The sequence below is a fragment of the Papaver somniferum genome, chromosome 1 (assembly GCF_003573695.1).
Source record: "Papaver somniferum cultivar HN1 chromosome 1, ASM357369v1, whole genome shotgun sequence".
Lineage (NCBI taxonomy): Eukaryota > Viridiplantae > Streptophyta > Magnoliopsida > Ranunculales > Papaveraceae > Papaver > Papaver somniferum.
The window spans coordinates 116,836,835-116,908,923 of NC_039358.1; the positions used below are offsets into that span (position 1 = coordinate 116,836,835).

General features: G+C 37.8%; 3 protein-coding genes and 2 non-coding genes across 5 annotated transcripts; 2 read left to right on the forward strand and 3 right to left on the reverse strand.

Annotated features, from left to right (window-relative positions):
* Positions 1-2,639: 2,639 nt before the first annotated feature.
* On the reverse strand, positions 2,640-6,174 carry LOC113332234. The gene is made up of 5 exons (XM_026578826.1): positions 5,714-6,174; positions 5,430-5,623; positions 3,977-4,010; positions 3,279-3,895; positions 2,640-3,052 (listed from the first exon to the last, which is right to left on the reverse strand). The coding sequence occupies exons 1-5, from the start codon at positions 6,018-6,020 to the stop codon at positions 2,762-2,764; spliced, it is 1,443 nt and encodes a 480-aa protein (XP_026434611.1). The 5' UTR covers positions 6,021-6,174; the 3' UTR covers positions 2,640-2,761.
* A 30,910-nt stretch (positions 6,175-37,084) lies between these two features.
* Positions 37,085-37,936, reverse strand: LOC113349621 (transcription factor HEC2-like). The gene has a single exon (XM_026593621.1). It carries the CDS (start codon positions 37,934-37,936, stop codon positions 37,085-37,087), a length of 852 nt encoding a protein of 283 aa, XP_026449406.1.
* Positions 37,937-40,377: 2,441 nt separating this feature from the next.
* Positions 40,378-43,343, reverse strand: LOC113297888 (protein ROOT INITIATION DEFECTIVE 3-like). The gene is made up of 7 exons (XM_026546463.1): positions 43,022-43,343; positions 42,693-42,940; positions 42,419-42,566; positions 41,612-41,811; positions 41,222-41,352; positions 40,871-41,118; positions 40,378-40,670 (listed from the first exon to the last, which is right to left on the reverse strand). Exons 1-7 carry the CDS (start codon positions 43,244-43,246, stop codon positions 40,506-40,508), a joined length of 1,365 nt encoding a protein of 454 aa, XP_026402248.1. The 5' UTR covers positions 43,247-43,343; the 3' UTR covers positions 40,378-40,505.
* Positions 43,344-43,448: 105 nt separating this feature from the next.
* Positions 43,449-43,521, forward strand: TRNAR-UCU. The gene has a single exon. It is a non-coding gene; the product is annotated as a tRNA-Arg (tRNA).
* Positions 43,522-49,395: 5,874 nt separating this feature from the next.
* TRNAR-UCU lies at positions 49,396-49,468 on the forward strand. The gene has a single exon. It is a non-coding gene; the product is annotated as a tRNA-Arg (tRNA).
* Positions 49,469-72,089: the final 22,621 nt, after the last annotated feature.

Consider the following 72,089-nt stretch of genomic DNA (forward strand, 5'->3'; position numbering starts at 1 on the left):
AATTTTTTTCTTCTTTTTTGATCTTCTTACCTAGATTGAGGGAGAAAGTTGTTGTGGTTCTCCCTTAGACAGAACATTCTCTGGATCTTGGTAAACGTTTCTTTCTTTTTGTTTCCCAAACCTATCTCTTTCTCCTCTTTTAGTTTGATGTTGGTTTAGGTTTTTTTGATACGACATTAATATGGGTTCTGTTTCTAAGTGATTATAGGGCCTTGAAGGGTGAGTTTAATTGGGTTTTAATTGATTAGGTTTTGATTATTTTTTTCCATCGATCTAGATTTTCTTTCTCCTGTAAGGATTTGATGTCTTTTGTGGTGATTTTGTTGATTTCTCAAAGCTTTGGTTTTTTGTTTTGAACTCTGAATGTTCGAATCGGGTACAAATTTTTTTTCCCCAGCAATTTTTAGGTCCTCACGATGTTGTTATTCTAATTAGAGAACATAATCGGTTTTGGTTTCAGTATTTTGAGGTAACATGCATTTAAATTGGGAAATTGTTTCAAAATTTAATTGGGTTTTTTGATTTAACAAAGTTTAGATATGGGTTATTTTTCATATGATCTTGTTGTCTTCTTACAAAATAATTTTTACCAAATATCTATTTTAGAGCTCAATACTGATACTGATCATATCGGAGTATCTCAATCTTCTTAGGTTTCAAAAAGTTATATGAAATTCTGTCTTCTTAAAAATGTTCTAACAAAACTATATTTAGAGTTCAACATTGATTCTGATCTTATTGGAATATCTATATTTTCTTAGGTTTCTTGATGTTTTTATCTACTTCTCTTATGGCTCAATACTGATGTTGATCGTACTAGATTGCCATTTTGTGTTTTTAAAAGAAAAAAGTTCTAATTTAGGCTCAATATTGATTCTGATCATATTGATGCACATTTTGTATCTTTTAAAAGATCTTAGATTAATGAAAATTCTCTTTCTTATCCTGATTTTTCCTATATGTATGTTTTCAAAACATGAATTTGGTAAGATTTAAGCACAAATAGATTTGATAGTAGTATGTAAACTTTGTTGCACCTTCGTACATATAGTTTCAAATTGATTGTTTTACTTTGCTTTTGTGTCTGTGTTTGTTATAGTTCTCTTCGAGATACCTTTCACTTAAATAGATCTTAAAACTTATTAGAACATTGTAGTTGTTTCTTTTTTTAGATTTTGACCATCATATCTTTGGCCTTAAGAAACTCAAATCTACACCTTGGCTCCGCAGTTTTTTACTAACCCAAAGGCTTGCCGCTTTAAACTTTTTTTGCTTAAATTTTATTTTTTCCTTCTAGTGCTCTAGTTTCAAATTTCTTCTGTTTTTGTCTGGTGTTTCGAGGGTGTTTTCACCTTTTTTGGTGCGAATCTGCAAGCAAAGGAGTTTTCGGGACTTGGCCTAGTAGTGGTTTGTTTGTTTATTTGTTTTTTTGTGAGGACAAGACTTTTTTTTAATCTGAGATTTAAGGGGATACTTTTCTCTTCAAGAAGCACAAACAAGTTCTAAGCCAGATTTACAGTTTGGTTGGCTTTGCAGGGGCCGGTTCCTCCCACTCTTTTCTGTAGCTTTTTTCGATTTGTGAAACTCTTTAATATACTATTCATTCGTTGTGTTGTTCCAATGCATAATATCCAGGTTCACTAGATTGAGTTACAGTAGCATCCATTATTTTCTTTAGGATTTTACTTATAATCTATCTTAATATGATGTAAGATAGTTAGGGATTTAATATTTTTGCAATTGCTTTTATTTTCCTGGCTGCTGTTTTAGTTAGAAGTTTTCCTTTCTTGGTATACTAGCACGTTATTAAATTGGAATCCATTTTCTTGGTAAAGTTACCTATTAGCTTATTGTTTCGGTCTGTCTTAAAATTTGGAGATTGTTCCTTCAGGACAGTTTTACTTTCACTTTTCTTAACGTAGTCTCGTGGTCTAAATTTTACTTTTGGGGCCCATATATTTCATTTGTTGCTGTAGGTCCTCTTTAGTTTATCATTGGTAAATACTTAGATTTTGTTCGGTGTCTCTTATTTTGCTCTACTATTGCTCTCTAAGACAGTTAACGTCTTATAGCATAAATCTTAGTTTAATATACATGGCTAATTCTTCCTTTCTAGGTCCTATGAATACTCATGTGATACAACGTGATGTTGAAATCATAATTGGTTATGTATTATCTTGGTCCGATTTTATAAATCGTGACTCATCTACTTGTATCTCCTTGGAGTTACATTTCTCATTTTATAAGTTCTTGATTGCAGAAAAGGCTACACTGTCATTCTCAATCTCAAAGAGGACGAATTTCCTATCAAATACAAGCCTCCGTGACACTTCTGTTAGTCTCGATACCGATAGAAGGACTCATGACCATATTTTGATAGTTTTATCACGAGTGAAGACGCTCAATTTCCACAACTTGCTGTGGAGACATACATATTGCCAGCTATAAAAGACATCTCATTGGGTACTGATGGAGAATGGAGATTTTCCCGAAGAATTATAATTATAATTTTATCTTTTTATTTAGTTTAATTTCTATTAAAAATTTTGGACAATTGTACTCTTTTCTTTGTCAGGATCTTCCTGCTCTGGGATTTTTCTTGTCAAGATTTTAATAAGCCAACATTTGTAAGTCCAACCTTTTTTGAAGTCTTTACATTTATTTTTTCATGTGTTTCCTTTGAGAAAAAAATCACTGAGTTATATATGTAGATCAAAACTAATGGTGATTAAAACCCCAACTTGGGAGTCGTTAAGTACAACTACTTGATGTTGATCAGCTGTGGCGATCGAGAATTACTGGCGTCGGTCAGTAATGTTTCTAAAGATCCAACTCGAGTAGAATTAACATAATCTTGAGGTAAATGTGCTGATACTCCGGGAAGTGCAAGCCCGATTGTTCTAAACAACAGTAAGAACCAACCTTCGTCATATTCCGGTCCATACGTCTGATGAATGGTGAAGCTTCTCACAATTTCCATAGCCGAATTCATTATCTTTGGTATAAACCACTTCAGAGAGAAGTAATTTTTATTTGGTTCTTCTTTAACGATCTGTAGTTCAAAAGACCAAACACATTAACTGGTTCAGTTTTTTCTACCCACGGAATTCATGCATTGCAAATAGAAAATAAAATAGTTCTCCACAAGAAAGTAAAATAGTATAAGATTCGGGCCATTTAGATTCATCTGTTGTCAACACCCATGATCTTAGTTTGAGGCACCATAATTTCTGCTAGATTTTTGAGTAATTATGCAAAATAATTATGCATTTATTTACCTTTCCTTTGTAGAACCTGTCATAGTAAATGCATGTTCCGAAGTGCTTAAACATAAACCTTTCATCATCGTAAGGCAACCTAGGAACCATGTCATTGCCATAGACATATCTTGAAAACTTCACGTTATGTAAACTCATCTGTTTTTCCATGAACTCTGCAAGTTTCTGATCACCGACCCTAGGCTGCCCAAACGTGTACACCCCCTCCAACCTATGTAGCAGTTCCGTTTCCCCATGATAAGCTAGAATGACGGGAAAAATAGCCGCTAAAGCCCCTCCTAAACTGTGTCCGGTCACAATGAATTTCACTTTCTCATTCTCTCGAATAATTTTTCTAAGCTTGTCTCTAATACTATAATAAGCAACTTGAGGGCGAGATGAAGTCTCAACAATTTCCTTTGGCCATCCTTGTTTCTTTTGTAGCCCCAATGCTTTCATAAAACCGCCGTGTACCTTACCTACATTAGGGAGTTCGTACCAAGATATATCGAAATCGGTGCTCCATGCATCTGCATCAAACATTTCTGTGCCTCTGAATGATACAACAGTTAGATCTACATCATTAGATCTTCTGTCACGGAGGATGAACGCTTGTGTGGTTGCCATTTTTTGATACTCTGCATGTTTTTCATGTAAGTTATCAATAATCAAAGTTTAAAGAAACATGCTCAATGTTGGTAAGCTGTAAAGTTACTGACCATTCCAGTAATTGTAGAACCCCAAGAACTCCATCTGCAAGAACTTATTTGGGTTAGATATTAATCAGTGATTGTTAAACTACAATAAAACTTCGATAAAATAATATGCTTGAGACCACCCTAATCCTATTATTTTAAACACAAAATTGGTTAAAAAGACCAAAATCAATAATTCCTGGGTGAAATGGACAGTTAGATTTTGATACTGTTTAAATGGACAAAAATGTAAAAATAAGCAGGATGTAACCAGTTTCATCGTGTCAATTTTCAAATATTTTCTTATTTTTAATTTACACAGGATGTATCCAGTTTCATCCTTGCTATTTTTTTTAATTTAAGCTAGGATGAAACCAGTTTCATCCTTACTATTTTTTTTTGGCCATTTCACCCAAACTATTTTTTACTCGTCCATTTGAACCGTGATTTAAAAATATTTGGACAAATGACCCATTTTCCGTATTTTAAAGAGATATTACATAATCGATAATTTAATAATTTATTATTTTCTAAATATTTTAAAGAGATATTAACTAGCGATTGTAAACTACAGTAAAACTTCAATAAAATAATATTCTAGCGATTTTTTTTCTTTATTTCATAGACTAGGTATTATTATTCAAAAAGGTGTTGGTGCCCAGATGGTCGCTAGGTTACCTACCATCTCTTGTAACTTTGATTTTGATTCTTAATAAAATACCCCTGGGGTGCTTTTTTTTTAATATATTAATTTAAAAAGATAATTTCTATTTTTTTGAATTGAACAATTGTGGTTTAATACAAAATACCTACGATATGCAATATTGACTAGTTTGATAGAAATTTCTAGATAATGACGGGAAGTTGTAAAAACATTAATATTGTATTACATACAAGAATGAAATACCACTTGATTTGAACTATAAAGAAAAACAAACCAATATTAAGTCATATTTTGAGAAAATTTGATATGTAATAAAAAAAAATTCTAATAGAATTATTATTTTATATAATATTCGGTCCGCGAGTTATAACCTCAAAGGTGTCACTATCCATCCACAAAAAACCAGCCAAAACAAAAGTAACACAAAAACCCCAAAAAACAAAATTTTGATGAAACCTCATAGAATTTGACGACACCAATTTTTGGTTTCATCATAAAATTTGATGAAACCAATTTTGAAATTTGTGGTTTTTGTATCAAGTTTTTAAAATTTGGGATTTTTGTATCAAATTAGTTAAAAATGGAGGTTTAATGAATCCCAACATTTGAGTGAGGTTTTTGTACCACAAGTTTGGTCATCTTGGATATTTATGACTAGTTTTGTATAATATTTTGGACCTACTAACGTTTAAGGGGACTTTTAGAATGTATTATATTATAATATTATTGATTTTATTATTTTAACACTAAGCGCCCGAGTCTGGACTATCAATTTTAATTATTATAATTAACCATAATTGCATACTAAATTACCTTCCAGTGATCTTTGACTGTTGCCTCAACAAAAGCTGCATTTTCGTATGCTAATTTAGCAGCCATTATCGAAAAAGCTGCACAATATCTATTATCTCCGTATACTAAATTCTTGTCAAGTTGAACTCGATTATCCATAAATGCGGTATTTGATTTGAATCTTGCAGAATTTCTGTCAGGAATAACTATCTTCCCTGCAAATCGGAGACAGATACATTAGATTTAAACCACCTTATCCTTGGTAATGGTTGTTGTATAGTACGTACACCATTGTGATTACTAACCTTTAAAGAGATTACACAAAAGACCAAGGGAATTCCCATTCTCGGACAACAGATTCAACCACATCTCAAGGGCCGCTCCATACCAAGCTAAAGGTTTCTTAACAAAACTAAGAATTTTTTGAACAACAATCGATAAAAAGATTAGCCATCGACGTTTAAAATCTGCTTCCTCGTTTCCTTCTGGGCAATCCACAAACTTGCTCTTTTCAATATCACTTGTAAGTAATAACCAAAAAAGATCCATGATTCCACCTTTGCGTGGCTTCAAAACTACATAGTTTTTGCTGCTTTGTTTGAGAGACACCATGACGACTGATATACCCACTGGCCAAACGCCTTATGCAACAAATAACAAGTGTAGATATTACCAGAGCGTACAATCACAAAATTTATTGCTAACCTAGTACGGTAAACAGTGTTGTATATGAAATATAAGTGAAGAGATTAAATAAGCAATGTTTGTATGCAGATAGATGGAGTGTCGAATATATGACAGATCGGAGTTATATATATATAGAGATAATAGTTGTAATACTATGCATGTATAGTGTTGTGCGTGTTGACTCATAAAGGGTTGTTGATTGAAAAAGTCCGAGAAACACAAGTAGGACTTGTTTGATTAAAGCTTTCGTTTATGGTTGTATTCAAAGAGAAACAAAAATGAAGACCGGTCAATCTAAGAAATTAGGTCCGTTCACTACAGAAGAAGAAAGGCCTAAATTGGCGTGTGGTTATGAAGATAGCTTTTGATCAAGTACATTGCAAGAGAAGAACATTCAAAATTAAAGTACACTACAACTCTACAAGGGAAGAATATATGTAAATTCCTGGAAATTACTTTAGACTAGCTAGACTAGACTAGGGACTATGGAGGGTGACAGGGAGACATGAAACATCATGTGATTTGCATTCAAGAATATTGTTATAGTACTTGCAAAGTAGATAGATTACCGCTTCTTGAGAATGATCCAGGTCAACTTAAATGGTTTATGTAAATCGTTTATATCATAAGCTTGTTGAACATCACAAAGTCTAATTACTGGGTCGCAAAGAAAAATGTTGCTTAAGACTGATTAACCATAGAAGCACGAATTTTCTATACCATGTGAGACTGGCAGCGATGCTTAAAGTAGAGGAGCAAGACTGGTTCCTTACATGATGACCTAGTCGAATATTTTGAGTTTCTGATATTCCGTGTTCTTCTTTTCTTCATCTTCTTGTTTCGAATATTCCATGCGTACATTTCAGTGTTTCCTGTTTAATTTGACTATTTACCAGTCAATGGAGGTTTTAACTTTTAAGTCCCCTCCCCTCTTTTCATAAGTCGGATCATATGAAAAACGAGCTAATTAAAATAAGAAAAACGTTGAAGGTTGTCTAAGAAAGATAATTAAGTATAAAAAGATTCCTTGTCTCTAGCAAATTAAAACAACCCATGTAATTATAATAAATATCCTCCAATGCAAGCTGAAGGTTTCTATAACCTAAGACAAGACGAGATAACTCAAAAAACAAAACGAGAGAGATGATTCAATTCCGTGTCTTTTCATTGATCACAAAGACTCCTATATAAAGGAGTTAGGGTTACAACAATATTCTAAAGATATTCTAAAAGAGGTGAATATCTTCTCAAGACAAGTAAGTGAATATATGCAAATATACAAGAATATACCCAATACCCCCCCTCAAGTTGGAGCATGAAGAGTCGAAATGCCCATCTTGAGAAGAAGAGTTTGAAACTGCTGACGTCCCAAGGCTTTAGTCAGAATATCAGCTAGGTGAGAGGTAGTATGAATATAAGATGGACGAATAGTACCTCGAAGTATTTCGTCACGCACAAAGTGACAGTCAATCTCGATATGCTTTGTTCGTTCATGAAAGACAGGATTATTAACAATATGTAACGCAACTTGACTATCACAATGAATCGAGACTGGTTTTGTATGTCCTATACCAAAATTCCGTAATAACCCTTTTAACCAAATGATTTCACAAGTTGTTGAAGCCAAAGCACGATATTCTGCTTCGGCTGAAGAACGAGAAACTGTGGTTTGTTTCTTCGTTTTTCAAGATATAGGAGAACCCCCGAGAAAGATAAAGTGTGCCGTGAGTGAACGTCGACTAAGTGGACAGCTAGCCCAATCTGCATCATAATAAGCATCAAGAACTAACTTGGAATCAGCACGAAGTAAAATACCTTTCCCCGGGCTAGATTTCAAATAGCGCACAACTCGAAGTGCAGCATCCCAATGTGATTGAGTTGGATGTTGTAAAAACTAGGAAAGAATATGAACAGAATAACACAGATCCGGCCGTGTAAGATTAAGATAAATCAGTTTCCCTACAAACCTTCTGTAACGAGCAGGATCAGCCATAGGTGAGTCTGAGGCAAGAGCCAGCCGATGATTTTCTTCCATGGGAATATTAGCTGGTTTTGAACCAAGAAGACCTGTTTCTGTCAATATATCTAGAGCATATTTGCGCTGACAAAGGAAAATTCCTTTGGAACTTCTAGCTACCTCAATGCCTAGAAAGTATTTTAATTTTCCCAAATTCTTCATGCGAAAACATCTGCCTAGATATTCCTGAAATTCTCGAATAGCAGCTGTGTTGTTACCAGCAATAACAAGATCGTCCACATATACAAGAATATACATGATAATATTCCCATGACGATAAAGAAATAACAAGTGATCAGAAGCACTGGTAGAAAAGCCATATGTACGCAAAGTAGCTGCTAGCTTAGCATACCAACACCGTGGAGCCTGGCGTAGACCATATAATGACTTACGAAGTCTACAAACTTTGCCAGATAATCCATTACTAAAACCAGGAGGAAGTCGCATATAGACTTCTTCATTTAAATCACCATGAAGAAACGCATTGTGCACATCCATCTGAACTAACTCCCAGTTGTTTATTGCAGCAACCGCAAGAAGAGTTCGTACAGTTACCATCTTTACTGTGGGAGCAAAAGTTTCAGTGAAATTAATTCCTTCCTGTTGATGATTTCCAAAAACAACTAATCTGGCTTTGTAACGCTCAACTGAGCCATCAGATTTTCGCTTAATGCGAAAAACCCACATGAAACCAATTGCAGACTTGTTGGCAGGCAAATCTTCAATTGTCCATGTACCATTGGAAATAAGTGCAGCAATTTCAGCCTGCATTGCCTGACGCCATCGTGGATCAGCCATTGCCTCTTTAAATGATTTGGGTTCAACATCATTTGAAATAGCTGCAACAAAAAAACGATGTGCAGTAGAAAATGCATCACAATTCACAAAATGAGTTATAAGATAGGGAGTACCTGAGGACTTGACTGGTATAGGTGAAGCTGCAGGGGAAACCAAGGTCGTGTTAGACTGTTTTGAAACACCCTGCCACTGGACAAAATCCTTGTGCCTAACGTTCTCAAATTTTGTACGTTTACCCCGGCCAAGTTCCTCGTCTGCAACTATATTATGATGATCTCGACTATCTGTATTATCTGTGAGAGAAGGAGTAACAAATTCTGTACCATACGCAGGCACAGCAGAAGAAGAAGTAGGTGCTGAATCAATTTCCTTATGAGCTGAACATGTATCATTTACAGCAGGTACCGTCTGAGAAAACGGTTGTGCATCATTCTCAGCAATATGTGATGTGTGTTGTGCATCATCCAGGAAGACTGACGGAATATGGGAACTAGTCTGTGGAGGTGCAGTGTCAACAGGCGAGAGAGTAGCAGCGGAAGAAGAACCACCAGATACATGTGCATTATTGGAGTCAGCTTCAAAATGATCGTCAGACAAATTTCTAGTAGCTGAATCAGTGACCGCATCAGAATACAGTGAGTGCAGTTTCAGAAGCTCATCATTATCTGCCAACGGGAAAGTATCTTCAATAAAATGTACGTCTCGAGACTGAAAGTAATGGCCTTTGTCAAGATCAAATAGGTGCCAGGCCTTCTTTCCAAATGGATAGCCGAGAAATATGCAACGACGACTGCGACTGTCAAATTTATCACAAGGATTGAGTTTTTTCGCGTAACAGAGACATCCAAAGACCCTGAGAGAGTGAATAGATGGAGCTGAACCATAAATAAGATCATAAGGCGTCTTGAAGTGAAGAACACGAGAAGGGGTTCGATTAATTAAGTAGGCAGCAGTAAGAACACATTCTCCCCAAAAGTCGATTGGTAAGGATGCTTGAAAACGTAGCGCACGAGCGACATTAAGAATGTGACGATGCTTTCTTTCCACCCTAGCATTTTTCTGTGGTGTCTTAACGACAGAGGTTTGATGAATAATGCCATTGTTTCGAAAATAAGAAACGAGACCTTTGAACTCAGTTCCATTATCACTGCGTAAAGTCTTAACCTTTCGAGTAAACTGTCGTTCAACCAGTGCAAAGAAGTTTGTTAACAAGGTAGGTACCTCATCTTTGGTTTTCATCAAATACACCCAAACACATCTAGAAAAATCATCAACAATGGATAAAAAAATATCTCGAGTTACAGGCACGATTTGGATGATAAGGCCCCCAAACGTCGCAATGAATTAACTCAAATAAATCAACTGCCCTACTATTACTCAATGGAAACGAAGTACGAGTTTTCTTGGCTCTATGACAGACATCACAAGCATGAAAATCTAACTGACTATCAACACAACCAATCTGAGGTAGAGACTTCAAAGCTTGGATAGAAGGATGACCAAGCCGTTTGTGCCATAATTCTGTTGCAGTCTTCTCTAACACAACGTTGACACGAGCTGGTTTCCCCACCATCAAGCAATACAGCCCATCCATGAGCTTACCCATACCAATCCTCGTCCTCAAAGTATGGTCCTGTATAACACATTCAGAGTTAGTGAATTGAACACTTATAGTATTCTTCTGTGCATGAGTAACATGCGATGAAGATAAAAGTTGAGAAACGGAGAGAAGATTGCATGTGAATTGAGGAACGAACAGCACATTGTGCAATATAAGAAAATCATTTAACTGCACAATGCCAATTTTGGTTGCTTGTATGCTGACACCATTAGGCAGGCCAACTTGAAGAGGACTAATATTATGACAAGATTCAAACACAGTGTCATCACAACAAACATGATTGGAGGCTCCTGTGTCAACAATCCAGATGTGACCACGCTTACCAGAGAGACGAACATGATTTGTAGTTGGCATCTCACCAACAACAACGTTTTCCTTAGCTGCTGGTTGGTTACGGTGAGCTGGTGACTCGGTTTTGAGATAAGCTGCAGGTGGACGTCTGGGCTGGCGACCATCTGGATACCCATGCTTCTCCCAACATCGATCCTCAAGATGTCCATTATGACCACAATAGGTGCACTTCAACGGATTTTTAACAGCTCCTGATTTCGATCCTTGGGGCTTATTGCCGTGAGCAAGAAAAGCCATTGGAGAAACGATATCCTCCTTCGGCTGAGTATAAGATCGAACCTCTTCCTCTTGGATGAGACGAGAATACACAGTGTGCAGAGACGGAAGTGGTTCGGTGCCCAAAATACTAGAACGAACATTAGCATAATAGGGTATAAGACCCATTAAAAATTCACGTACCTGATCATTGTTACGTCGAGTACGTAGAGTCATATTAAGATCACAGGTACAACCTGAGCACTTACAAGAAGGTAAAGCATCAAAGTCATTGATGTCATCCCAGAGTTTCTTCAGCCTCCCGTAATAGTCTTGGATAGACTCTCCATCTTTTTGTTTGCAACCGACGACATCAGTTTTAAGCTGAAATTTTTTTTATTCCATTCCCAAGAGAAAAACGAAGCCTGATGTCTTCCCATAAATCAAAGGCGGTGTCACGATAGGAAATTGAGGAACGAAGAACTGGATCAATTGTGTTAAAAATCCAGGCAACGATCATGTAGTTTATAGTCCACCAGTCATCCAGGTCAGAAGAATCATCAGAAGGTTTCGAGAGTTTACCGTTAATGAAACCCAGCTTGCGTTTCGCACCCAAAGAAATACGAAATCCTTTAGCCCATTCTTCATAGTTTGATCCTTTGAGAACTACATGTGTGATGATAGTTCCTGGTCCATCATTGGAAGCTAGAGCATATATGGAGGACTGTTTGTTTGGTGAAGAAGAGGTTGAAGTTAAAATACTAGACATTGTTACCGGACTCAAGATACCATGAAGGTTTCTATAACCTAAGACAAGACGAGATAACTCAAAGAACAAAACGAGAGAGATGATTCAATTCCGTGTCTTTTCATTGATCACAAAGACTCCTATATAAAGGAGTTAGGGTTACAACAATATTCTAAAGATATTCTAAAAGAGCTGAATATCTTCTCAAGACAAGTAAGTGAATATATGCAAATATACAAGAATATACCCAATACAAGCTGCTGCAAGCAGTCATGATTCCATTTCCAATCTCCCTAGCTCTGGCCACTAGGTGTCTAGTTGGTTTCTTTCTTCGTTTATAATGGCTTCTTTTAATTCTGTAATCCATATGGATTTGCTTTTGCTTTCTTTTTCAAGGCTGCTTAATGGCACGTTAAAGGTTTTAATTAATTTTTTTTATCCTTCTAAGAAATGTTAATTGATTCTTTAGAAGCACGTTCATTTTTTCTGTGTCTGAGAAATACTACGTTAATGGAACTTTTTTCTTGCTCCAATAAGTGGATTTCAGTGGATAAAGACTTCCGTCGCGACAGGCGGGAAAGACTAGGCAGCTACTAATAGTGTCACTTTGGCAGTGCCCAGCCTACCCCTTTATCCATTCAAATAAGACTAGCCAATTTCTCTTTATTTAGTGGGAGTTTCATTCAAAGGTTGCTAGCAATTCTTCCAGGAAGGCAGGAAGTGGTAGTGACTAGTTGCGGAACTAGAAAGATTATAAGGAATGGGCTTGACTATGTTTTATGTTGGGCCTAAGGTTAAATTTTAGACATAATATATGAGCCAGTCCTGACCTGAAGAATCATCATTTGGGGCATACACAGTACTTTTGGGGATACAAAATTACAACCCTATCCTGTGGAAGCTGATAAGGGGTGTCCTAAAGATAGCTAAAGTTACTAAAATATCCTTAAATTTGTGGAAGTACTCCAATACCCTCCTTATATTTTTTCTTTTGCTTTTTTTTTAAATTAACCAAAAAGAAAGAGAAGAATTACAACTCAAAAGGATTATCATCCAGTAGGAAACTAGTTGGAAGCCTAGCAGCAAGCTAAGCTCCAAAACAAATTTGTCTACCTGTCTAATTTTTTTATAATTAATATATTTTTTAATCTACCTGTCTAAATATTTATTTATTTCCTTTTATATTTTATCACGGAAAGAAGGAATTACAGGAAATTGGAAAGAAACCGAGCAACAAGTTGGGCTCCAATTTCCTTCTGAATGACAACCCCTATCTTGTGGAAAAGTTAGCAGCCGAACCCATAATTTTTTGTTTTCTTTTTAATCATTTTTTTATTTACAAAACCGAGGTTCGATTGACAATTTAGCAGCCGAACCAAAGTTTTTGTATAACATATCTAGGTTCGGCTAATAACTTGTTAGTCGAACCTTGTGTGTTCTTCGTATATGAAGAATACTCAAAGGTTCAGCTGATAACTTGTCAGCCGAACCTAGGCTTTGTGAAAACATATCCATGTTCGGCTGACAAGTTGTCGGTCAAACTTAACTATGTAGCCGCCGAATTTAGGTTCGGCGGATTCGAGCAAAAAATAGGACAACTGGATTTAGCATTGTTTTTCATAAATTAAAGTTCGGCTATCATTTTCGTGTTTAATTATCAGCCAAACTGTTCATCAGCAACTTCAGAATGAAGAACAATGAGAAGTTAGGTTGATAATTTGTTTCAATTGTCAGCCGAACTTCACTCTGTCACTGTCATAAAATTACTGTTTTTTTTTTTAATTTAATCTTCATCTATCATTCAAATACAAGCAAGTAAGACTTGGGTTTGTGGGAAATACTTTTTATTATACATTTCCATGCTACGTGAGAAGAAAGAATGAAAGCAAAAAAATTTTAAAGTAAAAAAGTAAAAATAAAAATAAAAAAAATAATTTACTTAACTTTATTCAACTTCAACCTCTTCAAAACAACAATAATATCATAGCCAAGTTTGCCCAAAGTAGAGAAAGCCAACACCCCAAATCCATAACCATACGCCGAGCATTTATCTCAATATTTGTTGCGCTTGCGAGAGATAACAGCCGCAATAGCACGACCTGGCGTGAAGTTACAACCGACCCCCTGTGACGTTGAAAGGGATTGGTGCCCAGCTTGTGGTTAGGCTCCCAGCCAATTTCTTATATGATTGTAATGATTGATACCAAAATGAAAAATAAATAAATTGATTAAATTATTAATCAAGCATATCTAACTAAATTAATATTAATCATTCGTATTAAACATTATTCAAATAAGAAGATTCTTGCCATTACGAAAACTGGCTGGATAAGGTGCTCTACACGAACAACATCTAATGACCTCGTTTTTTCATATTATGTATGTCCCAAAAAACTTGTGTATGCCCTAAATGATGCTTCGTCTTGAAACAATTAGAGGCAATTACTGTTATCATGAAGTTAAAACAGACTTTACAAGCACTGATCCATATGGTTGATTCAGATTTTTTTTATCACCAACCTTGTAAATAGCCATAGTTTTTTATCTCCAATCTAGTACCCTTATACAGTGAGCAAAAAGAAGGATGTTAGATTATCAATGAAACTATATTTTTTTTTTGAAAAATTAGTATCCTGAAAAAAAAGCATATATAATTATTTGGGAAAATTGCCCTTTCTGGATACTAAATAGTACCTTACCAACTTTCCGGGTTCAGAGTTATCTATCTGCTAAATCAATCTTGCAGAAAAACTAGATAACAAAAAACATTAGAACTCTCGGATTGCTCCATGAACCTCACTGTGATCTAGGATAAGAAGAAGAGAAAGAGAATCCTACAGATGCAAACACAAATGAAGCGATGAGTAAAGTACTCAAAAAAATAAACATGGTTCAACAATATACACAATGTGTGTATTTTCTACATCCACCAAACTGCTACGACCTCCTTATTCATTATAGAATTAATTGAGATTACACATCCTGATTGACTAAATCAATCCATCGACTCATCAGAATGGGACCGAAATCAAAAACTCTCACAAATGCTCTATAAATCTAAAGTAATGTCTTCACCCATACGAGATAATATTTTATCATATTATCTACCACAACTAGATGATCTTCTCTGCACGCCTTCTGCTAAACACCAATAATTCACTCCAGCACCACCAAGATGATCTTCTTCTCAAAGAAGATATATTACCAACATCTCCATACGAATACTCCATAACGACATATTTATCAATATCGATAAGCATTCCCTAAGTACCATAATGATGTACTCCTTCCACTATTCACGGTCTCTCAGATACCATCTCAGAAAAATCTCTCTCATCTCTCTCAAAAATTTCTATTGAGGATTCCATGACTATATACATAGCCTAGACCTCCTTATATAGGATTCATAAACTTGATTCCCCAGTATTGGCCTCATCATATTAGGAAACCATCTACAACTAGGAAACCAATCATCTACAACTAGGAAACCAATCAATATATGATAATTAACCCAAACTAGGAAACCCATTGTTTCCCTATAGATCTCCACCTCGGATCATGCACTTATGCATGAGACGATTAACATGGTATCCCTCAATTTTCTGGAAAAAGATGATTGCACCAAATGTTGCCTACATATGCTCTCTGCAAGGAATAAAACTGAATATAGTTCACCCAAATTGTTCCACGGAACCTCCACCAAAAGAGAGCAAATTAAACTTGAACATCACCAACATAAGACTTAACAATACAACCTATCAGTGATTGTAGAAATCTCCACCTCAGTGAAAAATTCCAGACCATTTCACCAACCATCATCTTACAATCCCCTGTTATGCGACATATTTTCACAACTCCGGATTGATTGGCACCACTCCAGATATATTGCAGGCCAACTTAATCAGACCATACAAGATCATTGTCCATATGGTACCACCGAACTTAGTTTTAGTCATTATGCTCCCTTGAGACTTCGCTAGCCCCTTCGAACTTGCTCCATACTATGAGCCCAGCTCCATCTTGGCATGCCTTGCTCCACCTGAGTTAAAAGTTTCGCTTCACTTAAGTGACTAACTCTAAGTTGCGCACCGTACCCTGTGAGGGATGACATCCATAACTACTCTATCACCAATAAAACTACCACAGTTGCCTCCAAACATCTTCCTAAATGTTATTTTAGCAGAACCACAATCTTCATCTTCATATCTAAACTCCAGCTGAGTCGATTGTTTTTTCAAACAACTAATTATACACTTTCTCATTTTCCATGAGCATGTCCACCACACCAAGTTAACGAGATACTTCATGTTAGTTTTTAGATATAACCAAATTTCGTGTTAGCTTCCGAGAAACTAACCATCTTGTATATACCAAATCATATTGAGCATGACTCTAACTGCACACCAAATATACAACCAATCCATGGATCATTGTAATTGTGTGCCAATCTCGAGTTCATCTCTACGAGTCTTGCTTTACCCGAGTTTATCTCTGATTGGATCATGATTCTACGACCATATATCACCAATTGAGTTTTGCTCATACAGAAAAGCTCATCAAATCTTTAATTATTGCATACATACCAAAAAAAAAACATGTCCAACTTCACAGAGACTTCGACAGCTGACACACCATAGATTTCTACACCACTTCAATAACCTCAACGGGCTTAGACAACAATGTCCATTTATGGACTTTAACAAAATTGTCAATCTAGTCTTTTATCAATTTCTAAGAAAGCATGTAGTTTCAACTTCACAACAGTCAAACCACAACACAATTCAGACTCCGGTAGAACTGTGACTAACGTCGAAGAGTTTTGTCATCTTTATAACGTCACACGTTATTTCTTGTGCATATCCCTTTCCAATCTTGCTCCAAACGTACACCAACATTTTGAAATCTTATAATTCATCCTTCACACAAAGACCAATCACACGCAGCCATAATTTGAAACTTTTGAAAACTTCTTCAGTTCCAAACAATTCAAGACGCTGATGTGTTTATCTTCTTATCTTATATAGAGAAAATATCTTGAAGGAAATTAAAATCGTTGATGAACCAAATTTCTCAAAACAAATCTTTACCTTCATCTTTACAAGTCATAATTTCAATAACGGTATCAGACGAGCAAACTCTCAAATATTATCATCGTTGTAATGTATCTTGCTCCAACATAAAGTCTCACACTGATCATCAGGAAATCAAAAAGCCAATGGATAATAAAGGTTGATGGAAAAACACGTCGGAATCGCAGCCCTTATCAAATTCATGCACTGTGTTTTCTCCAAGTAGTATGCACTACCATAGCCACACCACCACACACATTGTAGTATTGCACCTTTATTCTTTAACTGCAACACAAATATACCAAACTGTTTCTTCAAAAGGTCTCGCACTTCACAACTCTGATCGAATTTAAATGGTGTGAAACCAATCAAATTTTCAACAAAACATTATCGACAAGAATCAAAAGATCACAAACTATCTAGCTTCCCCATCGTAAATAGTACGAGAGAAACTTCTAAACATTGTTCTCCAACAACATAATGTCATACTCAACACAGACAAACAAAGCACACAAACTGTATCGACAAACTGCTTTTTACTTAAGAATCCATATCTCAATCACAACCAGTATCACATCTCATTCAACAATCACTATCCTGAAACTATTTGTAGGCACACACTTCAAATACTCATACTCAAAATCAAAGTCTTCACAACTGGAACGTATCAAATCCTGGCTAACGAGCAATACTTCCAAAATCAAACATACTACGAGATTTCCCCAAATCCTTATTGTAATAAATAATTAAGGCAGATTGAGTATGAATTCATATTTACATTCTTCAACTTCAGGTTAGAAAGATAACAACATGATCCAACTGATGACGATTGATAACCAAAATTATTGTTTCCCTTGGTTTAAAAAAATAATGATGAAAGTCATGTTGAATATTTCAATCTCTTGAAAATCGCTTTGATGGAAAATAGTGTGTGAATAACTGCTATATAACATCCTCTAAGAATGTTTCAATGGTTGAAATAAGAGCTTAGAATATGTAACCATCGTTGGCTATAAGCATATAGTGTGTTCGCACATTAGTGTATAAGTCCAAAACCGGGAACCAAATGTATGCATACTTGTGTGTGTACTAAATGGTTGATGGAGACTGGGTAAGTATGCGTACTCGTACGCATACTGGCGGAATTTCACGACTGTGAATTTCTGCTGAGTTTGGAAATCAAAACCAACTCAATCCGGTTACCTAAGTATGCGTACCCGTACGCACACTGGCGGAAAGTTCACGTCCGTGAATTTCTGTTGACTTTGAAAACCAAAACAAACTCAAATCCAGTTACTTAAGTACGCATACCCGTACGCATATTTAAGTGTGTTACTTTCTAAAATTGGTTTTTTCATGAACTAAAACATTTATATAATAGGAATACAATTTGCAAACCGTAGCTATAATGTTCATGAATCGATTCGAGTGAATCAAGACCGATTTTGCTTCGATTGTGTCTTGTATACTTCTATAATATCTAAGCAATTGAACAACTCTCTAAGTAGTTCTTTTGAGTCATTTGAACTAGTTATGGTGAAGATGAATATGGTTGATATGAAATTGCTCATATGGCTAACCATTTGGTTAACTACTGTTGAACCAACTAGGTGTACACGTTTAGGTACGGTTACACAAACCTAAATGAACATGCATTTCATTTGTGTATAATAAGCTAAGATTCGATCTAACGGTTGAAATATATTAGCTTGAATCTAATCAGGTTTTCATCTGACGGTGAATATTGAATGCTTAGTTACCAAGGTAGCATTGATTGCAAACCCTGATTTGAAGACTATATAAAGGAGAACTCTAGCAACTGGGAAACCTAATCCCCGAACCTCCTGTGTGATACTAGTTGTATAAGGTAGAGTTGATTCTCCTTTAACCTTAGGTTTCTATCGAGACCCTGTAGGTTAACGACTTGAAGACTTCATTGGGATTGCGAAGCCAGACCCAACTATTTTCTCTGTAGTTACGTGATCTGATCTTGCTGTTTCTATCGTATTGAGTACAATTGTAAAATTGACTCGAGATTAATTTCTCCGATAGGCAAGATAGAAAAGTAGTCACAAACATCTCCGTCTCATCGTTTGTGATTCCGCAATATCTTATTTCGCTAGTCGATTAATATTATTGTGAGGTGATTGATATTTCTAAGCTATTCTTGGGGAATATAAGTCTGGTATATCAATTGGTTCCCGTTCACCTTGATTTATCAAAAGACGGAACAAAACTCGTAGGTATTTTTGTGGGAGACAGATTTATCTATTCATGTATACTTTTCTGTGTGATACAGATTTGTTTATTAAAGTCTTCGACTTTGGGTCGTAGCAACTCTTAGTTGTGGGTGAGATCAGCTAAGGGAATCAAGTGCGTAGTATCCTGCTGGGATCAGAGACGTAAAGAGCGCAATTGTACCTTGGATCAGTGTGAGATTGATTGGGGTTCAACTACAGTCCAGACCGAAATTAGTTTGTAGTAGGATAGTGTCTGTAGTGGCTTAATACAGTGTGTGTTCAATTTGGACTAGGTCCCGGGGTTTTTCTGCATTTGCGTTTTCCTCGTTAACAAAACTTCTGGTGTCTGTGTTATTTCTTTTCCGCATTACATTTTGTTATATAATTGAAGTATCACAGGTGCGTTGAATTGATCAATTGGTAAATCCAACTTTTGGTTGTTGATTGAAATTGATTGATACTTGAACATTGGTCTTTGGTACCATTCAAGTTAATTTCTCTTGTATTCAATTAGACTCGCAGATTTCTATTTGCTTGAGTAAGTATTGAATTGAGAAATTGAGATATAACTCCTTGATATACTTTTTATTAAGATTGAGTTTGACTGTCTAGTTGGTTCTCTTAAAAGTATATTGGAGTTAGTCCATACAGATTGCTAAGTGAATTTTTGGGTGAGGTTGTTAGACCCCCACTTTTTCACTAACAATCAAAAGATGCGGAAAAGTAAAAGTGCACACACACACAAACAAGAATTTTGTTAACAAGGAAACCGCAACTGTGGAAAAACCCCGGGACCTCGTTCATATTTGAACACCAAATTGTATGAAGCCGCAATATACAATAGCCAAATATCAGACTTCATATTGGAATGTAGTTGATATCGAATCCACCCTCTAAGTAATTCAGTTTTAGCCGCGCTACTTACGTCTCTTGAACCTCGTAAAGATCTACGCAATTGATTCCCTTAGCTGACGTCCTTTACAACCTAAGGTTTCTTTAACCTCAATGAAGAATTTTGATACCAATTTGCCTCTAACAGATAAGCCTATTTGATTTCCATTTAGATCAAACATCAAGGCTTGGAAATCTATTTTCAATAGACATAACTAGTAAACCTCACAATCCGGAATACTTACACTCACTTAGATGAGAGGAATGGATCTTTTACCACCTCTCAAGAACAATCTTCAACTTATCAATTAATAATAGTTTTGAGATATCTATCTTGAGGAATCACAAAGTCTGAGACGAAGAGAAATTTGCAATTTCTATCTATCTTGCCTGAAAGAGATTACGAGAACCTCGATAACATAAAAGAAAGATCAGGATACACTAACTATGAAGGTAAAGATATTCGTATCGGTATTCACGAATCCCCAAAAGCGAATTCTTTTAGTCGTAAACCTAATTATGTTTATCAGAGAAACCTAGGTTCATAGAGGACGACTCTAGCTATCAACTAGGACACAAAATTCCAGGGATTGATTTTCCAAGTTGAAAGAGCATTTGTATTTATAGTTTTTCAAGATTGAGGGTTTCTTAGAATTCAAGCTAAGAAAACTTGAAAATCAAGCAAACATTTTCTTTGTTTAGATGAAAATATAATTAGGGTTTCAATTACTACAAGTGAGAATAAGTCATAAAAATACGATGGAAGAATATACACTGCGGTCCAGTTACGGAACTGTGTACAATGACCATTATAGTTGGAAAATATACCTTTCAAACAAAAAGCAAGTTCATGTTCATTTAAAAAGTTAAGAGTTCAATCATGACGCACGCACATAAATGTTTTAGTGATCAATGAAGTCTTAGAAGTGTTTAAGAGAGTCATAGCAATGCTAAGCATATTTAAAAAATAAGTCTTTGAGCACCTGCTAAATTCTACTGGGACTGTTGGTGAAACGATTCGTGAACCATAAGGATAAAGTTCACGAGTCAGGGAGTTCATGAACCGTTTTCGCCAACCCTACTCGACTCGAGAACTCAGATGCACGTTGTTCGCGAACTGGGTTCGCTAACCGTACTCGGTTTATGAAATTAGATGGACACAGTTCGTGAACTGGGTTCGTCAACCCTAATCCTTTTATACCAACATGAAAAATTCAGTTCACTGCAGTTTGTGAACCAGATTCTTGAAATTTTCCCAATTGAACTTGCGGTCTGCGAACTGGTTCGCCAACCTTCCTTGTATTTCTGAAATCAGATATCTATGTTTTGCAAATTGGTTTGCGAACCTACCCTGAGCATAAATATCATAAGTTCATGAATCTCTCTCTTATGATGTTTGAAAATTCTTAAATGATAAAATCACTTGTATGGGCGATTTTCAATTGATCCACATATTAATACTCAAACAATAAATTGTTTCGAACTAATATTGTTAATTAAGGACCTTTGAACATATATGATAGAATCATATTTCGAGATTTTTAACAAGGCAATGACTCACTTCTTCTTTGTAAATCTACTAGAAGTCATACGACATAGTCTCAACATATAGAATGGTAAGATAGTGAGTAAAATAGAATGGCTCAATCTTCACATACCTGATGAAAGAAGTTCTCCAAATGTCTTCTTCGATCTTCAGTCTTCAAGTGTGATGTATGATACTCAATTAAATTCTAACCTAGTCCGAGACTTGACTTACTAGACTAGATATCGAAATATAGTTTTGATCAACTAACATTGACAACAAGCTTGAGATAAAAAAAACTTGTGGGTTCAACCGAGCATTGCTCTAACAACATGACATGCAGATTACCTGATGTAATCTCATTCCTTTAGAATTATGTGTTACTCTTCTTTGTACCCAAAACTGATGAAATCAAATCCCACGTATACTTGAAAACATCAAACTCTGCATCTTCGGAAGATGTATCATCAAATCCTCACATACTTCATGAAAACAAATCATTCGTTTTCAAAATTCTCTGCCAACCAGAAAACCCAAAACTTCTTTCGTCAAATCTTTTATCCAGCATAAAGCTCTAATACAATTGTTGGGACAATTGGCCATTCTGGATACTAAATAGCACCTTACCAAGTATCCGGTCCAGAGCTATCGACGTGCTAATTAATCTTGCGGAAATAAACTAGCTAACAAAAAACACTTAATCTTCGGATTGCTCCATGAACCTCACTATGATCTAGGATAATAATAATATAAAGAGAACCACAGAGATACATACACAAACGAAGCAATAAGTAAAGTACTCACAGATTTAACGTGGTTCAACAATATACAAAATGTGTGTATATTGTCTACATCCACCAAACGGATATGACTTATAGTCCAATACCATAATGATCACCTACATACTTACGAAGTATTAGTCCAATACCACAGTAGCTAACATTAGTTTTAAAAGATGCATCACAATTTATAATAAGATAAGGGTTAGGAGGTATTGTTTCACTTAATATGCATGACGATTTTTTATGTCTTTAGCTAGTCGGCATGCTCGTTGGATGAATATCATGACGAATTTTCATATTGTTTTTCATAACTGAAAGAGCAATTACCAGGGTCGTCATGGTCTTCATCCTAAACCATGACGACTAGTGATGTAGTATGAACAATCGTCATAGTTGGAAAAGCTAAACTATAACGATTAGTAACTGCCAAAATCCACGTTCTATGTCCAAAGTTGTTAGTAGTCGTCATGGTTTTGTTAAAATAATACGACGACTAATAGACAATCGTCGGTGTGCTACATTTTCGACCATCACGACTATAACTCCCCAAAACTATGTTTTTAGTGTTTGGTTTTAGTCTTCAAGGATTTGAAAGTATACCATGATGACCGTTTTCCATGATGTAGAGAGTCGTCATCGTTTTAAATTATCGAGCATGACGACTAAGAACCGTCAAAAACAAGTTTTTATGTGTCCAAATTTGCTTTTAGTCGTCTTTTTTATAAAAAAATAAAAATAACATAACGACTTTGTCCTGAAAATATGCAGTCGTTATTGTTTTGCATTCTCGAGCATGACGACTTATTGTAATGGTTAGTCGGCATGATTGTAACACATTATCCATGACGATATTTGATGTCAATATTAATAGTCGTCATTTGTGTTAATACGATCCTGCCGACTATGTTTGGTTCCAGTCGAGCATAACGACTTTCATGACTTGAGTTTTGAATCTCTGAATTCCTTCTGTAATTTGAAAAATTAAACCATGTTCAACTCCATTTTGAGAAGTTTGACTAGAGTATAATTCACTTTCGTCACGAAATTCTCAAAAACCAAAAAAAAAAATTAACGAGATTAATCAGTTAGATCTAACAAAACCAATAATCAAAATATTTACTTAACAAATTTAATCTAAAAATATTAACTTAACTAATTCAATAGATTATTTTTTTTAGATAAGAGAGATTATTGGAGAGAAAACCCTTACAAAGAGTTATCCTTTTCCAGATCCCTTAGAATGAAATATGGTGGCTCCTGAGACCACATACTATTACCTCTTACTCTATCATTTTTAGCCAAAGTATAGGCTACAAAATTTGCGGACCTTTTGACAAAAGTACAGTACCAAGAATCAAAAGTTTTCAACATAAACTGACACTCCTGGACAACACTATTTGTTGTCCAGTTAATCACACTTAAGTTGCCATTTATGGCATTCACTACGTTTTTATTATCTCCCTCTAAATGCAGGATGGTAACTCCTTTATCTTTAGACCATATGATTGCTCTCAATGAAGCTAATACTTCTTCTTGTTCCTTATCTACTGCTTTTGAAGTCTCCCCTTTTGCACCTTCAAAACTTCCTACAATATTTCTCATGATTAGTACAATACCTATTGGAAAATTCTCATTAATAAAAGAAAATCAAAATTTATTTTAATATCTGTTTATGGGTGAAAATCGTTTTTGCTGATTTTGGTAATTTTGGTGGGTGAGTGAGAAATAAATCTAAACCCTAAACAAATGTACTGCACGGGAGTACTTTAGATTCGAGAGATCAATCTATACAAATCTGGCCTAAACCAAGAAATGGTCGTTCCGGATTTGCTTCGGTCACAAAGAGGAGGAGAAGGGCAGGTTTAGGGAGGGAAGCGAAGAGAGTGTTGAGACCAGAGCAGTTCTGGAAGAGTAGCACTTGACTTGTACCAGAAGGTGAAAGCTTTGAGAAAGCTAGCAAGAGTTGCCTTTCTGAGTGTTGTATTTCTCCCTGACCAAAAGCTTGTGTTTCGGTGGAAATAAGTAAGACCTATTTATACAAGTCCAAGTGAAACTACTCTGGACTCGTAAGAAAAGAAACGGATGAGTTAAATGGGAAGAGGTGGTAATGCCTGGTATTGATGGAATTGATGTTCCATAATGAAAGGGCGTTTCACCATTACTTCCTGCATTTACTAACCGTTTTATTATTATGACACTTTCTTGAAATGGGCATTTGTGTATGCCGCACGCTGTAGACCGCCAAACCAAAACCCTAATGAGCATCCCCCAGTTTGTGACATACGTTTTTATGTCTCGAGTGTTTTAATGGAAAACATGTAGCATGTCGCTGGTGTTTGATAAGTTGATCTTGAGAGACTTACCGGCTCAGTGGCGACCTTCGACGGTCGAGATTTTGCATCTCAAGAGGAATCGTGGCCTTTGATGTAGGCGCGAAATGCAAAAGTGCAAGGGTTGCACGGCATGGTATGCCAAGTTGCAAGCGTTTGCACGGCATGTGCCAATGGCGCGTGTGGCGGCTTTGGCCCTAGGTTGCACGGCCTGGTATTCTAAGTTGCAAGCGTTGCATGGCATGTGCCAATGGCGCGTGTGGCGGCTTTGTCCCTAGGATGCACGGCTTGGTATGTCAAGTTTCAAGTGTTGCATGGAATGTGCCAATGGCGCGTGTGGCGGCTTTGGCCCTAGGTTGCACGACTTGGTATTCCAAGTTGCAAGCGTTGCATGGCATGTGCCAATGGCGCATGTGGCGGCTTTGGCCCTAGGTTGCACGGGTTGGTATGCCAAGTTGCAAGCGTTACATGGCATGTGACAATGGCGCGTGTGACGGCTTTGGACCTAAATTGCACGGCTTGGCATGCCAGGTTGCAAGGGTTGCATGGCATGTGCCAATGGCGCGTGTGGCGGCTTTGTCCCTAGGTTGCACGGCTTGGCATGCCAGGTTGCAAGGGTTGCACGACATGTGCCAATGGCGCGTGTGGTGGATTTGGCGTTAGGTTGAATGACTTGGCATGCCAGGTTGCAAGGGTTGCATGGCATGTGCCAATGGAGCGTGTGGCGACTTTGGCCCTAGGTTGCACGGCTTGGTATGCCAATTTGCAAGGGTTGCATGGCATGTGCCAATGGCGCGCGCTTTTCGCATGGTTTCCATTTTGTGCAATGATGGTGCGTTATTTGTAGTTTTGGCATGGTTTCTATATTTTGCACAATTATTGCATGGTACATGCAATTGCTATGTTTTGTGTGATGAGTGCACGGTGCGTGCATTTGGCATGTTTGCCATGATTTTGCGCAATGATTGCACGGTACGTGCAATTGCTATGTTTTACACGATGTTTGCACGGTACGTGCATTTGGCATGTTGTGTGACATGTGTGAGTGACATGATTGCCATGCTTTTGCGCAGTGATTGCACGGTACATGCCATTGATATGTTCTGCGCGATGATTGCATGGTGCGTGCATTTGGCATGTTTGCCATGCTTTTTGCGTAATGGTTGGGCGGTATGTGTGAATTTAGGGTTTCGCGCATCGAAACCCTAATTTAGTATTTGAAAAAGGGTACCTTGGTGATTTTTATATAAGCACGTTAAATGTTCTAATGAATGTGCTAGTGTCACTGGTGACGTCATGCTATAGTGAGGTTTTACGGTTTTACCCTTTGGAACAGGGGCCTTGTTGCGAGGTAAGCATAAGATAGTGACAGACGAGGATAAAACTGAGACAGTAAGTCGTGAAAGAGGGCCGAGGAAATTTGTCTGACCTTTTTCGAGATGTAAGTAAGAATCCACAATCCTCGTATCTGTAGCTTTTCACAAATCCCATTATGACTAGGTGTCGTTGGGGCCAGGCTTTAGAACGCGAGGCAGAGCTGCTAGCATAGACTTGGCATGGAAGGGACTTGTCAGCACCAATAGGCTTGGAACGGGTGTGGGCCACTTGACAGAGCATGGCGTTGGCAAGGAAGGCATGGCCGGCGCGGCAAGGCAAGGCCGGGATGGAAGGCGCTGGCAAGGAAGGCATGGCTGGCGCGGACTGGTAAGGCTGGCGCAGATTGGGTGGCTGGCGCGGATTGGGTGGCTGGCGCGAATTTTGGCAAGGCCGGCATTGAGCGCTTGGTAGGGCCGGTACTAGCAAGGAAGATGCGTGCGTTTTTGGGAAGTGGCCAAGCTTGCTATTGCGGGCCCGACTGCCTTTATTCATGCACGTCTTTGAAAAGGGAATCCTTCCCTTATTCGAAGTCCCCAACTATCACGCCTATGAAAGAGGTTATCCACCTTTTATTTAGTACCTTTGTTTCTCCGTATCTTTACGTTAGTAACAAAGTGGTAGGGCGAGTTAACATTCCAGGTATGTCTTCCGGCGCTCTTTCTCAAATTAATTCTTCCTTTTTTTTTTTGTCATGCAAAACTCTAGTTGTATATATGCTTCGCATGAATCCGTAAAAATACTTTTCTTCCATATCTTCGTAGAACTTAGTCATAAATGTGATTCTCGTGAACCTGTAGACTTTCGTCATGAATACTGCGGCAGTGTGTTTGTGAAAACCTAGTTGCTTAGGGTTTTCCCTTATTTTGGTGTAGCCGTGTGTGGGTGATAATTTCTTCTTGTCTTTCCTTTTTGATGTAGATACCTTGTTAGCAAAACAACACAAGAAACTCCGGAAAGATGTCACTCGGGCAAAGTATTGCTTTACCAAAAGACGTTAGTAGTTCTAAGCCAAACACGGATGATGACTTCTTCACAAAGCCCCTTGCCGCAGCCCGAAAAAATCATCCCAATTTCGTGCTGATCCTCTTGACCGGTTCAGAAGATGAAAGGAGGACCCGTTCAGTCCGACCAGAGAGTGTAATACGGTTTTGTATTCATAAAGGAGAGTATTCTGCTTCCCATATTGACTTTAGAATGTGACAAAGCCCTTTGCGATCCTTCGACAGATGGATTGAGTTTATGGTGAGCCAGGAACACGTAAGTGCTAACTTGAACCGAGCGCAAATCATTGATGCTGTTAGGGCATCTACAAAGCTTCAAATTAGGAAGGATATTCCTGGTTTAGTTGCCTTTATCTCCAGATGGTGTCCGGACACTCATACAGTCGTATGTAGGTGGGGTGAAATGACTTTCTCCTTAGAAAGCGTCGCTCTTATGTTGAATCTTCCCATAACAGGAAACCTAAATATCCAACTGGAAGAAGATGAAGAAAAGATGCGAGCCACTCTTGTTGCAAAGTCGAAGGATTTCGTTCGGAAAGAGAACGAAAAGTGCTTCTACGGCTGGTGGGTGTCCCAATGGTTCCCGGATGAGCTGGACCCGAGTCAAAAGAATAATACACTTCATGTTGCGGCATTCTTGGCTCTCTGGTTGTCCAGGGATGTTTTCGATGACGGCTCCAACAAGAAAGAGATAAGACAAGAGCTTCTGATGATTGCCATAAAGTTATCGAAAGGCGTAGTTCTCCCCATTGGTAGCTTGTTCCTTGGTTCTCTGTATACGCATCTGGATCACCTGGTTGCGGACATGCGTGTTTCAAACGGTTATATGAAAGTGGACTCGTATGCCCATGTTGACTTCCTTCAAGCGTGGTTGTGGGAACATTTTGAGAAATATGCTCTGAAGCCGTTGCCTTCACTTCCCGCGAGTTGGGGTGGCTCCAGAATTCTCCGATGGGTGAACAGGCGTCCAAGAGTCGGATCGAACTTGATTAGGTTCCTTGATAAGTCGCACGAAGTCAATTTTCGCCCGTGGGCCCCGGTGCATGCGTCTATAGTTCAGGTTAACACCTTTGCTTCTGCTCCAAATATGACTTTGCTTTCGAAGGTAACTTGAGTGTTGGTGAAAACTTGTTTATGCGGAGTTGCACGTCTGGTTGTATGCCGTCTTTCTTTAGGGGGTCTTTCCAAGTGGATTCTTATAATATTGATCGTGCTGCCCGTCACATGGGTTTCGACCAAGGGATCTCCTTTACTCGTCAGCCAGTTGCTTCAGAGAATCCGTTGCCGGTCGTCTTCAATGCCAGCGTTCTTGTACCGGGTACGCGTCTACCCTTCTTGCCCTTGGAAAGAGTTTCTTCGACGAACTTCAAGTACAATGAGTTCTGGCAAGATGAGTTCCTTACTATCCGCGGCTTTGTGAATCACATGGTGGCGAACGCCCGTTGTAGACCTTCCCCTGAGGTTTTGACAAAGCATCCAATGTTGAGGGATCCTTCTGCAACTAAGAGAAAGTTTCCTGGTAACGTGGACAGTCCCCAGGTGAAGGAACGAAGGTTGAAGAATCGCGCTGGTGGATTTCGGTCGGTTTCGACAGACTCGGCGACCCCCGTGTCTTTCAATTCTTCCAATATTCAGGTAGGTGTCTCCCCTGGCTCAACTAAAACGTGTAAATATTCATTTTGTTTCTGAAATTTTGCATCTTGTTCCTACCAGGGTTTCGGTAGTGTGAACGCCTTTACCGTGCTTGCTCGTCGTCAGGAAATAACACCTCTTCCGATAAAGGCCGGCAGTGTTGATCCCTCTAGGGAAGAGTCAGAGAAAGAGAAGAGTTCAGAAGACGAAGGTAGCTCTTCTGGCAGCAGCACTGGATCTTCTTCGGGAAGCGGATCGGTGAGTCTTGCACATGTTTTTTTTCTTTTCCATTCTTTCTTATTTTTCGAAAATGTCTAACTCAAGATTACAGGAAGGATCTGATTCTGGAGACGATTCTGAGATAGAGGCTTGTGAAGATTTTCCTTTAGCTGCAGCGACTGCTATTGGTGCTTCGGAGATGGAGGTTGATCAGACGAAAGGCATGGATGCGGCTCGAACAACGGAGAATGCTCTGACGACTGTCAACGAAAGCGTGGAAGAGAACCCCTTGCCGTCTGTGGGTCTTTTTGCAAGCGCCACTTTCGATCCCCCGTACTTGGTTCCTTATCCAGGTCATGTGCTGGTCGGTGGCTTCAGCATGCTGGCTAAGTACGAGGTGATGTACACCAAAATATGGGAAAGGTATGGACATATCTCCACAACCAGGAAGATCACCAGTCAATTTGCGCTGGTCAAACGTGTGGAGGAAGCTCTGTCTTCCATCGCGGATATGTGTGAAGTGACCGGCCATACCGTTTCTGAGGATGTCATCGTCAGTTGGAAGTATCATCGTGATATGTGCGTAGAAAATGAGTTCGACGCTTCGTGGTTCATTAAGGGCTTTGATGAGATCCGGAAATCGAAAACCGTAGTAGTCGAAAGTCTTTCTGCAGATGAAATCTCCCAGCAGGAGGCAGAAGTTGAAGAATTATCCAAGACGTTGACTCTGAAGAGGGCGGCTCTGGAATATGCAAGGGAGGCTTTCTCCAAGAAGAGCAGACCCTTGTTGGATAAATTTCCTTGAATGTTTCTCTGTCTTTTCGCTTAGGTCCTTTTTTTTTTTTTGAAAGGCAAACATAATGTCTAGTCTAACGTTTGATTGATTTTGATAGAAGGTTGGTATTTTGTGAGACTATTGGATTACTTTGAAATGAATGCATTCTAATAGTATTTCTCTGGTTATGACTTGCGAATAGGATATTGTTTTCATGAAAGTGTGTGCCGGTAGTTGGCATGAGATGAAATAGCATGATAGTTTTATTGAGAACCTAAAAGAACAAATCGTATATATTCTGTCTAGTCTAGACTTACTCAGTTTTTCTGGGTCTTCTGATGAAAACAAGATCCTTATCATGTAAAACCAATTTTTCATGCAGTTTTTTCGTGACTGCGGAAAGTCCCCAGTCGTTTTTGGAGTTTCCTGGTGACCGAATCGTTTGCTTTCAGTTCTTGTGAAGTCCCCAGCCATCTCTTGCGGCTTACGACTGGTAATCAGGTTGTCTGGTAGTCGAGTTGTAGATATCTGAATAGATTGCTTGCTTCCGCCGTCCTGATGTCTGAATCGAAGTATGAGATCGAGGATTGAAAACTGACATTGTAACCGAAAGATCAATCTCCCACTGTGGTCGCCAATTGTTTATGGGTGAAAATCGTTTCTGCTGATTTCGGTAATTTCGGTGGGTGAGTGAGAAATAGATCTAAACCCTAAACAAATGTACTGCACATGAGTACTTTAGATTCGAGAGATCAATCTATACAAATCTGGCCTAAACCAAGAAATGGTTGTTCCGTATTTTCTTTTGTCACAAAGAGGAGGAGAAGGGCTGGTTTAGGGAGGGAAGCGAAGAGAGTGTTGAGACCAGAGTAGTACTTGACTTGTATCAGAAGGTGAAAGATTTGAGAAAGCTAGCAAGAGTTGCCTTTCTGAGTGTTGTATTTCTCCCTGACTAAAAACTTGTGTTTCTGTGGAAATAGGTAAAACCTATTTATAAAAGTCCAAGTGAAACGTACTCTGTCCTCGTAAGAAAACAAACGGATGAGTTAAATGGGAAGAGGTGGTAACGCCTGGTATTGATGGAATTTGATGGAATTGATGTTCCATAATTAAAGGGCGTTTCACCATTACTTCCTGCATTTACTAACCGTTTTATTCTTATGACACTTTCTTGAAACGTGCATTTGTGTATGCCGCACGTTGTAGACCGCCAAACCAAAACCCTAATGAGCATCCCCCAGTTTGTGACATACGTTTTGATGTCTCGAGTGTTTTCGTGGAAAACATGTAGCATGTTGCTGGTGTTTGATAAGTTGAGCTTGAGAGACTTGTCGGCTCAGTGGAGACCTTCGACGGTCGAGATTTTGCATCTCAAGAGGAATCGTGGCCTTTGATGTAGGCGCGGCATGCCAAAGTGCAAGGGTTGCACGACATGGTATGCTAAGTTGCAAGCGTTTGCACGGCATGTGCCAATGGCGCGTGTGGCGACTTTGGCCCTAGGTTGCACGTCTTGGTATGCCAAGTTGCAAGCGTCGCATGGCATGTGCCAATGGCGCGTGTGGCGGATTTGGCCCTAGGTTGCACGGCTTGGCATGCCAGGTCGCAAGGGTTGCATGGCATGTGCCAATGGCGCGTGTGGCGGCTTTGTCCCTAGGCTGCACGCCTTGGTATGCCAATTTGGAAGCGTTGCATGGCATGTGCCAATGGGCGTGTGGCGGCTTTGGCCCTAGGTTGCACGGCTTGGTATGCCAAGTTGCAATTGTTGCATGGCATGTGCCAATGGCGCGTGTGGTAGCTTTGGACCTAGGTTGCACGGCTTGGCATGCTAGGTTTCAAGGGTTGCATGGCATGTGCCAATGGCGTGTTTGGCGGCTTTGTCCCTAGGTTGCACGGCTTGGCGTGTCAGGTTGCAAGGGTTGCACGACATGTGCCAATGGCGCGTGTGGAGGCTTTGGCCCTAGGTTGCACGACTTGGCATGCCAGGTTGCAAGGGTTGCACGACATGTGCCAATGGCGCGTGTGGCGGCTTTGGCCCTAGGTTGCACGTCTTGGTATGACAAGTTGCAAGGGTTGCATGGCATGTGCCAAAGGCGCGCGCTTTTCGCATGGTTGCCATTTTGTGCAATGGTGGCACGTTATTTGTCGTTTTGGCATGGTTGCCATATTTTGCACAATGATTTCATGGTAATGCAATTGCTATGTTTTGTGTGATGAGTGCACGGTGCGTGCATTTGGCATGTTTGCCATGCTTTTGCGCAATGCTTGCACGATACGTGCAATTGCTATGTTTTGCGCGATGTTTGCACGGTACGTGCATTTGGCATGTTGCGTGACATGTGTGAGTGGCATGATTGCCATGCTTTTGCGCAGTGATTGCACGGTACGTGCAATTGCTATGTTCTGCGTGATGATTGCACGGTGCGTGTATTTGGCATGTTTGCCATGCTTTTTGCATAATGGTTGCGTGGTATGTGTGAATTTAGGATTTCGCGCATCGAAACCCTAATCTAGTATTTGAAAAAGGGTACCCTGGTGATTTTTACATAAGCGCGTTAAATGTTCTAATAAATGTGCTAGTGTCACTGGTGACGTCATGTTATACGTGAGGTTTTACGGTTTTACCCTTTGTTCAAAAACCACCGTCAACAATATCATGTTTTATAGGAGGATTATGTTTCTGCAGTACAGAGTTAGATTGATCAGGAAACTGCATGTTCATGGTTTCAATTAAGGAAGATTCCCAATCACTAATATACTGTTTTAAGTGTTGAAAGAATTATGTTGGCCTGAACTGCAGTTTATCAAAGACAATAGAGCATCTTAATTTCCGTATGTGCCACAAGATACAAGCTATAAACCTGATTTTTTCTTGCATTACAGTTTCATCAAAATTATTAGTTATAAACAGACTCCTTAGCCATTCAATTTAATTCACAGAATTCAAAGAGCTAGCTAAGTTATTATCCATTCAAAACCAGATTTGTTTGGCCACATCACACTAAATAAATAAATGATGCATATTTTCATCATGGTTTCCACACAGACAAACAGTTTCAATGTTATTTACATATCTACTAAGTTTATCCCTCGTTGGTAAACCTTGGTGAAGACACATCTACAAAAAGTGTAAGATTTTTGGTTGTAGTTGAACTTTCCAAAGCATGTTCCATGGAAAGTTGTTAATGGATGAATTATTAACCTGTAAAGGCTCATTGAGCAAAAGTTTATAAGAAGATTTAACTGAAGACAAATCATTCTTAGATCATGTCCACCTAATCTGATCCTTACCTATCATAGGTATCCTGAGTTTACAGATTTCAGTCACCACATCAGTAGGAAACAAAGCATTTGCAGTGTTTATATTCCAGCTCTTAGTGTCTTGATCAATAAGCTGGTTAACAGTTTTCATAGCATTGCTAACAAAAGTCGAAGGCAAAGTAGTATCAATAGTTGGTACCCAAACATCTTTCCAAATGTCAATGTTATCACCATTGGCAATTTCCCAAAAATAATATTTTTTAATTATAGCTATCCCTCGACAAATTTCTCTCCAAATCCATGATCCTTTAGTAGTTACCTCATCAGATAAAGGGTCACAGTTGGGGAAGTATTTATGTTTATAGAGTTGAACCCATTTAGTATCAGGATCTTGTAATAATCTCCAAGCAAGCTTAACAAGAAGAGCATTATTAAAAAGAGATGACCTTCTAATATTGAGTCCACCTAAACATTTAAGACTAGCTACTGTATCCCAAAAGATGGGATAAAAACCTCTGTTACTACCATCCTTATTCCTCCAAAACCTTTTCTGGATAGAATCCATCCTATCAGTTAACTTCTTAGGCATAGGTAAAACAGACATTTTGTGAGTTGAAAGAGAACCTAACACAGTTTGAGCTTGAACAGTCCTAGCTGGGCCATTTAGATGTTTGGACTTCCATCTTCCTAATCTTCCATCAAAGTTATCAAACATACTAGTAAAAGACTCAGACTTGTTTCTTAGTAGGAGCAGGGGAACTCCTAAGTACTTATCTTGCAATCCTAGTTTCTTAATGTTAAGAATATTAGTGATAGTCACAATGGATTGGTTCTGAGTTCGACTAAAAGTTATCCCAGACTTTTCAAAGTTTATACTCTTCCCAGAGACTTTACTAAAATTATCAATGATGGTTTTGAGATTTCTTACCTGAGTAGGATTGGATTTAGTGAAAATTAAGCAATCGTCTGCAAAAAAAAAGTGAGAAATAACAGGACTAGTAGCAGAGACTTTAATACCTTGAATCTGATGTTGCCTTTCAGCACTAATTAACACCCTGGAAAAGACATCCATACAAATTATAAAGAGATAAGGAGATAGTGGGTCTCCTCGTCTCAGACCTCTAGATGGTTTAAACATCTCCCCTGGAGCTCCATTCAAGAGAACAGAAGTGGAGACAGTTGTAACACACTGGCTAATAAGATGGCACCAATCCAAGTGAAAACCAAGTTCAGACAGACAATCAAGAAGAAATTTCCATTCAATCCTATCAAAAGCTTTAGACATATCTAGGTTAACCGCCATTAGACCTTTTTTAGACTTATTTTTCCTCATTGTATCCACTATCTCATGTGTCATAACTATGTTCTCAGTCATAAGTCTAGATTTGACAAAAGCAGCTTGATAAGGTGATATTATCTTATTTAGTAATGGCTTTAATCTATCGGCAATTATCTTAGATATAATCTTGTAAGATGTGTTGCACAAACTAATTGACCTAAAGTCTGCAGCTATTTTAGGACAAGTTATCTTCGGTATAAGGGACAAAAAATTGTGGTTATTTTCTTTTAGCATAAACTTACCATGGAAGAAAGTTTGAACCATTCCTACGGTATCATTTCCAACTATATCCCACATTTGTTGATAAAACCCAGACGGAAACCTATCTGGTCCCGGTGAAGTCCACGGTTTCGTCTTGAAGACCACTGACTTCACCTCATCATAAGTAGGGACCCTCATAAGATTAGGCATTAACAAATATATATGGGTAAAGGGCTTTGAATTTTACTTTTAAATGACCCTATTTTGCACTATACCCCAATTAGTTTGGGTATACCTCAATCCCACCGGTCTAAACTTATATGAAAATTAATCTCTTATAGATATTCTTGGAAGATGCTGAAAATGAAGGGTTCTATACGCAACTCCCTCGTCATAAAATAAATGGGTATCCCCTGCAAAAACTTAACCCCTCCAACCAACCAACTCATGCAATCATGTCAATGTGTTCTCTTCAATTTTAAACTCATAAAATGTTTCCTGTATAATATCACTCCTCCCACCTCCATTACTCTAACTTTAGTGCACCCTAAAACCAGACCTACCCCACACCATATGTTTAATTTTGTAAGTTGCTTTTTATCTAGAATCACTTCTTCAATTCCATCTATCTTCTTCACTTTTATCTATCTATCGAGTTAGCTTTCACTCATAGAGAAGACGAAGAAGAAGAATACATTAACTTATCTAAGCTATCATATCATCATGTATAGATAGATAGGAAGATAGAATCTTGTCAGAAAATGGTACAATGAATATAGGTGAAGGGAAGGGGAGGTAGACTAGTGAATTGGGTGATTCATTCCAAAACTTTAGATTCAAAGTCTCCCCCACCTATATGGGTATGTTGGGATCTTAGTGGGGTCTTTCTCACATGTGAGACTTACTACTACTATAGACATTTTATGTTTGACCATTTGGAGCTTCGATCTTCTTCTTCTTCATAGATTTGGATCTAGAAATAAATGAAAATTCATGCTGGATTTATATGGAGAGATGACAACATTCCTTCCCTATACTGCACTTTGGGTAACCAACCCTACCCATCTTTCCTTCGTATGGACTCATCAAAACATTAGCTAGCTAGATGATGGATATATAGAGATGAGAGCTCTTTATTTCTGTCTCAGATTGCTACTACTGTCGGTTTCCTCCCAGCTTACCAACCGCATTAGAAAAGACACTACCTCGATCATTTTTAATATCAAATAGAATCAAAACAAAACATGATTTAGCACAAACTATTCACCCATAATGCAAACAATATTGTAAGATATGTAGAAGAAGAAGAAGAAGAAGAAAGCAGTTGAGAAGTACCTAGAAATGGATAAATAATTGACATATAAGATTTCACATTAGTGACCGTACGTCCAAGATTCCGCATATATATGCAAGGATATTAACATGGCTAATATTGCTCGATAAGCTTAATCATGGAGGGTGGTTATTATATAGTAACTTGGATTCATAATTCCTGTGTATTTGGTTAGCACTGAGCAGCCTAGCATGAATCCTTGTGACAAGTTTCTATTACCTACACATAAACATAAATTCAAACTAGCTCTCCAAACTGAATCTCATATACCCTGGCCAGTTAATTATCCTTGAGATATCTATGTTGTCTTTAGTTTCTCTGTAAATCGGGATGTCAACAGATCATAGAATCAAAATGTAAATGCATTTCTAGTAGGATATGGTAATAATCATAATATGAGGTTGAAGCTTGTCTACAGTATAGCAGTATGGTAAAAAAAAAAATCAGAGAATCAAGAATCGAGTCACTTGATTCTCAAACCCCCCTGGCGTTCCCTAGTCAATAAGCTCCCCAAGAAGCAACTCGTGAGCGGCTATTAATCAACAATGCTACCTTCAAAATTCTCTAAGAATTCAAAATAGATAAAACCACCGCATACTAATAATTCGAAAATTGGTCAGAAGTTCACGTGTATGTGGCCATGCATATATCCTCTGTATGACACCAACTTTTTCTTTTCATTTGTTTTCATTATCTCTCTCTTTGTTATCCTGACACGGGATAAGACACGGCCATTTAACGTATCATTAAACACGTTTATCATGTATATTATCTTGAATTAATATTGATAACAACCCCCATTAGCCTCAGCCTGAACCAGAAATGCGGGTGGTCAAGTTGCACATCAACCTTTGGCTAGTTTAAGGTACATTGTCCTGCTAGTAGTGAGTGAGTGTGAGTCTACTAAATATGTGTGTTTTCTTGCTCGTTCTTGATATCGATTGTACATTACAGGTTTAACTACAAGTAGTTTCATGGTACGTCAATATATATGCGGGCCTTTGATATAAATAACAAGAATTGTACGTACATGGTCCATTTCCGAACATATAAAGAAGTGTACAATATGATGATTGATTAAAAACATAATAAATCATTAACATTACTTAGAAAATCAATATCCTCCTAATTACAAACACTTTATTATTATAATAAAATAGTAATCAACAATTTAACATCACTGCACAATCACTGTATGTATAGTTGATGATTATGGTGGTGATGCTGAACTAATTAACTCTCTTGATTTCTTGATAGCCTAGTATTATTCCCTTATTCTCACTTCATTCAGTTAAGCATTTGATGATGAGTATTATTAGGGTTGAACATTATTTGATGCTGAGTAGGTAAATATTGGTAAGCTTTTGCTAATGAAGAATAATTTGCACCAAATCCAAGTGGTGGTGATGATCCAGCACTTCCACCAGTGTTGATATTGTTTGTAGCAACTTTTTCCAAAGATTGAACTTGTGTTTTCAAGAACTTCACGTAATGAATTGCTTCATCTAACATTGAAGCAGTGTCCATTTTAGTTCCTCCTGGAACAAGTCTTTGAAGTATCCTTATCCTTTCACTTATCCTTTCCCTGCGATGTCTTGCCGCTACACTTTGTGGGTCTTTAGATATCTTTACGTTCTTTCTCTTTGGTGGTTTAACCGACTCTGGATCAATATGAATTGGTTGCATTGCTGCTATCCGGAATATCATTTCTCGCATTGCTGCCATTGAGCTTCTTTTATTCGAAAATGCACCATTCGCATTAGCACCGGACAGTTCACCTGCACGATGACCTGAGGAGAATTTGTTATTCCCAACTACCATGGCACTGGACATGTTAACTTGTTCTTGATGATGAACTGATGAATTATTGCCGATAAACGATAATGTGGAAGGATTAGCATGATGGTGGTGATGATTAACCAATGCAAGTGATGAAGATTGGTGTGGGTTGTCGTCATAACTGTGATGTGTTAATGAATCAATGCTACTTCCAGAGAACTCCATGGATTGGGAATCAGTTCCTTCGTGTTGATGATGGGGTCCTGGGTAATCTGTTGGGAGCTTTTCCATTTGCATCATCATCATCATCATTTCCATTGTTTGCTCTTCTGTTGCAGACTTCAGAAAGTCCACATCCATTGATTCTTTCTCACTCTAAACCGAGAAGTACCCTAAAAAAAAAAGACTAGAAAGAAGAATTGACAAGGAATAATGGTAAGAAAAGCTGAGAAGAACACACTCAGAAATCTGAAAGACAGAGGAATGGGTAAGCTTATAAAGAGAAAGTAAACCAGTGGGAGTTTTATCAGAAAATGCAATAGCACAGTAGTAGTTGATGATGATGGAGGAACTAGGAGGGTAAGGAGAAGATAAAAAGAGAATATTATACAGAGAAAGAAAAGAAGTAGGAAGACTATATATATACATATATATATATCAAGTGGTTGAATATTATTATACAATTACAGATGCTTCTTTTATCCCATTTTATAGCTACAAAGTTGTTTGGGGTTCTTTTCTTTTACCATAATATTGCACATTTTTGGCAAATTTTGCAACCATCTGGTTTTATTTAATCTAGTGTCCGACAGTTGAGTTGGTTCCTGGTTGAACCAAGAGGTCTAGGATTTGAAGCCAATTAATTGTATGTGCATATGAAAATTTTGTGAGACAGTGAGTCTATCATAAACAGTAAAACTAAAAATTACTACTAGAATGGAGTAAAACTCGACTTTGGAAGTAAGGTTACTGTGTTTGAATTGAATCATAATGAATATTTACTTAAAACTTTAAAGACCAACACCACCCACATACACTCACATGCCATGTGTCAGAGGATAAGACCCTAATTCAGAAGTCTCACCAGACCCCTTTAAATGAGTATTCCAATTTTCTAACCCTTCCTCCTACTTGGACTCACTGTATTACCATTCCGACGAAGGCACGTGTCCGCGATAACCAGGTGCCTAGTTGACAGCCAACTTCATGGTATTAACTATCTCCCCCGGTTATCATGCTTCTACTGCATTCTTCTGCTCCGATGGTAATACCAAGGCCAACTCTGTTTTCACTATGATCCCATGAAATTATGAAGTTCTAAGCTAAAGCCTTCACACATAGTAGTAGGTAACTTTCTGCAACTCAGTAACCTTTTAATTTTCTATACATTATCATCTCTGAACTAGAGCTTGTTGTGTTTATGACAGTGGTGGGGTATACAGCCAGCTATACGATAGAGTTGCATAATGTTAAACTTACCAGTCTAAATGGTATTTCGAGGAAATAGTGAAAAACAAAATGACAACAATGGGACGACTCCTGCAAGCACTTGCGAGTTTCTACCTTAATTTTGTTTCTTTCTGGTCTGTGAGGCATTTACAAAGTTATATGTATATCACCAAGTCCACCAGGACCACTAGCCCACGCCACTGTATGTAACGCTCAATGGCACAAGTGGTTGCACGCATAAGACTCTGCAATCTAGATACCAATGGTAAACAATTGTAAGAATAGTCTTCCTGTGATACTGCAGACTGATTTGATACAAAGTTGGCAGTTTTGTTCATGCACATCTGATATTTACCGCAGATTCTATACAGATTCTAGATGAGTGTCACTTCAACATTAATATTGTTACTGTATATAGTGAGTGACATGATGATATTTCTGATGAGTTACTGTTTACCAGTGAGAGAGGGGTATAAAGGGTTCTGTTTGACTATACAGCTTTGTCGTGTCTGAAATTTTAAGGTGATAATGACCTTGGAATAGATCAAGGAGCAGAGTTTCAGATCAAATCATAATCAGCATTCAAGAAGCCAGTTGTACATTTTTGACAGAGGTGATCAGAAAAAGATTGAGAGAGAGGATCATCTATGTTTTTATTAGGTGTTGCCTGTTCTCGTTTCTGCAACTCCAATCCAAAACACAGATAACCCAACCCTTCCCCCCATCTCGCTCTCCTTCTATTAACTAATATTATTTTGAAATGAGTTTGTGCACTTTCTCCGCAAGCAAAAAATCCAAGTGCATAAAAAGAATCCAAAAGAAATGTTGATTGCTGCTGAACCATCATGAAGGATCACCCACTATCACCTTTGTTAATATATGATCGCCATAAGTTATCCTGCTGGAGTGAGACTCATCCTACTAGAGAGTTGATCTTCCAAACGAGTCAAACGGGTATGGGTACCCTTTGGATAGCTAGTCAGTGTGTTTAACACTATGCCACTAACGTTGGCTGACACAAAACCGAATAACCAGCAGTGTGGTGTTGGTCACCTTATGTTTTTGGCAGTTGGCACCCAAGTTTACCTCCTCTGACACATGATCCCCCCCAGTGATCAGTCGAGATGTCTATTTTGCTCAACATTGGTGCGAAGGAGGCACAAATGAAAGTAGAATTCTAAGAATCAGACTACATCAGTTCAAAATTCAAACAAGTTTACTCGTCTGCTGCAATCGAGGTTACTCCTACACCTATTATTCCCATGATAGTTTTAGTGAAGCATTTCAGTATCATTTCTAGTGCTATATCAGAATTTTTTCAGTAGTTAAAATTATATCGTGATCTCAATAATAATTTGCCAAAAATTCCACTATCATGTCTCAAATAAATAAATAATTTCAGTTCCTAAAATTAACCTAAATAACTTACTTACTTATAAGTACAAAATCTGATCACTCTGGGCCACAGCTAGCACTGTTTTTATTTAGCACACCCATTTCGCCCATAATCTACTAATTCGTCTGCGCAGAACTGATGCAGGTCACCGTGCATCTTCTTCCATTGCTCGGACATCTGCAGAGATCTTTTGCAGTCTACCCTTAGTCTATCCAATTCCAGTTGAGAAGCAGCAGTCGAACCCTCTTGCTGAAATAATGTTAGTAGACCAAAATCAGAGATATGTTTAGGGCTTACACAAGTTGCAATACATGATATACTGATCACTAATACAAAATCTGGATTAGAATTTTGAAATCAGAAACTGAAAATAAAAGGTTACATAAGCTTAAATGTCTACTGCAGAATAAAACTCCACGAATGACTAAAACCAACCAACAAAGAAATACCTGGAGTTCTTTTATTTGACTTTTCATCACATCAGAACTGCAGTATAAAGCGTCTGTGACTCTAGAAAGAGGAGGTTGAGATGCAGTAACAGTCTTAAAGTCATCATTGTCATCTGTTGAGGTTACATATTTATCCAGTGGTGGTAGCAATGATGCGTTCCTTTTAGATGCCGATGATTGTGTTGCCATTGATGTCTGAGAGGCCGAATTGAGTGGCCGATGGACGACAATAACATTGCTGACTTGGCCTGGGGTTACATGTACCAAGAATTTAGAAGAAGGTTACAAAAACTAACATCTAAGTTCATATTCATATGCAAGCAACGGATAATTAAATAGCCTGAACAATACCTTTTGAGTGTTGCAGCATACGGACAATTTGTTTGCTTTTTGTGTCCCAAATCCGAATTCTGCCATCCTCCCACCCAGAGACTAATAGGACTCCACTTTTGCTAAATGCTAAGCAAGTGACAGCAGTATTGCTGTAAAAGAACCATCACAAGTTAGAAAACAACAACATGAAGCCGATAAAGCATAATGCTAAAGAACTAGCATTTAGCAAGAAGTGAATCAACATGATGTTGTTTATCCCGGAGCTACCAGATTAGAAAAACATGCCAGGTCGAAATCATATTAACCTTTTTAAAAAGAAAACACAATTTATATCACAGCAGATTCTCATTGATACTGTGAATAAAGAGATCACGGAGAGTCGCACTAAGGTGAGGGGGGATGGAAAACCTGTTATCAGATAATGCTCCAACTATATGCATCCCATACTTGCTCGCAGAGGTGTTCTCACCAGTAAGTGACACAACGTATATCTTGCCATCCTTACCACCAGCGTAAAATATGTGTTCACAGGGGTCTAGTGCGACTGCATTAATCGCTGAAGGGAAGTCTATTGTTCTCAAGAACTTCCCTTTAGATAAGCTCCAAACCTGAGAGATGTTGCGCCACACCGGAGCATAAAGCAATATCAAGAAGAATTGTACATATTCAAAGGCTCAAAACAAAGAACCATACTTTTAAGATTAGTGAGTTATGAGGGCATGCTTTTTAAGACAAATAAAGGTTGGTGACCAGGATTAAATAGATGTTGATACAAAGTTGTGCCACAAATTTACTGTTTCTGAGATATGGCATTGTTTATAGAGAAACTCATTAACTAATTGCTTTAACTAATTGAGTGAACAAACAAGTTTGAAACCAGTAATTGACTAATTTCTTTTGCTAGCAAAATCAAGTTAATCATTTTCAGACGACTATGTATAGCACTTTAACTCAATTGAAGAAGTATAATAAAATATAAGGCTGAGATGGAAATAAGGCAATTGTGAAACGTAAAAAGGTTCAATATGAACAAACTCTGTGGATGTTGTAGGTTGATAATGACAAACCTAAAGAGTTGGGTAGTTATGACAATGTCCAGACTCTAACTAGCACCATGAATTTCCTCCAAATTCAAGCAGGAATACCTATGCAATAATTCGTCTATCTGTATACAAGTAGATAACTAACTCCTATTTAAATAGGAACAAATCGAACCTTACACGTACGGTCCTCAGATGAAGAAATAATAATTGCATTGCATCCCCCATGGCCTGTAACAATATCGGTCACCTTTAGAGTATGTTCAGAAAAGTTATGTTCATACAGATGTGTGGCGGCCGTCCTTCCAATATCATCAAATATCCTGTTTAGACAAGTACACACAGAATGCAACAATGAGCCTGTGACTATTTTGAAGCAATGAAAAACAACTGTTATGATAAGCAAACAAAATAGAGATGAACTGTAATAACACAAAACAATATATTACATGAGAAGAGACCAGACACGGACACATCCATCCTCAGCCCCGGAAATCAAAAGAGATTCGTCATCAGATAATACCAAACAAGTTACACCTCTATAATGAGCATTCCACTTCTTAAGTAGTCTTCCACTAGCAACCTCCCAGAGGTAAATGTTACCAGAGCAACCACCGCCAATGATATAAGTGCCATCAGAATTCGAAACAAGAGGACTAATTGGTTCAGCAGGAAAGCTTTTAACATCTGCTACAGGCTGCAACAAACAAAACCACGCCAACAAATTAAAAATCAGAACAAAATCAAACTGGGGGTAGTTGGAGAGAGAGAAACAAACCTTGTCCCGGGACCAGTGGAGGATAGAACCAGAAGAAGAAGAGGAGGATTCGCGAACTTGAGAGGAGACAAAGAAGCGTTCAGATAAGCTGATGAGACCATGAGGAGGAGAAGCACATGATTTGAGACGAAGTTGTTCTGCTCCTGTTTCAATATCAAAACAACTTATTCCTGCATCTAGTTTTGATGATGCCATTACCACCTCCATTGTTTTGGAAAATTCCATCAATTCCCACCACCGCCTGGTATTAAGAGGAGAAGATGGTGTTTCTAAAGAGTTTTGAGACCAAAGTCACCAAATGCTCAAACCTAATTTTGGCTACGATCAATAAACCCCTGAGAGTGATTTCTCATTCCCACTTGCTAGGGTTTTAGAAGCTGACGAAGCTGTTATTTCTTTTTATTAGCATGGTCATTTTAACAAACAAGCACCCGTGGCCTAATGGATAAGGCGTCTGACTTCTAATCAGGCGATTGTGGGTTCGAGTCCCACCGGGTGTGCTTCCGTTTTTCCCACTGTTTTTTTCTAAGCGGAGTATGATTGTGATGATATTTTATATGGGAGTCTGCCTCATGACAAATTTGACTATGATGATCACCTTAGTTTTTTTTTTTACTAGAGAAATTAAGGTATTAGCATCCCACCCGGTGTACTGATTTGCATAAGAATCTAATATAAAGGTTGGAGCATGAAAATTTCTACTTAGTTTTAAATTTTGAAAAAATAAATTGTTCAATAAAATCGGGTACATTTTAAGGGCAGTGATTAAATGTAACCTTCATTTTGATTAAATACAACCCCCAAGTAACCTATTTTCCTCTTCTCTCTAAGAATAAACTCTTAGTCTCCATTAATCTTTTGTTCAGATTTGGTCCTTTTTGGACCAGATCTAAGCAAGATTTCTTTTTCTTTTCGAATTTTAATCAAATAAAGTAGTTTTTTCTCGTTTTTGATGTCATTTGACATATTTCTTCGCAATTTAGAGCGATTTTTCTTCGCCATTTGGGGCGAGTTTCTCTTCGCTTTGAGGGCGATTTATTCAAACCTTGATCGCTAGTTCGTGACTTGCTATTCACGATTCAAGAACATCAACAATCCAATACGGTATTGCTTAGAATTTATATTCAATCTAAGGGATTCAGGGCATCCGGGTTCGTTGGATCTACAAGATTTTGGGCAAATAACTCATTTCTTACAGGAGTATCTCTTATCGGAGAAGAGGAAATGGACCAGATCTAAGCAAGATTTCTTTTTCTTTTCGAATTTTAATCAAATAAAGTAGTTTTTTCTCGTTTTTGATGTCATTTGACATATTTCTTCGCTATTTAGAGCGATTTTTCTTCGCCATTTGGGGCGAGTTTCTCTTCGCTTTGAGGGCGATTTATTCAAACCTTGATCGCTAGTTCGTGACTTGCTATTCACGATTCAAGAACATCAACAATCCAATACGGTATTGCTTAGAATTTATATTCAATCTAAGGGATTCAGGGCATCCGGGTTCGTTGGATCTACAAGATTTTGGGAAAATAACTCCTTTCTTACAGGAGTATCTCTTATCGGAGAAGAGGAAAATCTGATTAAATGGTCGGAATCGATTCCGGATTATACCATCATCCTTCCCTACTACATTTACAAAAAGTGGGTATCTTTACGGTATATGGCTCTTTCTCTTTCTCTTCGCGATGTATTTGTAATTGATATCTTCATTTGTATTAGGGGTTTTATTATCTTGTACCTTGATGTTTTTGTTATTCTTGTAAGCGATCATGTAATCACGTTTTGATTTGAATGAATTGAAAATTTGTTGATTGACCAAAAAAAAAGAACAACCCCCAAGTAACAAAGAAAATATTTGACAACCTTAATGATGTGGGTGATAAAACCTACAGTTAAATCTGTTTATTTATGGGTATCTTTCTTCATTTCCTCGTGGTTCTTCCCTTCTTTCTGATTATTGATGTTGCCCGATCTTCTTCATCTCTTCGACGTTCTTTCGTTCTTTCTAATTATTAATGTTGCCCGATTGATGATTGCTTTCTTTGGAATAAACCCTCAATCTTTTCTTCATCTACTTCAGGCTATAAAAACAAAATTTATTCAAAGGACAAAAATTAAAACCATCCCAAAACCTAATTTGCAAAAAAAAAAACACAACAATATAAACCTAACATTTGCGTCCTCCATGGTCTTATTATTCATGGGTAACTGTATTATATGCAAGTTACTTTAAGTAAACTTTAATTAATTTCTGATTTTACGTGCATTAATAAGACCAAGAATTTTTTTAAAGATTCATATAAATAATTCTTTCCTTAATCCGGTGTATCAGATCAAAACTTAATTTCATTTGTTAATGATAACAACGAAGGAGATCCGACCGGATCGGTTATGGCATCATTGGAGAAGGAGCACTCCTTTTTCACTTACTCAATATCTAACCATTAGTCGATGAGAACATTCAAATCATGTTCGAGTTCAAAATAATATGGCAGCAAGATAATAAAGATGATGAAGACAAATGTAGGTTTTGCTCACCTATATTTGGTAGGTTTGCTAATATTTTATTTTCAAGAAGAAGGTAGTATTTAACTTTATGAGGGTTCTATTTAGTCACTGCCATTTTAAGATATAATAACTTAATCAGCTAATCTAATAATAAATTTTATTAAGGTCAAAAATGAAATTATTAACATTACTTTCTAATGCAAATACTTGTATAGGATCTGAAAAGACGAGGGTACCTAAACACACCACAATCTTTTAATTATCCACCTAAAAGTCATTTACCGTTTTAATTATCCACCTAAAAGTCATTTACCGAATGTGATCGTATGTGGACATAGTCGAGACAATGTACAACAAATTTGGTTCACATCTCATATGATCGTCTATGGATACGAGATCGAGACAATACAACAAAAAGATCACTTGTGTGATTGACTTTGGATGGATACAAGATCGAGACGATACGAAAACAAAGTGTGCACTTCATAATAGGTACGGTATTTAACCGAAACTCTATAACATCAATATCATGTGCTACAGAGTTAACGAACATGTGTAATTTACTTAATTATAATAACAATTATTTCGCAGAAACCAAAGTAAATTACACAGCAAGATTTTGTTAACGAGGAAACCGCAAATGCAGAAAAATGCCAATTGCTAGTCCAGTTTTGAATGCTCTCATAATTAAGTCGCTATACAAAATCTAATACCAACTTCGTATAGTTGAGACCAAGCAGACTACCCCTAGCTACTTAGTTTCCTCAGTATCCCTGCGCCTTCGACTTCTAGAGTCACGCACGTGAATCACAACCCCTTTGGATCGTATTCCAAACATTAAAGGATTAAAATCTGTTTGGTAACAACTTTATTCAATCTTTGTGATATGAGTTTGACAAAGGCTCTTCCGTTTAATCTAATAAACTCATTTGCCAGGTTTATATCAATCTAAACTTTGTTTACCAAAATAATCAAATTCTAGATTTAAAACTAATCAGATTCGGATACTGAAGAATGCCACCAAATAATAGTTTGTGATCTCACGCAACTAATAAATCAAGCCTATCAAGGATAAATCGATTCTAGTTGGACCCAGGCGATCAAGGTTGTGCACACTATTCACAAGATACAAAAACTAATAAGAAAAATTTTGTCGTCTTCAAATATTCGTTTTTCTTCAATAATAACCTGCACCACACAACTTAAATCCTCTTGTGATCAATCACACACATTACGGAGTCTGTTAACAATGGATTATCACAAGATGTCTTTAGATCCGAAGTTGGTTCTAAAGATCTCGTAAATACTTTGATCTAGTTTGAGTGAGACTTATATCAGAAGAGAAGGTTCTCAATAATAAACAAACTAGGTGCAATCAAAGTTTCAACAACTGTTAGCCAATCAGATTAATAATCGAAAACTAATAACACTGCAATTATCTAGTTTCTCACCAACGGTACTCGTAGAGCTTCTTGATCCCACAGAAGTCTTTAAACGAGCGGTCGTAAGAGATTTTGCCTAGTTAAGTACTTTCCTCTCGGATAGACGGCTCCACCAGAAACAACAAGAATGAAGTTTGCCTGACTCTTAGGATAGTTTGCAAGAAATGCGAACTTAAGTATTTATAGACCAAGGTTGTTTGGACAACAAGGTAATTCCAAAACCGAAAATATTCTCAAGATATGCATTAAAGTACCTAATTTCGGTTTTTATATTTCCAATTAATGTTTACCAATATTTCCGAAAACTTTCCTAGAAAACTTCTATTATTAGTCTAGCACATTAACTAATAATATTTTTCAGATGATATGCTTCAATTGCTGGTAATTAAAACATATATGATGCTGGTCATAATTAAATGCTTTTCAATATTTCAGACCAGGATCACCTTGAATATAAAGGAATATCTTTGAATAATTAATGATAAGAGTTATGTACATGTTCCAATAATGTCGACATCTAGAAGCTTCTCATCTTAATAAACCCAAAATCCTAATTCACACACACCATGAAAAAATATGTGAACCATGGATACTTGGTTTTGCTCCTGTAACCGATTAAACCATCACTCCAAAATATGTTGTGACCGGTTATAACGTGACTCTCAGCATAGTTTGTAATCGGTTACACCTTTCTCCACAAAGTATCTTGTTACCTATTACACCTTGCTTCCCGAAGTAACTTGTGATCGGCTACACCTTGCTTCCTAAATGTAGCTTGTGACCGGTTACAACTAACTTCCCAATACATATTATGACCGGTTATACCTTGAATTCCAATGTAACTTGTGGCCGGTTAGAACTTGCATTCTAATATAGCTTGTGATCGGTTACACTTAGATTTACAATGTAACTTGTGACCGATTACAACTAGTTATATGTTATAGGATATGGTCGGTTATAACTCAAATCTCAACATAAGTTAAGATAGGTTCTGCCACTGTCATCTTCCATTGGTCATCCAAAAGATATTCAATAAAGAACAAGACCAATCATGATTTGCCTTTTGATTATGAAAACAAGTTCATACATTTACTTCCTTAAACTAATGTAATAATACATAGTTTTCTAGGATGAAATCACACCTATATCATGCAACACATAATCCAACAATATATACAATATATAGATTATGTCGATGTCGTATTTACAAAGTTCCAACAGATAAGCGTTTATACTTCGTAATATGTTTCCTTGATACTTTGATAATACAATTATGACCAAGTCTCATCACTAGAGTATTATATACAAATATATACAGCTTCGCATGTTATGTTTTCAACATAACACGACTAGAAAGATACGTTATAAATGGAAACAAGATCAAGTCAATATTACTAACCTCAAGTGGAAGGATGATATCTTCGTTGTCGTCGTTACTTCTTCACATTCTTCAGGTCTTCGGAGTAATACTTGTACGACTCAACATTCCTAGACTTTCTAGTCTAACCTAAACGAAGTTGACTATATTATTTAATCAAGCGACTCTAGATGAGTTTTGATACTAAAATATGACAACCAAACTTGACATACCAACTGAAAACGCGGGGATACAACAACCAAAAAAAACAATTATAATAAGCAAACAAAATAGAGATGAATTGTAATAACACAAAACGATATATTATGTGAGAACAGACCAGACACGCACACATCCATCCTCAGCCCTGGAAATCAAAAGAGATTTATCCTCAGATAATACCAAACAAGTTACACCTCTATAATGAGCATTCCACTTCTTGAGTAGTCTTCCACCAGCAACCTCCCAGAGGTAAATGTTACCAGAGCAACCACCTCCAATGATATAAGTGTCATTAGAATTAGAAACAAGAGGACTAATTGGTTCAGAAGGAAAAATTTTAACATCTGTTACAGCCTGCAACAAACAAAACAACTCCAGCAAATCAAAAATCATAACAAAATCAAAATTTGGGGTATTTGATAGAGAGAAAACATAGGAAACATACCTTGGTCCATAACCAGTAGAGGATATAACCAGAAGAATAAGAGGAAAATTCGTGAACTTGAGTGGAGACAAAGAAGCGTTTACATAAGCTGATGAGACCATGAGGAGTAGAAGCACATGATTTAAAACGAAGTTGTTCTGCTCCTATTTCAATATCAAAACAACTTATTCCCGCATCTAGAATTGATGATGCCATAATCACCTCCTTTGTTTGGGAAAATTCCATCAATTCCCACCACCGCCTAGTATTAAGAGGAGAAGATGGTGTTTCTTAAGAGTTTTGAGACCAAAATCACCAAATGCTCAAACCTAATTTTGGATACGATCATTCCCACTTGCTAGGGTTTTAGAAGCTGACAAACCAGTTTTGTCTTTTTGTTTAGCATGGTCAATTTAACAAATAAGCACTCGTGGCCTAATGGATAAGGCATCTGACTTCTAATCAGGCGATTGTGGGTTCGAGTCCCACCGGGTGTGCTTCTTTTTTTTATTACGTTTTTTTTTTCCATTTCTTTAAGTTTTTTTTTTTTTGCATTCAAAGCGGATGATGATGATGATATTTCATATGGAGTCTGCCTCATGAACAATTTGCCTATGATGACCACCTTAGTTTTTTTGCTAGAAAACTCAAGGTATTAGAATCCCCTCGGGTGTAGTTCTTACATAAAAAATTTGATATTAAGGTTGGAGGTGAAAATTTTCTACTTAGTATTAAGTTTTGAAAAAACAAAAATGTCCAATATAATCTGGTATATTTTAAGATAGTATAGCTTAACCAGCTAATCTAATAATAAATTTTATTAAGGTCAGGAATGAAATTATTAGCATTACTTTCTAATGCAAATATTGGTATACAATTTTTTGTTGACCTACTTTATTTCTCCAAGAACGACGAAAATTTTAGCCTTTTTGGAACTAATTGCTATGCCAAAGATAGTTCTACATCCTTGGTATTTTCCGTCAACATCAGTAAAATAAATAAACACAATGCCGACACTGGATTATTATTATTTGTGTCAAAGGATACATCACAGTAAATCAGAGCACATTCTTGTGGGAGATCATATTGAGAGACATTTACTTGAACAAAAAAAAAAGGATTAGCTCATTGGACAACAAGTAATTGACAGTTTCATTAGAAGGACTAATAACATGCATGTTTATTCAATTGTCAAACGACTAAGTTGTTTGTCTTGGAAAACTTTGTAACGCCTTTGCCTTCAAATACGCCAGACAATACTGAAGATTGAAATAAGTTGATTAATGTCTTGACTGGAATTAATCCACTTATTGATACCCTTTTGAATGCTAATATTATAATTAGCATCTTGCAAATACTTTGATCATTATTAACATCACTTCTAATGCGAATACTTGTATAAGATTTGTGTCTGATCCACTTTATTGCTTCAAGAACAATGAAACTTTCATCCTCTTCGGGACTTATTGATATGCCAAAGATAATTTTGCATCCTTGGTAATCCTCTGCAACATCAGTAAACACAACGTTAATACCTAACTTATTAGTGTTTGCGTCAAAAGACATATCACGGTAAATCAGAGCACATTCTTGTGGGAAATCATATTGAGAGACATTAACTGGAATATAAAAAACATTTTGTGGTGGATTAGTTCATTGGATACCAAGGAATTAACAGTTCAATGGAAAGATTAATAACATGTCTATCAATTGTCAGAGGATTAAGTCATTTATCTTGGAAAAATTTGTAACGCCTTTCCCTCAAAATACACCAGGCAGTAGTGTAGATTGAAATAAGTTGATTGTTGTCTTGAATGAAGTTAATCCACTTACTAATCCAATCTTGAATTTTAATGTTAGAATTAACATCTTGCACGTCTTTATTACCATAAGTGGAAGCAGACCAAACAACTCACGAAAAATTACTATGTAAGATAGTATGTTATGTTGTTGCATGGTTGTTGATGTCACAAATGTTTTAAGCATCATCCTGGTTGTGTGTTTATTTGATAATCTAACTCTTAGTTGGAAGGATATCTGTTCTACATTTCAAAGTAAAAGTTGGACTTCTGGCAGGATTAAAGCCCTCCATATGGCTTTAAAAATGTGTAGAAGAGGATTTAGCAAAGAACAGGTTAATAACCCATTAACTAGCAATCTATAATCAGATTTGAAAATATAGGGACATGACTTTGTGTGTGGACACATAAGCATATCCTCTCCAAACATTGGGATTCTAGTGTTTTTAATTTCCAAAATTTTTAGTAGTGAAAGAAGTTTGGACCAAGTCAATTTCCAGTGTTTAGTATTTGAAGTGGATCTGACATATCACAAATCCAATTATCGGTAAAATCCTCAATGTTATGCACATCTCTACCATCCAAAAAAGCATGTTGCTTTATGACTCCTGTAGATGGTGGATTTTCGACAAAGGATAAAATCGTAAATCCATAATTATACGAACTCCTGATCCAGCAATCAGATGTGAGTATTGAGATACAAGTCTCTCATCGAATCCTCTGATTGAGAATACTGTCTCTCAGAGTACATGCAGATATGTAGTCTCTCGGCTGGACAACGACATATCTCATGAATACTGAACACTTCAGTAATTATTTCTATATAGAATCACGAGATTGATGGCTCCTAGACAGCTTGCTCTGCTAGTATAGAGCGATAACGTCTTCAGGATACAAACAACAAGTTTCCCTGACTATATAAAGGATATGAAGCTCCAGCAAGCTCATGTCAGAATAATTAATGCTCCTAGACAGCTTGCACTGCTAGTATAGAGCCATAAGTTAATTATTCCTAAATTCTTGGATTCATCCACTGAATTTCCGAAAATATTCAAATATTTTCGCAATATTTCGTTACTTCAATCTATGGTTCTTCCCAGCAGAATTCCATGGGTTAGTAATAAATATTCAACGCAGGGAATCTGAGCTACCTCCGAGTAAGCCCCGGCTCAAATGGTGTAAGTGTACTCAACGATGATGCACTAATAATCACCGCACGAACGAGTATTTCAAAATACGACGAAACGATGAACCTATGCAAAATAGGAAGGAAAATAATAAATAATTAAAATATTGACCAAGGCGCCAGGGGATTGGGCTCACCGACCGGCCGGCCGTGTCGTGGCCAATCCCACGCCAGTTTTATATTTTATCATATTTTTTGTTATTTTCCTTGTCTTATGAAAATCCTTTCATTTGAACAAACATCCTTCGTTTGAGGAAACTCCTCAATTTCATGGTGCTTCCTTCGCACGAAGGAAATAATATAAAATTGGGAAAAATATTGTGGGGCCGTGATTGTTGGCCAACCGACCATTCCTTGATCCGGGCCGGCCCCACACCTCATGGTTCCTCATTATTTTTTTATTATTTTCCTAATCTCATGAAAACTCCTTCATCTCATGGTATTTTCATAAATACATGAAAAATAATATAGAATTAGGGAAACCCATGGGACCGGGTCCCCCGCAGGCCGGCCATGCCCTAGTCGGTCCCACACGCTCCTTTATTTTATTATTATTTTAAGGTTTCCTTCATCCCATGAAACTCCTTGATTTCATGGTATTTCTCTCAAATTAGGAAAATTCCTTCAAATCATGGAAAAATACACGGAAAATACATAAAAATTAGGGAAACTCGTGGGACCGGGCCCAAGCCGGCCGACCATGCCCTAGCCGGTCTCACATGCCCTTATTTTTATTATTTTAATATTATTTGCTTCCTTGATCCCATGGAACTCCTTCACTTCAAGGAAACTCCTTAATTTCAACAAATTCTTTTATTTCATGATATTTTCATAAAATCATGAAAAATAATATAAAATTAGAAAAAGGCACTATGGGACCGTGGTCACTGGCCGGCCGGCCATGCCTTGGCTTCAGCGGTCCCACGCTTCATCATTCCTTCATTTTATAATTATTTTCCTTCATCTCATGAAGTTTCCTCAGTTTCAGCAAAACCCTGATTTTATTGTATTTTCTCAAATGGTTGCTCAAACGCACGCCAGAAAATATTGAAATTCTCAGGACTGAGATGCGAACGTGTTGACGATGTGAGCATGTTACCTTGACCGACCAAGGTTGGCTCTTTGGTTCGCAATGAGCCGGTCCCACGTATTTTCATGGTTTGACCTAATATGCGCAATTGCACGTATTAAGTCCAAGACTCTTCCAAATAATTTTGGAATTTCATGAAGTGATCGTCATTCGATCCCACGACCATCCAGGATTGGTTTCATGACCCCTTTGTCGGTCTCTCACCTCTCCATAATTAATTAGGTTTTATCTCCTAAGGCTCAGAGGAGCATTATGTGAAAAATGATTGAACCAGCATTTGATCATCTTTTCACCAACTCTTCAAGGGGTCTTGGTATTTGCTCACGCGAGCATATGGACGCTACATGGTCGACCCACGGTCTCATGTAGTCGGTCCTCCTTCATTCCATGGTTAAATTTTTAATAAACTATCACTCAATCAATTGATCAAATTAGGTTTTCTGAGTCCAAGGATCATAATTCCAGATTCGAACGCTAATAATTTTACTACGATCTCATGATCACCATTTATTATACTCGGTTCAAATAGCAGTATTCTAATTAATGTTTTATTTTGGTCACGCTGCCAATAATTCATCAGACGAGCAACACTTGCTCAGATGAGCAATATTTGCTCAAACCAAGGAATATTGGTTCAACTATCAATATTCAACAATTCATAAAATGAGCAATACTTGCTCACCTCAACGTGAGAATTACACCTTTGTCTCAACGGACACGTTCAATTCATGAGTTTTAGAACACTTTGCAGGATCATGTTCAACTCAACAAATACATGGACTAAATACACATCTTCCCTGCAGACTCCACGTTCACGAGACATCAATCGTGTCACTTGGGGGGATATCAACTAGGGTTTTGGTCTGGAGGTCTACGGCACGTGTGTTCATACACACGATGGAATGTGAGCAAGTCGTGCAATCAGTTGAAAGAGTTAACAAAGTAGTGGATGGAAAGTCGACCAAGTCTCTGCACGATGAGCAACTGGTTTCAAACACGATTTCCATTTCCCACTCTTTGATTTCATCAACTGTCACACTTCATGGGATCAGGGTGTCTGCAATTCCAGAAATATAAATAAGTCTCTGAATCATGATTGAGGACATAACGAAGAATCTCACGTCACACAGACAACACGAGATCAACACCTCATCAATTGAGCAATTACTCCCAACTGAGCAACTTCAATCATTCAGAAATTATCTTATTTAGAATTCACAACACACCTACAATCTTTGATTACCATTGATTACACACATTTCTCAGCTTCCCTCCTACAGATCGACCTATCCTCTCTTGTAAGCGAATTTACTCTGGAACGGCCATTGTCTTGGTTTATACCGGAGTACTATAGATTGATCTCTCGAATTCAAAGCACTCCCTTCTTGCAGTGCATCTGTGTGAGGTTTAACATTTCGCTCAGTTCAAGGAGTCTACTTTGTACGGTCGTCTCCTCAATTTCGTAAAAACCAGCAAATCGTTTTTCCCCATCCACAGATTGGCGACCACATTGGGAGATTAATCTCTCGGTTGCAATCTCAAGCTTTCACAAGATGGTTGGTCTTAGGTCACGCACGATCGCAGATCCTAACAAAAATGATGTTAACACTAGCGACGACACTAATGATGATATTCCAGAAACCATTCCTGCTTCCAACAATGGCGGTGGCGTCACTCCTCATCAGACTGGAGCACACCCCCTGTTTGGTCGTTCCCCTGAGGAAATCAAAGAAAATCCACCTACCATAGCTGATCTCATGAAGGTGCAAGAGACTCTTGCCAAGAATCAGACTGACATGGCTGCAACAGAGAAGGAGTTGTGCAATTGTCTCAAAACTCTCACTGACAAGATGTCAGAGAAGACTCAAGAAAAGGGAAACGAAAAAGGAGACATCTCCAGATGCTGATGCTGAAGTAGTTCCAATTCATATAGTGGATGGCAACGAAGCCCGCAAAGTTGCAGACGATCCATCAGCAAAGGAATCATAAAATTTCATTACTCGGGAAGATTTGGAACGCATCTTGGAGAACCGTGGAAAAGAAAAGACATCACATGTCCATCGTCACCAGCCTCCGTACCCTGCTGCTATGCAAAGGGTTCCTCTTCCAAAAGGTTATACCTCTCCAACCATCACTTTGTACGACGGAACATGCAATGCTCGGGAACATGTTTCTCGGTTCCTGGAAGCCTTGGGTGAACATGAACATAACCATGTTGTTCGCCTCAAAGAATTTTCAAAATCCTTGAAAGGCAGAGCATACACCTGGTACAACAACATCGCACCAGGAACTATCAACAATTGGGGAGATATGACTAACGCCTTCTACAGAAAGTACTTCTTTGTATCAGAGCAAATTACTCTCTCTGATCTTGGAAGAATGTTTCAGAGGAACAATGAACATCCCAATGACTACGTGAAAAGGTTCAGAGTCCAGGCCCTGGAATGTCATGATCCAAACGTCACGGAGCAGTAACTGGTAAACTTGTGTATCAACGGCATGATCCCGGTCTACAGAGATTTATTGGAAGATCTTCGTTTCCAGAACTTCTCAGAGCTTCATGAAGCGACGAAGAGATCGGCAACTACTGCGCCCGCTTTACTAGAAAGAACAAAAGCTACAAAGGTTGAAGAACCGCGAGACACTCGAGGTAGCAGACGTCTGATCAAGAAGCGGTAAAACCTTCATCCTTCCACAAACACTGTTTCAGAAGGGAGCAAACGGAAAGCCAAACCGCCGCGCAAGCATACCTCAGCTCCTTCAAAAGCACAAAGGAATGATAAGCAAGATGCGCAAGCCTATGACCAACGCACAAGAGCTCCTGATCAAGAAGCACCTGACTTTCATTTTTCCATTGAAGAGGTGATAGAACTCCTGGATGTATGGGTCCAAGATGGTGCAATCAAGTTGCCATATGTCAAGAAAGAACCAACTGAAGAAGACATGGAAAGTCCTCGTTACTGACGCTTCCACATGTTCGTCAATCATCCCATAAGTGACTGCGGAGTTTTGAAGCACATTTTTAAAGAGAAGGTTGATCCACAATAGCTTCAACTGGGGACTGAAGGAGTGCACAAGAATCCTCTCCGAGTCAGAACCTTTATACTCTCTGAACAACCTATCAAAGAGGCAGTTTAATCCTTGATCGAACGTGAATTGCTTTATCTGTCGAAGGCACAAAGGAGAGATATGTTCACAGTACTGAACCACATCGTGTCAATAAGTCCATTCCGAAAATACTTCTTGAGCCTCCAGCCACATACCAAGAGATGTACGACTGGGGACTGCTTACCACAGTCAATCCCAGAAGAAACGAATTTGGAAGAACGTTGATCGATGCTGGCACCGCCATCAACAACATTCCACTGAAAACCATAGATCCACAGGCATCAATCGACAAGGAGCTACTCATGCTCCCACCTCAATTAGAGACCTTGAAGGAACGCTCGGAAATACTTATGGCTACATCACTCTCAAAGTGAACATAAGTTCAACCTGGACGGAAACCAAGTTTCACATAATCAGGAGATCCAGGATATGACATATCCTTCAGACGAGCGTGGATCCACGCTGAAAAGATGGGTACTTACAAAGCGCTTTTGGTTACATATCTCTCTAATGAAGAAAGTTCTGATCCAAAAGGTTTGTCGGACGTTCCATCATCAGAGCACTTGGAGGAATTTCGAACTTTGAAGAGGTTGAAACAAGAACCTGCAAAATATGCATAGACATTCATCAAAAGGTCATGTACTCAGGAAAGTCTCATTCCTCCCATGTCTATGTCATTTATTTCCTCACATGCTATCTTATCATGTGGACTCAATTCTGCTAGCAACTCTGCAATACGTTATGAATGGTGGCTTCACCGCATTAGTATTTTACCAAGTGGTTCAATCTGACGTTTCTCCGAATCAAGCACCGAAACATTCATTATTGAGATGATGTCCAAACATAGCAAAGAACACTTTGGGCGTTTCTCCTGCAAGTCCATGTGTTCCACAAAATCAGAAAGCTTTGATGTCTTCACAAGTGTCGAATCTCACTACCGCAACGAAAGGGATGATGAATCAACAGAAGATACTCCAGGGCCGAGATGATCAAACCCCTAAGACATTCGATGCTTAAGAAATATACGCTTCAACGCTCAAGCATCTAAGAAGCCATCAAATTGTACTCCCAATCAAAGAGTACATCACAAATATCTCGACAATGACACATGGATTCAATACCAGCACGATAAAAGTGTAACTAAACTACAATCGATATGTCTTCATTATCTCATGATAATACTTCTGAAGCAGATGCAACATCATTCATACATGGATGGCACTAACTCCTTCAACATACACTGGGCAACCTGAGGTGATTCCGTGAAACTCCATCAACGGGATTTCTCTACATCACAAGCCCCTGCATGATTGAGGAACTTCCTCTCTTCACCAATCACATCCAGTATGAAAACTGCTGATGATATCTACCACAACAACGTCGACTCACTGACAAAGCCAGTTCATGGTAAAGTTACGCAGGAGCATTCAGGATGAACTCTCAGTACACCTTTATCTTAGGGACGCTCAACTCATCAACTAGTTTAAAAGGCTCACTGGATGGAGGAGCAAAGATTATATCTATAATCATGGTTCTAGCCTTTTTCGGTCTTTGGAGCAACTCCAACCATGGTATCAACATCAACAATAATCTCTAGAGGAACACCGTCCATGATCTCAGCATCGACAAGGATCTCGGGAGCGTTATCATTCATGGTCTCAGCACCAACAACGGTCTCAGGAGCAACATCCTCAGGGCTTTATCAACTAATCATTCTCTCAAGTATTGCTCGATGAAGCGGACTTCTCCAAGCACTAATGATTCATATCAAGGAGTGTATACATGAAATATGTTCACATGAAAGTCTTTATGAAGCTTGCACGACGGACGGGTACAAATCAAAGTCTTCTACAAGATGTTCTCATTGCCTCTACAAATGAGATACGACATGCTCCAGGACATGGGTTTACAAAAAAGTATCAATGGGTGAGGAATGGTACAATAATTCCTCAACTAAATATGTTCGTCTATGTTTCTTTTACAACATACCAAAAGGGCGCATCAATCGGACATACGAGCTGAAAGATATGGCCTTTATGGTCAGGTCTACGGAGTCTGAAAAAATTGTACGGGATTACAAATTACAAATGTGCACGCTTCGTTGGCTGACCTCTACAACTCCAAATTGAGTGATTCTTTTCTCATTAGATAACTCAGCCTCTTAGATTCAAAAGTTGGGGTCAAGCATCGAATTCCGACCTTGTATGAGGTCCCTACAGCTTCCAGAGTGTACAACATGCAAGCAGCAATTCTTAAGCGGGATTCATGACTTCCACAGTCGATCGGTGTCCACCAGGTCTTTACACTAAGTACTTCATCAAGGTACCTCCAACCTCGACCACCTAGGTTTTTAGATCAATTTTTCTACCTGGGTCCTCTATCCAAGTCTTGCCAGAAGAAGAGAAAAGGAAAAGGAGAGATTTAACAAAATACTGGGGTCTGACGGTGCACTGATCATGACGATCAGTTTCACAGTCCAAGACTCATGGAACCAGACTCTCGTGTGCTAATCATTCATCATAAAAGTAATGCTACCACCGGGACATGAAACCATGGTCATTACATCATCCCCTCTCGAGAGCAACCTCAGGTATGGTCCTGTGACCAGGGTTTCAGAAGTGATGTTTCTACGACTGACAGAAACAAGATGGCACTACAAGCACCATGCTCATGTACCAATCAAAGGGTCCTGATCTCTAATTAATAAATGACATTAAAATCCTTCACCAACCGTTCAAGATACAAGCGAATGGTCTAAGAACACAACATGGGTGTTTTACAGCAAGCTCGTCTGAGATGATTTTACACTGTCCTGTACAAACCGACGAGATGGGAGCAATTGGTGAAGAATCTAGGGATGGGTCATATACCATTCTCTTTGTATAAATGTCCTCTACAACACATCCAAAATTCAAAGAAATTGAAGAAACGAGCAAGGAGATGTGGCCGAAACATTGGACAACATACAATCTGAAAAAGTTCTGAAAGTCTCCTGGAAGTTTACTTTTTCGCCTTTTTCAGGACCTAAACATGCTCAAAACTCAAAAATCTTCTTTGATAAAGATGGGAAGTTTTCTGCGATTGAAGATACATATGCAGATCGCGAAAATCCGACTTCGAACGAAGATTCTACAGTGTTTTTGCTAAAATGCCGAAGTCTGAAATTTTCTGGTGACGTATTTCAGCAAAATTACTCGTATACTCACATGGATACTCATTCATTCATTCACAAATCATCAATTTCATACTTCTATTAAGATATTACAGGAGATATACTTACTAGGGGAGTCTCTAAATCATTTGAAGGTTCGGCAATCTCCATTGGCAACGCCGCTATCTCCGTTCGGTTTGGGATTTCGGGAATTCTCCATATTACCATATCCCAAAGAAGAGCACGCTTCATCAACACGATGCTTATCTACAATGATTTCTTCCTGGATTCATCAACAACAATTATTATTATTTCATTCAAGGAGATGCCACGACCACCTGCACGAAAAAGGATACTTACATCGACTTCTTCATAAGTGCTGGATTCATGAATTGTTTGCCCGGGAACAAGTTGAAGACCGTCAATCGATGGAGAAAAAGTCTGAAAAGAAATAACAAACCTTGGTCTCATGATCTAATTTCACGGGCAAAGTCATGACACAAGAAGCGCTAACAACTCACCAAAGAAACGGCTGGGGACTACATGTCATTTGCTAACATCCTGTAGTCCTTACTTCTGGGTTCTCCGCTCCCGTAGACTTTCTTCCATTTCCGTGGAGTCTACATTGATCCAGGATCTCACTACACGATCATCCTATGGTAAAGCTAATGAAATAACCACGAGTACAACTCAGTATGAAGGATCTCTCACCATCACCCAGAGGTTCCAGAAGTACCATTTCTTAAAGTTTCGTCCGTAGAGATGTTATCTCTGGAAACACCATCTTTGGAAGAATCATCATGGGAGTCAGTCATTCTCTCAAAATGGCTACTTCAGCACATCGTTCATACAAAGCGCAGGCTTCGACAGAACAATGAATCATGGAATAAATGTGCTCACAACAGAGTCTACAAAAATGGTAACCTTCTAACTCTTACCTATTTACAGTTTCACTAGGTGTAGTGATTACAATCTCGAGAATTCTTTCGCTCCTTCAAACCTGCAAACACGAAAAAAATTCACTATTCAATATCATGACTTGATTTTTATAAAACCGTGAACAACCCACGTAAATTTTTTACTATGTGAACATTCACGGGTTTTCAAAAATTGGACAGACGTCCATTCTACAATTGTGAAAACTTACATACAGACATTATTTCACCATGTATGATTGTCTACTTTCAACAGTTGTTCAAAATCAAAACATTGATTTTACAAAATATATATATTTAACGTGAAACTCACGTAAATTTGAAAAATATATCTATATATTTTATTTTATTTTATTTTTGCTCTCTCGCACGAGCATCTGTCTTTGAAGCGAGAGTATACTTTCAAAGATTTCCGAAAGCTCGAAGATAAAAATTTTCATGAAAGCTCATAAACAAAATTTTATTACTAACAGACGCACGTCTGTTCAAAAAAAAATTCTCTCGTACGAGCATCCACCTTTGAAACGAGAATTTATTCTACTTTGTGAAATCTCACGTATTTAAAAAATAAATTTTTTTTTTCGTGAAAGCTCATAGACAAAATTTTTATCATTAGACTCAGGTCTATTTTGTTTGTTCCTTAAACTAACGAACGGACGAGCATCTATTCCTAAAAAAGGATTTCTTTTCGGGCCCGGCCCGTGAATCCTAGACCGACCAAGGTCCCGTTATCAAAATCAGCAGTTCAACACCAATTTATGCTCATTAGACAATGCTCTATCATGCCACTGGGATCTCCATTCAAGTCGTGGTTTGCTCGTACTATCAAAAATCCAGTAACGTCTTAACTTACGACTTAAGTTCAATTGCTTATATTGTTTATGACCGGAAAATCACCATTCAATGCTGACTGAAGAACACGATTGTCCCTCACTAAGCATGGGACTTAATGTAGATGGTAGATTTTCGACAAAGTCTAAAATAGTAAACCCATAATTATACGAACTCCTAATCCAGCAATCAGATGTGAGTATTGATACACGGGTCTCTCATCGAATCCTCTGACTGAGAATACCATCTCTCAGAGTACATGCAGATATGTAGTCTCTCGGCTGGAAAACGGCATATCTCATGAATACTTGAACACTTCAGTAATTATTTCTATATAGAATCACGAGATTGACGGCTCCTAGACAGCGTGCTCTGCTAGTATAGAGCGATAACGTCTTCAGGATACAAACAACAAGTTTCCCTGACTATATAAAGGATATGAAGCTCCAGCAAGCTCACGTCGAAATAATTAATGCTCCTAGACAGCTTGCTCTGCTAGTATAGAGCCATAAGTTAATTATTCCTAAATTCTTGGATTCATCCACTGAATTTCCGAAAATATTCAAATATTTTCGCAATATTTCGTTACTTCAATCTATGGTTCTTCCCAGCAAAATTCCATGGGTTAGTAATAAATATTCAACGCACGGGCGTCTGAGCTACCTCCTAGTAAGCCCCTGCTCAAATGTTGTAAGTGTATTCAACGATGATGCACTAACAATCACCGCACGAACGAGTATTTCAAAATACGACGTAACGATGAAGCTATGCAAAATAGGAAGGAAAATAATAAATAATTAAAATATTGAACAAAGCGCCAGGGGATTGGGCTCGCCGACCGGCCGGCCGTGGCCAATACCACGCCAATTTTATATTTTATCACATTTTTTGTTATTTTCCATGATCTTATGAAAATCCTTTCATTTGAACAAACATCCTTCGTTTGAGGAAACTCCTCAGTTTCATGGTGCTTCCTTCGCACGGAGGAAATATAAAATTGGGAAAAATATTGTGGGGCCGTGATTGTTGGCCAACCAGCCATGCCTTGATCCCGATCGGCCCCACACCTCATGGTTCCTCATTATTTTATTATTATTTCCCTAATCTCATGAAAACTCCTTCATCTCATGGTATTTTCATAAATACATGAAAAATAATATAAAATTAGGGAAACCCGTGGGACCGGGCCCCAGCCGGCAGGCCATGCTCTAGCTGGTCCCACACACCCCTTTATTTTATTATTATTATTATTTTAAGGTTTCCTTCATCCCATGAAACTCCTTGATTTCATGGTATTTCTCACAAATTAGGAAAATTCCTTCAAATCATGGAAAAATACACGGAAAATACATAAAAATTAGGGAAACTCGTGGGACCGGGCCCAAGCCGACCGGCCATGCCCTAGACGGTCCCGCACGCCCTTATTTTTATTATTTTAATATTATTTGCTTCCTTGATCCCATGGAACTCCTTCACTTCAAGGAAACTCCTTAATTTCAACAAATTCTTTTATTTCATGATATTTTCATAAAATCATGAAAAATAATATAAAATTAGGAAAAGGCACCATGTGACCGTGGTCACTGGCCGGCCGGCCATGCCTTGCCTTCATTGGTCCCACGCTTCATCATTCCTTCATTTTATAATTATTTTCGTTCATCTCATGAAGTTTCCTCAGTTTCAGCAAAACCCTGATTTTATTGTATTTTCTCAAATGGTTGCTCAAACGCACGCCAGAAAATATCAAAATTCTCAGGACTGAGACGCGGACGTGTTAACGACGTGATCATGTTACCTTGACCGACCAAGGTTGGCTCTTTGGTTCGCAATGAGTCAGTCCCACGTATTTTCATGGTTTGACCTAATTTGCGCAATTGCACATATTAGGTCCAAGACTCTTCCAAATAATTTTGGAATTCATGAAGTGATCGTCATTCGATCCCACGACCATCCAGGGTTAGTTTCATGACCCCTTGGTCGGTCTCTCACCTCTCCATAATTAATTAGGTTTTATCTCCTAAGGCTCAGAGGAGCATTATGTGAAAAATGATTGAACCAACATTTGATCATCTTTTCACGAACTCTTCAAGGGGTCTTGGTATTTGCTCACGCGAGCATATGGACGCTACATAGTCGACCCAGGGTCTCATGTAGCCGGTCCTCCTCATTCCATGGTTAAATTTTCAATAAACTATCACTCAATCAATTGATCAAATTAGGGTTTCTGAGTCCAAGGATCATAATTCCAGATTCGAACGCTAATAATTTTACCACGATCTCATGATCACCATTTATTATACTCGGTTCAACTACCAGTATTCTAATTAATGTTTTATTTTGGTCACGCTGCCAATAATTCATCAGACGAGCAACACTTGCTCAGATGAGCAATATTTGCTCAAACCAAGGAATATTGGTTCAACTATCAATATTCAACAATTCATCGAATGAGCAATACTTGCTCACCTCAACGTGAGAATTACACCTTTGTCTCAACGGACACGTTCAATTCATGAGTTTCAGAATATTTTGCAGGATCATGTTCAACTCAGCAAATACATGGACTAAATACACATCTTCCCTGCAGACTCCACGTTCACGAGAAATCAATCGTGTCACTTGGGGGGATATCAACTAGGGTTTTGGTCTGGTGTCTACAGCACGTGTGTTCATACACACGATGGAATGTGAGAAAGTCGTGCAATCAGTTGAAGGAGTTAACAAAGTAGTGGATGGAAAGTCGACCAAGTCTCCGCACGATGAGCAACTGGTTTCAAACATGATTTCCATTTCCCCACTCTTTGATTCCATCAACTGTCACACTTCATGGGATCATGGTGTCTACAATTCCAGCAATATAAATAAGTTTCTGATTCATGATTGAGGACAGAACGAAGAATCTCACGTCTCACAGATAACACGAGATCAACACCTCATCAATTGAGCAATTACTCTCAACTGAGCAAGTTCAATCATTCAGAACTTATCTTATTTAGAATTCACAACACAACTACAATCTTTGATTACCATTGATTCCACACATTTCTCAGCTTCCCTCCTACAGATCGACCCATCCTCTCTTGTGACCGAATTTACTCTGGAATGACCATTGTCTTGGTTTAGGCCGGAGTACTACATGTTGATCTCTCGAATTCAAAGCACTCCCTTCTTGCAGTGCATTTGTGTGAGGTTGAACATTTCGATCGGTTCAAGGAGTATCCTCTGTACAGTCGTCTCCTCAATTCCGTAAAAACCAGCAAATCGTTTTGCCCTATCCTAAACTCCTAAACTTGAGCAAATGCTAGACCAGACCCACCGCTTCAAGTGCAAATCGTAACTAAGAAACTCCCCTCTCCCTTTTAATGAAATCTCTCTTGGGTCCCTCTAATTTTTGAGGGTGCATGCTGCTTAGTTGCTACCTTCTTTCTAATGTGAATAAATTTCTTCCCTACTAACAGAGGATTTTGACTAGCGGAATAAAAGAGCTCTTCCTCATTGACAATTTCCTGCCTTTGAACTACTTTATTAATCTTTCACGGAGGATCACACTAAGAAGGTAAGTTTAATAGAAGAGATCGACCCGATGCATGACAAGTATCAAATTAAGCTGACTCGCTCTCCCCTCTCACCTTGTATTTTATTGAAATATATCGTTTTCATTGTATAAAAAAGAACACTATTGAGAGAGTCTTTTCCACACAAAAAATCTCTTTCAGCTTGTTTTATCTTATGAAGATTGGTATCTGAGAGAATAAATGAGTTCATGTGATAAGTATATAAGAATTTCAGAATATGCTTGATAAGAACAAATCTAACTGATTGAGTAAGATGTTTGCACTTCCACTTATATACTCTTTAATTAAAGTGACGAACAAGATGCACAAGGGACTTAGTTTTATTTCTGATAGCGAATAGGGGAATGCTTTAATATTTCTCATTAAGCTCCACTTTTCTAACATTCATAGCTTCAATAAGGGACACATAATAATCTAGATGCACACTTTTACTGAGAAAACATTCGTATTTTTCAAAACTGATCATTTAACAAGATATGGGATTAAATCTTTCAAATAGAATTGAGATGCTAGCTTCAAAATGAAAAGATTTTATGAGAATGAGACAATCATCTACAAAAAGAAGATGTTTAATGTTAGGTGTCTCTTTCTTTACTGTAACGCCATGAATTAAATGGTTATGCTTAGCATGCATGGGGTACTTAGAAAAAGGATCCTTACACATAATGAATAAATAAGAAGATAATGGATCTCCTTGTCGACATTTAGTAGTTAAAAAGCAGGACAAGGAGAACCATTAAAAAAAAATTGAGATGGTGGTACTGATATACTTGTAAATGAGGTCACACCAAGGATCAAGGAAGACAAATCTCTTGAGGACATCAATTATATATGACCATTAAACCATGTCAAAGACCTTGAACATGTCTAATTTAAGTCTCATGATTTCACATTTATCTTTCTTTTCTCTTCATGGTATGAACCCCAACTCGTAAGAAATACATTTTTTTAATGTTCTTATTGGGAACATATGTAGATTGAAATGGAGATATTATCTTGTATAAAGTGGTTTCATCCTATTTTACAATCATATTACAGATTATTTTGTAGTTTGAATCACATAGTAAAATGGGTGTAAGTTATGCAGGAGTTGTAGGGCCATTAAATTAAGTATAAGCCACATGAATGTATGATTTATTTCTTTAAGTGAATGGTTAGTATCAAAAATGCATTTGACATTATTTTAAACATCATTTTCAAGCAAATCCATATTCTAGTTATGGAATCTCGGTGGATATCCATCATGATTAGGAGCAGTCCATGGTGCTATCTGCTTAATAATATCTATTTTATCTTGCAAAGAGATGTGATTCAAAAATTTATCATTGTCCTCATTTGTGACGCAAACATTTATACAATCATCAAAGTAGTATACAATATACAATAGGGGAATTAGTTTGGGCCATGGAGGGAAAAAATATTTGATCTTTTTTTACAAAAAGAATTAACATAAAAATGAAAAACTAAGGAGAAAAACCTGAAATCAATCTACTTTAGAATCGCATGAGGGATAACAGTGTTGAAAGTGATGATTTAGCACAACTATTACAACACTGTAATGTAATTGTGATAGTGGTAAGAATTTGTTTTTCAAGACTTCTAAAGATTTGATTTAAGATCTAATTTTAATTTAAACTAGAAGAAAATATACACAAGATAATAATAATATCGAGAGACACTGGAACTCATGATTCTACCAATTTTTCATATTCGTGTGGTTTAACTATCAATTCTAGACAAAAACAACTCAAATAATAACAAATATGGACTCTGATTATTTGCAAAGATAGATTTTTAAAATGCTAGATGTAAATTATAAGCATGGAACATCAAAAGTACTTATGACTAAGCATGTATTCGTTATCAAAGAAGATCACAGATAATTAAGAAAAATCCTAAATCTATTTAAATTAATGCAAAAAGTCATAAAAGAATTAAATAGAATTATCTCCTCATAGTGGAAACACTCTCAGAATAATTTTTCATTGCTCAAATGGTGTTTCCAAAGGTGAAAATAAATTAAAAAAATGATACGAAGGATTTGCAACGCTAACTATTTGGCGTTACAGAATCCATTGTTACAATATTCGTCGCGAACTGAAAATAAATGTTGTGAAGTGACTGTTACAGAACTCAAATAAACGAGATTCTGAAATAAGCGTTTGTTCTATGCAGCCTTTTGTTTTTCGAGTTCTTTTTCTCTGCAGCAAAAATATATCCTGCGGCTCTCGATTCCTCTTTGTATCCTCCTCAATCACTGTATATCCTTTTTACAACTCATGCAACTCCTTTATATACCACGGGTCCTTAAAATCTCCTAATAAAAAAAATCATCTTTGCCATAGACTGGAATCTTTTTCCTTTTTGTAGATGGTGGATTTTCGACAAAGGGTAGAATTGTAAAACTATACTCCAGATTCGACAACCGGATGAGTATTGAGGCTCATGTCTCTCATCAAAGCATGAAAGCTCATGCCATAAAATCTCTGACTGAGAAGGTTGTCTCTCAGAGTACATGTAGATGTGTAGTCTCTCAGCTGAGGCCACGACACATCTCATGAATACTGAGCAATTTCAGTAATTACTCCGGATCTGGCAATCGGATGAGTATCGAGACTCATGTCTCCATGCATTAAAGCCCATGCCACCTATGATGGAGAAAGTCTCTCAGAGAAGATGTAGATGTGTAGTCTCTCAGCTGAGTCCACGACACATCTCATACTGTATATAATCGAAAGATTGGGCGGCTTCTAGACAACATGTTTGCTAGTATAGAGCGACACCGTCTTTGGGATGTAACCAAGTTTTCCCCGACTATGCAAGAGGAATATGACACTCCAGCAAGTTCATATTGCTCAACCCTCAGATAATTAATGCTCCTAGACAGGAAGCCCTTCTAGTATATAGCCAATAATTAATTATCTTAAATTGTCTGAATATCCAGCAATATTCTACGAGCCATCGCCTGAATATCCAGCAATATTCTACGAGTCTTCAATCAATCGCCTGAATATCCAGCAATATTCTACGATTCCTCGTTATATTTCGTTACTTCAATCTGTGGTTCTTCCCAGCAGAATTCCACAGGTTAGTAATAAATATTCAACGAAACAGGCATCTGAGCATCGAATAAGCCGTGACAAAAATGGTGCAAGTGTAATTAGCGGATAATGCACATACCAGCATTTTGAATGCACGAACGAGCATTTCAAAAATACGAACGAGGAACCTATGCAAAATAGGAAGGGAAATAATAATAATAAAATATTAAGCAAAAGCGCCAAGGGACTAGGCTCACCAGCCGGCCAGTCAGGCAGTGACTAGTCCCGCGCCAAATTTTATATTTTATCATATTTTTACTATCTTCACGTCCCATTATTTTATTATTCCTTCCCAAATTATGAAAATTCCTTGATTTTATGAATTTTTCCTAAAATCATGAAAATTACCTAATTTCATGTATTTTTGTCTAAATCACATGATTTTATCAAAAATAATAAAATCAGGGAAAGGTGTCGCGGGACCGTCGGCCGGCCGGTCATGCCTTGGTCGTGGCCGGTCCCACACCTCACGTCCCATTATTTTATTATTCCTTCTCAAATTATGAAAATTCCTTGATTTTATGAATTTTCCCTAAAATTACCTAATTTCATATATTTTCTCTAAAATCATGGAAAATATTAAAAAAATTAGGAAAACTAGTGGGACCGGGCTCTAGCCGACCGGCCATGCCCTAGTCGGTCCCACACGCCCATTATTTTATTATTATTTGGTGTTTTGTTTCCTGATATCATGTAAACTCCCTGATTTCAACAAAATATCTTGGTTTTCAACAAATCCCTTTGATTTTATGAAAATTATCTAAAATCATCAAAATTACATAAAATTGGGAAGAGTGCCTTGGGACCCGCGCCCATTGGCCGGCCGTCCATGTCACGGCCATTGCCGGTCCCACACTCCCATTCCCTATTTTATATTTTAATTTATGTCTCTCATTTCATGGAAGTTCCCTAATTTCGCCAAACTCTCTAGTTTCATGGAATTTCCCTTAAATCAGAGAAAAATACATAAAATCACATAAAACTGGGAAAAGCATGTGGGACCGTGTGTCAGCCGGTTGGCCATGCCCTAGCATTGTCCGGTCCCACACCTTGTGATTCCTTGTTTATTTATTATTTTCATCATCTCATGTATTTTTCCCAGTTTCAGCAAAATCATGGATTTTTCATATTTTCTCCAAATGTTGCTCAAACGTGCACCAGAAAATATCAAAATTCTCAGGACTGAAGCACGAACATCATGGTGACTCGGGCACATCCCCTTGACCGACCAAGGGTGACCATGAGGCTTGCAAACAGCTGGTACCGCATGTTTTAATGATTTTAACCTAATTTGCTCAGTTGCTCATATTAGGTTCGAACTCTTTCCAAACAATCAGAAGTTTACTCAAATGACCATCTACTGGTCCCACGACCACCAAGAGCCGGTCTCATGACCTCTTGGTCGGTCCCTCATATTCTCTACATCAGGTTTTATGATTTGTCGCTCACACGAGCATTATTTCAGTAAATGATTAAATCAACATTTAATCATTCTTTCACCAACTGGTCCTCAAGAGACTTTGGTATTTTTTCTCATTCGAGCATTTGGGCGATATATGGTGAACCCGTCATCCCATATAGCCGGTCCTATGTGATTTGCATTAAATCATCATCTTGGTAAAATTAGGGTTTTGAATCCAGAACTCTGCAGAAACGTGATTCTGATTCGAACACTCTGATAATTTTATGTTGATTCCATGATTAACATTCGTATTTATTTTGCTCGACTCAGCAGTCAGTAACTTAAATTAATATTTTATTTGGTCCAGCTACCAACAGTTCATCAAAAGAACAATATTTGTTCAAACTAGCAATATTCGCTCGAACCGGCAATATTTACTCAATTAGCAATATTCGCTCAGACTAGCAATATTTGCTCAAATCAAAGAATATTGGTTCAACTATCAATATTCAACAACTTAGCAACACAGTTTTGCTCGTCTTAGGTTATGATGATACCTCGTCTCAGCAGACACATTAAATTCATGAGTTTCGAAACATTTGCTAATCATGTTCAACTCAGCAATACATGGACTCATCGTCCCATAAAGTCAGCAACTGACTCCAAAATCACGATATTTCAATCGTGTCACATGGGGGATATTAACTAGGGTTTTGGTCTGGCGATCTACGGCACGTGTGTTCACCCACGATGAGAATGTGAGCAAGTCGTGAAATCAGTTGGAAGAGTCAGCAAAGTAGTGGGTGGAAAGTTAACCAAGTCTCCGCACGATGAGTAATTGGTTTTAACATGATTTCCCCATTTCCCATTCTCTGATTCCAAAAACTGTCACACTTCATGGGATCAAGGTGTTTTCAACTCTGGCATTATAAAATGTCCCTGAATCCTGATTGAAAAGAGAGGTTTTCGAACATTCGAACATCATTCGCCAAGACGAGCAATTTCTCATCAAAGTTCATACATACAATCTTTCATCTACACAAACTCACAGAAATTACTCTCAATTGAGCAAAATTCAATCATTCAGAGCATTTTCACGCTGAATTCACAACACACCTACAATATCAGATCACCATTGATCTCACGTATTTCTCAGCTTCCCTCCTACAGATCAACCCATCCTCTCTTGTGACTGAATTGACTCTGGAACGGCCATTGTTCTTGGTTTAGGCCGGGGTCTTACAGATTGATCTCTCGAACTTAAAGCACTCCCTTCTTGCAGTGCATCTGTGTAAGGTTCAACATTTCACTCGGTTCAAGGAGTCTCCACACGGTCGACTCTTCAATTTCGTAAAAGCCAGCAAATCGTTTCTCCCCACTCACACTTTTATATCTCTTTCCGGCCCTCCACATGACTAATTCATCTCTTAAAATGTTTGCAATGGATCATCTCTATCCAAACACGTCCCCTACACATCTCAAACAAAGTCAAGCTCTTAAAAAATACACACAACTCCTAAATATAACTCCATAGAATCTTGATAATATCTCCAGCCCCTGTTTTGCTTCAACTCGACAATCCAGCCTAATTTAATAGAATCAAATACCCATATCAACCCTATTTAGGCCAATCAAGTCTAGCCCAACGTAAATCGTTGATTGTTCAAAAACTTCCCAAAAATCAAACCCTAATTTTGCTGCGAGTTTTCCCGCAAAAAAATTGATTTGAATTTTGAGAAGAATATGATGTCTCCCCATCTTCTATTAGGGTCCCTTTACCACATGTCATGGGGTACCTTTTGTAATTTTTAGGGGTGCCTTTAGTAATTTTCTTGGGTGCCTTTAGTAATTTTATCCGGGGAGCAAATATCACTTTTCGAGCAACTTTTCTACATGAATTTATTTCTCCAAAAATATTATACAAAGACAGAAAACATCATAATAAGTACAAAACTGAGCACTAACAAAGTAGATAATTGATAATGTGTCTATCACATTGCTCAGTCGAACTCGCAATTTTGTTATCTCAAGCTTGTTGTCCATGCAAAAATCTATATATTGATTTCTAGTCTGCTAAAGTCAAGCCTCGGCCTAGGATTAGAGTATGGTAGTTGAGTATCAGACATCCCTGAATAACCCTCGAAGATTGAAGACTGAAGATCAAATGACTACATTTGAAGAACTTCACCGACAAAGAGGTATGTGAAGTCTGAACCATCCTATTTACTCACTGCATTTACCATTCTCTCTTATGAGACTATATCTACGATTTTCGTAGATTTAATATTGCAAAGAAGAAATTTCTAGTCAAGCATGTCTTATTAAATATTCAAGCAATGGATGTTTATAAATCCTTAATAATATTGGTTAAAAACAATTTATTATTCATGATCTATTTTTGTTTCAAGTTGAGCATTTGGAAATTTCCTAAGCAATGATATTTATTATCAGTGATGATTGGGAATGTTTCAAATTGTATCTGGACACATGATAGGTACGCATACCCAGTACGCGTATCCTAGTGATCTCAATTCCGGAATAGGATAGGTACGCATCCCAAGTATGCATACTCTAAGGTTCTGAGTTCGTGCATGGAATGGAGGTACGCGAATACGCATACCCCTTAGTTCATGAATGGATAAGGGTACACATACCTGGTATGCACTTGTCCATACATATACGTACCCCTATACGTACCTAACCAGTAAAGAATTAAGCAGATGCTCATAAAATACTTCCACAAATATGTTTGGCATTACCACAACTCTCATGAACACTTATAAGACAACTTTGTTCACTAAATGACTCTGTGTTTGTGGATCATGGTTTAAGTTTTGGGTGTTAATGAACACAACTTATGCTTGAAAGTTAAAAACATATATATGCTAATACGAACTATCGTTATACACGGTTGCAGTACCCTGGAACATAGTTGAAAAT

Excerpts from the sequence above, each read along its gene's own strand:
- LOC113332234 (XM_026578826.1), bottom strand. The coding sequence starts at position 6,020 with ATGGTGTCTCTCAAACAAAGCAGCAAAAACTATGTAGTTTTGAAGCCA. Across the intron at positions 4,011-5,429 it reads CAGTCAAAGATCACTGGAAG|ATGGAGTTCTTGGGGTTCTA; the intron begins GTAATTTAGTAT and ends AAGTTCTTGCAG. Across the intron at positions 3,053-3,278 it reads ACAGGTTCTACAAAGGAAAG|ATCGTTAAAGAAGAACCAAA; the intron begins GTAAATAAATGC and ends TTTGAACTACAG.
- LOC113349621 (XM_026593621.1), bottom strand. The coding sequence starts at position 37,936 with ATGGATGTGGACTTTCTGAAGTCTGCAACAGAAGAGCAAACAATGGAA.
- LOC113297888 (XM_026546463.1), bottom strand. The coding sequence starts at position 43,246 with ATGGAATTTTCCAAAACAATGGAGGTGGTAATGGCATCATCAAAACTA. Across the intron at positions 42,567-42,692 it reads CGTGTCTGGTCTCTTCTCAT|GATATTTGATGATATTGGAA; the intron begins GTAATATATTGT and ends TTGTCTAAACAG. Across the intron at positions 40,671-40,870 it reads GTCAAATAAAAGAACTCCAG|CAAGAGGGTTCGACTGCTGC; the intron begins GTATTTCTTTGT and ends ACATTATTTCAG.